General features: G+C 41.0%; 9 protein-coding genes across 9 annotated transcripts; 4 read left to right on the top strand and 5 right to left on the bottom strand.

Annotated features, from left to right (window-relative positions):
• The first annotated feature begins 5,683 nt into the window (after positions 1-5,683).
• LOC6542169 lies at positions 5,684-9,993 on the top strand. The gene is made up of 2 exons (XM_026978698.1): positions 5,684-7,653; positions 8,596-9,993. The coding sequence occupies exons 1-2, from the start codon at positions 5,750-5,752 to the stop codon at positions 9,761-9,763; spliced, it is 3,072 nt and encodes a 1,023-aa protein (XP_026834499.1). The 5' UTR covers positions 5,684-5,749; the 3' UTR covers positions 9,764-9,993.
• Positions 9,994-30,634: 20,641 nt separating this feature from the next.
• LOC6541628 (seminal metalloprotease 1) lies at positions 30,635-31,624 on the bottom strand. Its single transcript, XM_001968939.3, has one exon. It carries the CDS (start codon positions 31,594-31,596, stop codon positions 30,811-30,813), a length of 786 nt encoding a protein of 261 aa, XP_001968975.1. The 5' UTR covers positions 31,597-31,624; the 3' UTR covers positions 30,635-30,810.
• A 5,133-nt stretch (positions 31,625-36,757) lies between these two features.
• Positions 36,758-37,597, bottom strand: LOC6543102 (seminal metalloprotease 1). Its single transcript, XM_001968940.3, has 2 exons — positions 37,394-37,597; positions 36,758-37,336 (listed from the first exon to the last, which is right to left on the bottom strand). The coding sequence occupies exons 1-2, from the start codon at positions 37,593-37,595 to the stop codon at positions 36,786-36,788; spliced, it is 753 nt and encodes a 250-aa protein (XP_001968976.1). The 5' UTR covers positions 37,596-37,597; the 3' UTR covers positions 36,758-36,785.
• Positions 37,598-38,422: 825 nt separating this feature from the next.
• Positions 38,423-39,346, bottom strand: LOC6541823 (seminal metalloprotease 1). The gene is made up of 2 exons (XM_001968941.3): positions 39,068-39,346; positions 38,423-39,015 (listed from the first exon to the last, which is right to left on the bottom strand). The coding sequence occupies exons 1-2, from the start codon at positions 39,282-39,284 to the stop codon at positions 38,468-38,470; spliced, it is 765 nt and encodes a 254-aa protein (XP_001968977.1). The 5' UTR covers positions 39,285-39,346; the 3' UTR covers positions 38,423-38,467.
• Positions 39,347-39,891: 545 nt separating this feature from the next.
• Positions 39,892-40,889, bottom strand: LOC6542105 (seminal metalloprotease 1). The gene is made up of 2 exons (XM_001968942.3): positions 40,652-40,889; positions 39,892-40,593 (listed from the first exon to the last, which is right to left on the bottom strand). The coding sequence occupies exons 1-2, from the start codon at positions 40,881-40,883 to the stop codon at positions 40,043-40,045; spliced, it is 783 nt and encodes a 260-aa protein (XP_001968978.2). The 5' UTR covers positions 40,884-40,889; the 3' UTR covers positions 39,892-40,042.
• Positions 40,890-41,251: 362 nt separating this feature from the next.
• Positions 41,252-42,087, top strand: LOC6541964 (zinc metalloproteinase nas-4). Its single transcript, XM_001968943.2, has 2 exons — positions 41,252-41,459; positions 41,521-42,087. Exons 1-2 carry the CDS (start codon positions 41,252-41,254, stop codon positions 42,033-42,035), a joined length of 723 nt encoding a protein of 240 aa, XP_001968979.1. The 3' UTR covers positions 42,036-42,087.
• Positions 42,088-46,295: 4,208 nt separating this feature from the next.
• LOC6543316 (odorant receptor 35a) lies at positions 46,296-47,798 on the bottom strand. The gene is made up of 4 exons (XM_001968944.3): positions 46,902-47,798; positions 46,722-46,817; positions 46,478-46,660; positions 46,296-46,428 (listed from the first exon to the last, which is right to left on the bottom strand). Exons 1-4 carry the CDS (start codon positions 47,781-47,783, stop codon positions 46,360-46,362), a joined length of 1,230 nt encoding a protein of 409 aa, XP_001968980.2. The 5' UTR covers positions 47,784-47,798; the 3' UTR covers positions 46,296-46,359.
• A 5,178-nt stretch (positions 47,799-52,976) lies between these two features.
• LOC6542667 (seminal metalloprotease 1) lies at positions 52,977-53,857 on the top strand. Its single transcript, XM_001968945.2, has 2 exons — positions 52,977-53,193; positions 53,267-53,857. The coding sequence occupies exons 1-2, from the start codon at positions 52,977-52,979 to the stop codon at positions 53,812-53,814; spliced, it is 765 nt and encodes a 254-aa protein (XP_001968981.1). The 3' UTR covers positions 53,815-53,857.
• A 426-nt stretch (positions 53,858-54,283) lies between these two features.
• Positions 54,284-56,475, top strand: LOC6542471 (matrix-remodeling-associated protein 5). Its single transcript, XM_001968946.3, has 4 exons — positions 54,284-54,635; positions 54,703-54,805; positions 54,869-55,826; positions 55,893-56,475. Exons 1-4 carry the CDS (start codon positions 54,454-54,456, stop codon positions 56,300-56,302), a joined length of 1,653 nt encoding a protein of 550 aa, XP_001968982.1. The 5' UTR covers positions 54,284-54,453; the 3' UTR covers positions 56,303-56,475.
• Positions 56,476-68,474: the final 11,999 nt, after the last annotated feature.

Genomic DNA, 68,474 nt, shown 5'->3' on the forward strand with positions numbered 1-68,474 from the left:
ACACAGGCAGCAAATAAAGTGTCGCGCTGTTTTCATTTGTTTTGATTGAGGTTGGCATCTTGTTCAAGCAAATGAAGGCGAATGCCTGGATTGCCCAATGAAAAATGGAATATTGAATTACGTTCGGAGCAGGTCAATGTAAATATCCTTTCGGTTGGGTAAATTAATTTGGATCGGCCGGTTTGAACTAATTGGCTGTGGCTTGACTACTCATAAAAATTGATGATATTTAACAACATTTTCCATAAATTTAACCATTTAAATATGCAGAAAGAGATAATATACTTGTGGCTTTTGGTGCGATGAACCAGCTAGCATCGAAATAAATGGGGATTAGGCTGCCTGAATATTTCCAAAAAATCATCCGCACAATCGACCGTCCTACCAAAATATCTGCAAACATTAATTTAATTTCTAAAATACATCCCTCTGTCGGCTTGTCGAAATGGAATGGCATCCCACAACTCCCACATTAAAATGGAACCATTCGATTCTATGGCCTTACCTTGCGGCAGTTGATTTTGGTCACGCCCTCTTCTCGGCCTAAAAATATGCTGATCAACTTTTCTCGGCTCTTTCCGGCTGACATTTGCACATTTTATGGTCCATGGCCACAATTTAATGTACGATGTGCTTTGTTGGGCCGCTCTTGTTGTTGTCGTCAATGCCATTCTCATTTTCGTTGTGGGCTAATTTAATATTGTGCTTTGTATGATTTTCACATATTATCAAGAAGTTTTATTGCGGCAATTGAACACGTTGTCAGAGGGACTTGACTCCGTATCGTCGTAAAATTGAAGCACCCCCAGTATTTTTGGATATTTATGTTAAGGATATTGTAAACGTGTACTGGTGTGTGTGTGTGTGCGTATACGTAATATGCGGGCGGCCCTGCGGCTCAGCTTTGTTGTTGGTTCGGGCTGTTTACTTTTATTGGCATTCGGTATTATTGGTTATTGGGGGAGGGATACTTATGGTGTAGGGGTCGGAAAAGGTGCGCGTGCCTGTCTAGCTGCCGGTTATAATTTAACTTTTATTTCTCTATTTATGGCTTAATAAGACACACGTTCGCGAGGTTTGCAAAGCCAAGGATGCTTATCGCGAACTTGAGCCAACAACCTTTTTACGGGTGGGTCAAGATAAACGCCAATTTAATTGCCGCACACAAAACTTTCACAGCGTTGACATTACACTACCCCCTTTATCAATGGCAATAAATTTATATTTGCCTGTGGTAATAATTACCTCATTGAATGTGCCAGACCATCACGAGTGATTTATTATGCCCAATAAGTGCCAAATTTAATATAAACTTATTTCTGAGTGCTGCTACTTCAAATGCATCAATATAAATTCTCTCATCTGAAGATTTTTTATGACTTTTGGTCGACTAAGAGAAAATTAAACCCCTATGAAAAGAATGCCCAAGGAAATTAAATAAATTTATTTTAGTTTTCATAAAATGCAATTGTATACTTCTACAGGATGAATGAAGTGAATAAAATTTAATGTATTCATAACATATTTTCATAAGATTGGCTACAATTGGCTAATTCACTTTAAAATGAAGTTTTCAAATCTCGGATCTCTTTTTTAATTGTAAATTTATTTTCACTGAGTGTTTTTGGGTTTAAGCTAAAGGAGGGTCGTTAGCACTGCTATTGACCGAAAGCGTGATTAAATCCCGTGACGTTCTTTTGGCATATTTTCGGTCCCCCTGCAGGAATGCCTCTCTTAAAATAAACAGTAAATGGCAGGACAAATGTTGACAAAGAAAAGCAACTAATAGCAAACAACAGCCAGTGAAGTGGTCCTTGGCGAAAACGAGAGCGAGCTAGGGTCGGCGCAGTTGAAAGGATGCAGCGGAGCAAATAGCGGGAGAGCAAGGACTAGGCCTAGTTTGGGATTTCGTCCTGAAACTGCAGCTGACCGCAGGTCGCGGCGGAGGGGAATTGCTGGGATAACCATACTTTCCAGGCTCCCGCGAGACTTCTCCTTGAGCCAAGACTCTTGAGAAATAACGCTTAGCTACTGCTTTACCGCTGCTCTTGCTTTTTATTTTTCTGGCATTTTGCTCGAAGTTTCCCCACTCACTAGTTCGTTTGCCAGTTGTTTTTCCATTTTTTTTGTTTTTAGCTGGTAAGGTCTATTATGTTTGCGAAAATTGCTTTACAGCTGCAAAACAATGCGGCAAAAAAGGTTACACAGCACAAAAAGAAATACACACAAAAATGAATAATGACAGCGAACTGGAGGGAATAGTCTAGAGATTACTTTTAACTCCGCTTGCCCTTTTGGTGATTATGAGGAGAATCCCGAATGCTCTTTCAGAGATAAAATCGGATTGTTAGTAAGATAATCATAGGAAACAAAAATGCCAAAATTTGTAATCTAAAAAGTGAATGAATCACAAAACATACCCATTCAAATTAAACAATATTAAAATTATGTCTTTTAGTTTAACCAAACCTACTCGTATAGCATTAAAAACTCACTTAACGAGTTATACAGTTTCCTTTATTTGCGCGGATTAAAGAAATACCCCAGACATAATCCTCGATGCCCGAGTAAGGGTATAAAATGGGAATTTACTATCAAAGTCTCTGAACAGCAGAAGTGAAATAATATTTGCCCCAAACCTAGGGGGAGGCAAATCGGTTGGGGAAGTGCAGCTAAAATAATTTGCGCATAATGAAGCCGGAAGTGTGAATGCAAAGAATACAAGAAAAGTGGAATAAAGAACTTCATTATCTGTGCGAAGCAGCTCGTCGAGTGGAAACTCAGGCTTGGTCGAGGCATTCAAGCAGGGAAAATTACACAAAAATCTTTGCCGGGATTTTCTAATTAAAGTTTCAGCAAGCGAAACGCGGCGCCAAAGTGAAATTAATGGCACTGTCATTTTGGCCAGACCGGGTTTTCCCATTTCCCATTATTTGCTTGTATGCTTGTGTGTGTATATGTGGCTTTATGAAGTCAACGATGGCAGCATTTTGGGCCACTTAATCTGTTCTCTCAGTCGAACTCAGCTTTTGGCCCTCTTCTGCCCCGACACCTCGCTGTGTGCGTAATTTATTTGCAATCAATGCGGCCCAAAAAGGACATTATTTTTACATTAAAGCAAGGGCTAAGAATGTGTGCGAGAGGGAAACTACACAAAGTTGGCCAAGAAATCCGTGCCAAAAACAAAGTTTGCCAACATTTGGCAGCTGTCACATAATACATCTCGCACCGAGTAAGCGTAACTTATGGACTTCTAATAGAACGAGATAAATTTAAGTAAGGCCGACAAAATAGGGATGTGCTTCTGAGCACATCTCTTTTATAAAAATATTTAGTATGGCCCTCAACAGGTTTACTACCATTTAAATTAATTACTATGCATATAAATGATGAATATGATGACAGGAGTATTTGACACAGTATTTGTCATGGAAAACAGTCTCTCAAATTTTATATCAGAAACTTCATATATTTATTGAGCTTGGATTTAAGTGTATGTTTGAAGAGCACAATATCTCTGTAAAGCTTGGATATACAATTTCAATCAGTGACATGTGAAATATAACATTTGTGAGTTGGATATAACAACGTTAATGCGAGTTTCATTGGGCTGAACGTCCTATACAGGGGGCATTGCTCCCCATTTTCTGTACGTCTTTGTGTGTGTGGTTGCGTCAGAAAGAACTGACAAACTCCATGGAAAGTTTCTCTAACCCCGGGCACGTATCGTGTGTCATAAGCAGGGAAAGCGGCTTTTGGAAGCGACAACGGCAATGGAAAACTGCAGCGGACACTGCAGTTCTGCAGTTGGAAATAAAATTATTAACCCCGCTGCAATGCAACATAAATAGGATTAGTGTCTGCAGCAAGTGCACAAGAAGAACAAACACGACTTGGACTTGGTTGACGAAGGAGGCGCCGTAGAAAGGCCACAACAAAGGCAACCAACCAGCCAGCCAGCCAGCCAGCCAGCAGTATTTGCATTTGCATGTTGCATACTTCACGGCGTAGTGCTCACATATGATAAACGGCAACGACAATCCCACAACCACTGAGCCACATACACACACGCCGAACTGTATCTGTGTCTGCGGGTATTTCCCTTTTTCAGTATCTGCTTCGTACTCGTGCTCGTTTTGTCTTTGTTTTGGCCGGGCAAAAATGCAGCTGAGTATTTTTAGCTACATGCAAAAACTTCATTTCATTTCTGCGGCTGCAGTCCAGTGTATTGACCCCTAAACGCCCTCCACGCGCACACTCACACCCACGCCCACATCCCCACGTAAGTGACAAAGCCATTCCATTTTACTCACACCCCCTTTCATTTCGACACCATCGCGGTTTTTGCAAGCATTTTGTTTGCTTTGCGGTTTCTGTTGCCGTTTCTCACTCCGCTCCTCTTTGGAGTCCGACATTAAAAACTCGCTTTCGTGTCCGAAAGTCAACTGCTCTGAGCCCAATTGAGTATTTGACCAACCGGGCAGGTTAATTTAAGTATTTATGCAGCGTTAATTCATAATTCGGCCATCACTGGATCGATTTGCCCAACAGGCACTTGCAACTGCCTCGACATTTGCCGGTTGAAATCGATTCAATGATTCCGGTGAAATGCCAACGGGTAGTCAACAAGCAAATTTTCGTTGCGAAACCTGCGAAAAAGAGTTTGTCATATATTAAATTGTTTGCTTTTTCCCTCTGCCCAAAAATACTCGTTTGACTCTTTTTTAGTGTTTTAAGAGAATTTCAAGCTTACGAACTGTAATTTTTGTAGGTGAATATGAATTATGTACAAAATGTATAGTTTCCTTACATATACTGCGTTTTCTTGCTCTTATGTCATTTTAAAAATGTTACTTGGATATATGAAATTTTAAATTTATATAGCTAAGGTGGGGCTCGCTAAAAGGAGCAGCAGGTGCCTTGCGAAAAAGCGACCAAGATAGGAACTCGGCAGGCATGCGGTTCGGGCTTGAAAAATTAACGCGGAAATGCCAAAATGTTGTGCATACGCCCCGTTGCCTGCATGCAAATTTCATGCATTAAGCCAGGCAAGAGGCAGTGTCGCGTAGGGGGGTAAAACCGGGAACTTGTTGTGTTTGGCTTGCATGGTCGACGGCCATAATTGCAACATGCCGCACAAACACATACACACGCGCATCGCAGTGGGCGATTTGAGGCTCCAGCCAAGTCAAACAAACCGCGGGGCATAACCAAAAATAAAAAGTCTGAAAAAACAGAAAACCAAATTCTAGCTATGCCAAAGTTTGGCATGGTACGGGGGGAAAGGGAAGTCGGTTGGGGAACTCCTGGCTGGGTGTTGTTATGACTTAATGTGGCCAAGACAAGGGGATTTAGCAAATCACTGGCAGAAAAAATATTCTGTTACTAAAAAATATGCACTTCATATATATACTTCACATTTTTGTTTAGGATTTTTTTAGAAACAGTAAAAATAATTTTTAAACAACATTTTTGGCAAACATTTAATAAAACCTGTTCGGTATAAAAATCAAAACTGACTAGATTCCCTCTTTACTTGCTTTACCCTCAATTATTTATGGTGGTGCATCAAGTGGAATATATAGGGAACCTTCCTGTACTTCATTAAGCTGTCCGCAGTTCTGAGTTTACGACAGCCGCACTAACCATACTCCCATATTTTCGTGCTCTTTGTAGACCTGAGGCGGCACACCACCACCGGGATAGCAATCGGGTTACTCATCCGGAATCATTCTAGTCCGAGTATGCGATGGCAGCGGGAAGAGCAGCCGCGACGCTGGAGGATCCGGGTCCGCCCAGCGGCCAGGACATAGCCAGCGACAACAGCGCCCAGCGCCGCACGCTGGCGACGAAGGTGCGGCGAAAAGGGCCACGCCCCCAGCGGCGCCTGCACCCACCCCTGCGCCCCCGCCTGCCACTCCATTTGCACCTGCTACTGTGGCTGCTGTGCTGCTGTTCCCAGCTGGGCCAGCTGAGGGCCGAGTGCCCAGCGGTGTGCGAGTGCAAGTGGAAGAGCGGCAAGGAGTCCGTCTTGTGCCTTAACGCCAACCTAACCCACATCCCGCAGCCGCTGGACGCGGGAACCCAGCTGCTGGACCTTAGCGGCAATGAGATCCAATTAATACCCGACGATAGCTTTGCGGCGGCCCAGTTGCTCAACCTGCAGAAGGTGTACCTGGCCAGGTGTCACCTCCGACTGATCGAACGCCATGCCTTCCGTAAGCTGATCAACCTGGTGGAGCTGGATCTGAGCCAGAACCTGCTATCGGCCATACCCTCGTTGGCCCTCTACCATGTCTCAGAGCTAAGGGAGCTCCGACTGAGCGGCAACCCCATACTGCGAGTGCCGGACGATGCATTTGGTCATGTCCCACAACTGGTGAAGCTGGAGCTGAGCGACTGCCGCCTGTCGCACATCGCTGTGCGAGCATTTGCCGGGCTGGAGAGCAGTCTGGAGTGGCTGAAACTGGATGGGAATCGGTTGAGCGAGGTCAGGAGTGGCACCATCACCTCGCTGGCTTCGCTGCATGGCCTGGAGTTGGCCCGCAATGCCTGGAATTGCAGCTGCTCCTTGCGTCCTTTGAGGTCCTGGATGCTGCAGCAGAATATACCGAGTGGCATACCGCCAACATGTGAGTCTCCTCCAAGATTGTCCGGCAGGGCTTGGGATAAGCTCGATGTGGATGACTTTGCTTGCGTTCCGCAAATTGTGGCCACGGACACCACAGCCCACGGAGTGGAGGGCAGGAACATAACCATGAGCTGTTACGTGGAGGGAGTTCCCCAACCGGCTGTCAAGTGGCTGCTTAAAAACCGACTGATAGCCAATCTCAGTGCTGGCGGGGATGGTGACTCCGATTCGGAGCCCAGAACAGCGGCAGCGACTCAGGGCAGGAAGACTTATGTGGTCAACATGCTGAGGAATGCCTCGAACCTGACCATTCTCACGGCTGACATGCAGGATGCCGGGATCTATACGTGTGCGGCGGAAAATAAGGCTGGAAAAGTGGAGGCCAGTGTGACTCTGGCAGTGTCCCGAAGACCCCCGGAAGCTCCCTGGGGCGTAAGAATTATCCTGCTGGGGGCTGTAGCCGCCCTGCTCCTCGTCGGTGGATCCTCCTTTGCGGCCATTTGCTTGTGTTCGCTGCAAAGGCGGAGAAAGTTGCGTCTCTGGAACTCTGTGCCTCCGGTGAGGAGAAGTGAGAGCTACGAGAAGATCGAGATGACGGCCAGGACGAGACCGGATCTGGGTGGAGGTGCTAGTTGCGGTGGCGGCAGTGCCACAGGCGCCGGACTCTTTCACGATGCCGAGGAGCAGGGCTATCTGCGGGCAGCTCATACGCCCCTAAATGGTAACGATGCCGGGCAGGCGGCGGCCATCGTTAATCCGAGTGCAGGAAGTGTACAGCGGAGAAATGGGGACTACCTGCATGTGTCCACCCACTGCGATGATGAGGAGGAGGAGCAACAGCTGCACCACCATCCACAGCAGCAGCCCGCGAGCCAGCACCACCCACATCCCAATCAGCAACAGCAGCAGCAGCAGCAGAGGAAGGGCTCCCAGGGCCATGTTGTCTCCGCATCCGGGGCGAATAATTCAGCACCGCTGGAGGAAACGGATCTGCACATACCGCGCCTCATCGACATCGGCGGGTAAGTTGCCCAGCACCGGGCAAAAGGTGGGCGAATACTTCAAATTGAAAACATTGAAAAATATTTTTAATTTTTGTACGTTTTCAATTTTTTCATTTCATCTGTAGCTTTACAATATATGTTTAGATTTCATTGAAAGCTAAAAGTGTATGGCTTATATCCTTGCCATTACCACGATTTCCTCACTCAGTTTATCAGTGTATGCCTCGGGTGGCCTTTGTTTCTGCGGTTCTCGTTACTTCGAGTGGCAATTGTCCCCCGACCGGGCGTCCGTGTCCGTGTCCCTGTCAAAGAGCTGTCATGCTCGAGTGCGGAACGCGCCCGGATCTCCGTATTGCGTCCGTATTATGGGCAACACTTGACACTTCCACTCTGAGCACGAGCCTCCTTTCCGAAAAACCCCACGCCCATTGCCCAACAGTCATCCGCCTCCATCTCCGGCGACTATGAGAACGCGCGTGCTAATGACGCGCGAAATATGCGAGCACATCCATCCACATTCAACGTCCTGCCCCCCGCACCCGGCCTTCAGCATCCAAGACCACATCCACATCCTCATACACACGATCCCGAGAAGTGGTTTATTTCGGGCACACTGAGAACTCACTCTGCCTGATTGGCGCTTGTCATGTAAAAGGAATCCTGCCGCGGTTGCGAGTACGAGTGCGGGTTAATGGATGTGCGGTGACGGTTATCTTCATGGACTACGACACTGCCGAATAATGAGAATCTGAAAAGTCAAGCACTTAACCAATATAGGATGTGGGCAATTACTAGGCTGTATAAGCAAAGGACCACTTCAATTGATTTTTATTATTACTATTCATTCCTACAGCAGAGTAATACATTCCCATAATGTTTGTTCGTGTCCTTTTTATCCTAGCAGCTTATGAAGCTCTATTTAAATAGAAAATTAATCGTATCTAAATTTTCTTCCTTCAGCACCGATTCCGCATCGAGCTCGATCTCCAGCCAGGTAGACGCTGCCGCCCGCTTAGCGGGCTATGCCGGACACACCTGGAAGACCACACCCATTGCCACCACCAAGATCAATTCCCCGCACAGCAAGCCAGTGACCTCGACGGCACCTTCGTCCCTGAATACACAGGCCACGCCATACGCCCACTATGAAAACCATCCGGCAGACGAAATGGCCACCTCGGTGTTCTGCAGCGAGGGGCAGGAGAGCGACCTGTTCGATAGCAACTATCCGGATCTGCTGGATATAGCCAAGTATGCGGTGGCCCAGGCGCAGCAGGAGAGTCGTGGTCAGGGGTATGCCCAAGCCACGCCCACTCCGAACGGGGGCTTGTGCACGCTCCCCCGGAAACTAAAGACCAGTGGAAAGTACTTCCGCAACTCCTCGGATAGCCAATCACCCCTGTTGGCGGATAACTCCAGTAAATATGGTAGTAGCACCCTGGGCGATGGCAGCTTCCTGAACGAAGCGATGGGTCTGGGCAGAAGGTATTCTGCGGAATCGAGTTATGCAAACTACTCGACCACGGCCACCTACACGGGCGGCGGCCAGCGGGCCAATAGTTTCCTTAACCTGGTGCAAAGTGGCGCCCACAAGGGCAATCTACTGCCGGGTCACCTGGGCCAGAAGCCCAGCCTGCCCTCAAGCCCGGTCCAGCATCAGCGATCTCTGTCGAGTGCGGCCACGCCCCTATTGGACTTCTCAGCCCTGGCATCAAGGGCCGCCGGAGCGGCCAACTCATCGGTGGCCGCCTACGATTATCATGCCGCGCAGCTGGAGAGATTCCTGGAAGAGTATCGCAACCTGCAGGATCAGCTGTGCAAGATGAAGGAGACCTGCGACACAATCCGAAAAAAGGAGACTCCTTTGCGAGTGGCCATTGGTCAGTCGGCGGCGCAGTTGGCGGACCCCGTGATGTACAGTGCAGCCTCGCACAGTCCGAAACCGCCAGCGACCAGCAATCTGAAGACAAAGACCCTACTCCCAGGACAACCACCCGATCCACCTCCCTACTGGTTACACCGAAACGCCATGCTGAAGCGCTTAAATGGGGATGGCAGTGGTGGTGCTAATGGTTCAGGTGGATCTCCCGCCTCTCCGCAGCCCGGACAGGATATTTTCAAGAGCTAATCGCAATTGTGTACAGCCGGAGGATTAGGTGATGGGGCAGAAGGAAATAAGAGAGACTTTGGTCCGCCAAAGATGGCATGAGCTTGCAGGAATCTACACAGCCTCGTATCAATATTTAAAAGCTTATAATTTACTACATATATTTTATATACGTTCACACGCTTAGTCATAGCTACAAAAGTATTTTTCAAATTACAGCCCCTTGTGCAATTTACAAAAGCAAATAAGAACATTTTTAAAGTTATTTGTGTGCATTTCTTAAAACTGAAATATTTAGATTTTTTTAAGTCTCAAACGTGATTTGACAGATACCTTTATCCTATAATTGGGTTTGTAAATTATTACTTTTACAACAACGAACTGCACATTTTCCCTGCAAGCTCCTCCCCGTCGACTTTAATGCATTTGTCTGCATAGTTAGCTAGATAGCTGGAGGTCATTCAACTGGTTCGATACCCAGTCCCTCTGTTGTATTATAGAAACACTTTTCCACTCTTTATACTCGCTACTATGCAATATTAAACACGATTCGGAGACGCCGGAGGTCGAAAAACATAAGATATTGTAAGTGTATAGACAGCAATCCCTTAGCAAAAAAAAACAAAATAATTTCACGAAAATACCTATCGAATCCTTAATCCTAGAATCCCCCAATAAAACTCTCGTGTTAGTCTAACTACAAGTGTTTTGTACTTTAAGCGATCTCAATATAAACAAGGATAATATAGATGAACCTAATTATCATAAGTATGAGTTGGCACAGACTGCAGATCGATAGATTGACATATTGTTTGATTGTTAGATGTTTGTTTTTCAGTTCCGCAGTTCAGGTCACAAATTGTACGCCAATTAGATCCAAACTCTAAATTGTAATTTAAAACGATAAAAGACAAAAACCGAAAACGTACTTTAGGGTGTCACTAAACTAAAACTCGAAAGCATTTCACCCAAACAACAAGAGAAAGCAAAAATAAAATTAGTTGAGAATTGAAAAAGAAAAAGAAAATAAACAATAAAGCAGAACGAGTTTCACTGGATCGAATGGGTGGGTAATCGAGGGGCGTGCAAATGTCCACATCCGGGGTTAAAGGTTACTGAATTGCCGCTTGTCGTGCCACATTCACTTTTCGCGGGGCGTTGGTCAAGATTAAACAATAATTTCGCAGCGAAAAATCGAGGGGTGGAACTTCTTCACACAGCAAAACTACGCCAATTGGTTCGGCTACCATTTTCTTTTATTTTTCGCCTCGCATTCCGGCTGCCAAATGAAGTTGTAAAATGCAAATGAAGCCGTCGCCGTAGTCACATGCGCGTTAAAGTTCATGTTCGATGTGATGTCGCCATAAAGCAGAATTAAAACGAATTTATGAACCTTTGGCACGACGACAACGACGACAACGACGACGACGACATGATAGCCGCTTTATACAGCTACCCACACCACATCCTTCGCACTTAAGCGCACTCACACACACACAATGTCGCACAGGGGAGCGACTGACTTTGTCTTTGAGCCGCAGGCAGCTGAATGAAAACGGTTGCCTACTTTTCCGGGATACATAGTGTAAAATGAAAATCGCCCTGGCAATCCCGAATCGGGGACAATCCTCCTGTGACCTCGTCATCAATAGCTCATTTGGGCCTTTCCCTCATGAGCCCATAAATATTTTAGGCCCGACTTAAGCATGCATAAGCTGTTAATATTTTAAGGTCGCAGCTGAGTCAAAGATTACATAGAAAAAAACCTTCGATGTCAGACATACATATATGTATTAAAAAAATGTATATACATGTGATTTTTTAAAAAAAGCATTACAAAATATTTCAAGTCACAAACATTTCTTACTGAATATAAAAATGAACGAAGTTATTAACCCGAATACCATTATTATATGCCCAGTTCTGCCGAATTTTTATCAGTTAATTTCCTTCCGTGATCTCAATTCCGTTCCGTTCGCTTTGATTTATACGTGAATAACATGTAATTAAGCTATGACTGGCTGATAAAACTCACTGGGCTTATGAATTTCAAGCACGCAGACGTGTCGGAAGCCAAAAGTAACCGAAAATGGTTGGCCATTTAAAGCGACTCCATCGGCCGGTGGTAAGTTGGCTAGTAGGAGTTACTTACCGTAAACCGGGCCCAGATGCACGCCAAGCCCTTGCGGTTTGTCGGCTTTAAAGAGCAAAGCCATTTACATTCCACCCATCTGACCGCCTGCTGTCCAGCTAAAGCGAAAATAATGAGCCCGATGCTGGATCTCGGCTTGAAGCAGAGTAAAGAGCAACAACGTCGAGAGCAGTCGAGTTCATGTCAAGCTGTCAGTCAAGGTCGATTTCGTTTCGTAGCCCAACCCCTCCTTCCCATTATCCTGCACCTGTCAGTGGCACAGGGGACGAGAAGGTGGGTGGTAGTGGGTGGTAGTGGGTGGTAGTGGGTGGCAGTGGGAGGAAGGTCGGCAAGTGCCTTTTTGTCACTGTCTTGCGGCTGCCAGTGCAATTTTTATATGTGGCTAGCGCAGGGTATTATGGATATGTACGTGACCTGGTGGTTTTGGTATTGCCGAGCTGCGATGAATACTTTAAATATTTACACACTGTAGATAAAACCTTATAGTAGAATAAATTAACATTATATGTGTTATATTAGAAAAACAATTTTGATAATCCTATTAAAAATGGCAATTATCTAATTATTTAACCTGACATTCATTTTCATTTTGAAATATAAATATTCTCCATATTTTATCCAAAAAGTAAATGTATAATACTGAAGTCAAGAAAGGAATAAGCTAGAAAAATAAATGCATTCAAAATATCGTTGTTATTCGATACAAATTGCTACTATTTTGATGAGTGTAAAACGGGCTTTAGATTCCCTTTGAGTTGTCGCCAAGGCGATGAAGCACTTTCTAGCTGAGTACCAACTAGTTGACTCCTTGCGCTGATAAAGCGATGAGCGGAGCGAGCAGAGCAATGTGTATGTGCCCAGGGAATTTTTCCATCATTATCAGTGTCCTTGTAGCCGCTTCCACATGCCACTTAATGCCGACGCACTCGTTCCACTTTTGCATGTCGTCGTTGTCGTCATCTTGGCGGCCTTTGTGTGGCATCACACAACTGCATACCGCCCACTATACCCTGCCAGCCACCCCACACCCACCCGCCCCCAACGCCATTCTTCAGGCCCCCCACAACGGCCATTATAGTCAAGCATTTTCGTGGCATAAGTTGGCACTTTAGCGCCAGGCAGCTGCTACCTGCTTCAGTTTCAGCTTGCCAGCTCCCTCGTTTTCCTTCTTTTTCAGCTGCTTTGTCTATTTTTAGCCAGCATCAATTCTCATTGTGGCCAATACTTTAGTGGAAAAGGAAAAAATTGTACATGAACCTAGTAAGGGTATTGATTAATCTGGGTGGGAAGTAATAACTTTGGCCGGTACTACATTCGACCAGCAAATGCCAATTGATGGCCTTGGGATGGAAATGAATATTTCTTATTGCAAGGGGAAAATGGGAGTGATAGGAAAGCACTTTAATACACTAAAATGTAAGCAAATATAATGCAGCATTGAAATAAATTGCAATCTATGGAAAGAGCAATATTAATAAAAATATCAGTTCTTGGGAATTTTATATATTTTGTGCACTTATATTGGCAGTAGAATAAAGTTAGAAAATCGGTTATTACTTATATTTAAAAATGTGTTTTTATTTTTTTGTTTCAGTACTTTCCTGCCTCGAATTTATTTTCAATTGGCCACATTGGCAATCGATGTGGTAGGAGAAGGAAGGACTCCAAACAGGATGCTGCCGGCTGCTTAATGTGCTGCTGCCGGTCCCGTTCAATCCTTACCCTCCACTCGACGCCGCTGCTGTCGTTCTTTTTTAATGGATGTTGCATTACTTTCCGAGGCAGCTGCACGAACAAAAAACTTTTCCAGCGGCGAAAATTGAAAAATAGTTTCGTCCCCCGTTCGCAAACGAAACACAAGCGAGCTGGCTAAAAGTTGCGCCCGAAAAGTTAATGGCAATTGCATTTATTGATTAGCCCGCCAGGAGTGGGATACATCAAGTGCACCCTTAAATGTCACTTGAATTTAATTTCCCTGTTTGGCAAAGCCAACAGATATTGTCCTTCCACCGCAAGTTCAACAAGTCAACGCATCAATGTCAAATAATCCTGCGCACGTAAAAGAATCTCGGCGCAAGGATGGGGCTATATCTGGCATTCCAAGCGCCTGCGGTTAAGTGAGCGCAAGGACACCGGTGACATAAAACAAACTCAAGCTGCAGTGTCACTGCCACGCCCCGTATTCCCTGCCGGGGAGCCGCCCCCTTAAGTGCTGGTAATGAGCGCACTGATAATTCATTATACAAAGCGGGGCAAAAAGCGAGAAGACGACGGCCCAAAAAAAGAAGAAGTCAAATCTGAGCGCAAAAGGCTGGTGGAAAAATGTCAAGGATAATGTGCCAGTGCTCGGCTGCCGGAAATGAAATGGTCGGACGATTTCAGCTTTAATTTTCTATTTGCCTGGCATAAGCATTGAAGGGCAACGAGGAGTTGCCATAAGTTTTAGGATGCCTTAATTTATTTAGAAACGACAGACATTATATTGAGTGCTTTAAAGTGTCAATGTCAAATGCCAAATTTCGACAGAGATAACTATGTGTCTAATTGTGTAGGATATTTCATGCATGTTTTTTTGTAATGGTAAAAGTATGATTAGAAAAAGGTAAGATAAATAAAAATGAGAAAACATGAGTGTTGCAAAAAGTTCTTTCCTTTAATGGCTACGCTTAAATCTGTTAAACACACAACTTTCAAATTAACAGTGCATGATAGATCAAAGCTTGCAAAATATTTGCGTTTACGAATCGATTCGAATGTGCATTCTTTTTAGAAGCCTTCACAAAGTTTTGAATAACTATTGCAAGCGCCGAATACCCCGGATAAAAATTCTCCAATAAATTCGTTCGTCGCTGTATTTGCCAAGTATTTGCTGCCTGGGGCCAATGTAGGCCAAACAAGACCACACCTGGCGACTCTCAGTCAGAGCCAAAAGCCGAAACGGGGCTAAGCTCTGAGCTCGGCGAATTCCTCAATGCCGAGCAATTACAAAGGCCGAAAGCCGAGAGCCACTTTAATGAAAACTTTTGCCGGGCGCTTAGCGGTTTTTGGCCAAGTTGCAGCGGGTAATCAGCCATGTTATGGCAGTCTCCAGGCCGCAACCTTCGTAGCGGTTACGGTTAGTTGGAGGCCTTAGCGGATTATGGCCTTGCACTGCACTTGAAATTTGTTGTTTGCCAGCGACAGGATAATCTGACAGGTATCCTTTTCTCCGGCTTCTCCTTCTTCATTTTTGTGTGACTCTATCTGGTGCTGTTGCCTGTTTGTATTGGCTTCGTCGCCTCCGTTTGTTTGAGTTCCGCTGAAAACAAAAAAAGCTCAAATTGTGGCCCCAAAAACTTTTGGCCAGGTTTTTGTCGGCCGCAGTTATTCGCCTCTTTTGTTCGCGGTTCAGCTGCATCGCCCGGCTTTGTTGGCCAACTTTTCAGCGGCTTCACTTTTTCGTGGACCACTTTAATTAAGCGAGCTGAGTTAAATGCGAGCTTAAACCGAAAAGTGTCAATCAGAGCGGTATCAAGTTTTCACTCTTCTCAGCATATTTGGCCAGCGTAAAAATATAAATGTATACTCTAATACAGGGAAGGAGTGGAGTACAATTGCAAGTTGCGCTTGAAATTCATTTGCATATTCAGCGCGAGAGTGTGTGCATTTAAATTGAATTTTATGAAATTGTTGCAAGAGCAAAGTGTGAAAAAATGTTGCCCACAACACTCAGTACCGATGGGGCAAAGACTTTCGGATACTCTGGATTAAAAATTGGGTACCCTTCCTTTGGCAAATTATTCCTAATAAAAAGCTAAGAGCAAGTCCTCTTAAAACCATTTTTATTTGCTTCGAAATACTGCATTCCTAAGGATATCTTTATGAAATTACCTAACTTAAACTGTTCAAAATGTTATGCCCATAAACCAACTGGTAGCTAAGAGCTGCCCACTTTTGAGGAAAGCAAATGCGTTGCAAACAGTTTGCAAATACTCTAGTAATTCGTTGCTACAGCCAGAGGTAAGCCACCACTGCCAAACACAACAAGTACGTATGTATCTGCATATATTTGTATATATATGAATACGTTCAAGGCGATACAGACACAATGCAAAGTAACCAATTTCGGAGTCGAATCGTTTAGTAAAACCACTTGAGGCGATTAAAATCAATCACAGACAATCAACGCCCGGCAACTAGAGAGGGGACTACATTTTTCTTGCCACTTTACGATTTTATTTAATTTGCACTCGAAGCCATGTCGAGAGCTTTCCTCCGCCTGGCCGGTGGGTAAAATTTGATTTTAAATTGGATTTGCCGTCGATGAACGTGGAAGTTTGTTTGTGCCGGAATGGAAATAGAAAAAAATTCCAAAAACTAACAAAGTCCATTTCCATGCTGCCAACGAACCACTTGCAGGTGTGAACCAAAGTGCTCGAGTGTTCGGTCACAAAGAGCCACAGGTTATGTTTTCTTCAGTACGAAAAACCAGAAAAATAATCAGTACAACCACCAGAACTGCATATAAATAGCATTTTGGGTAGGAGTGTCGATAAATATTTGCCCTAGGTAAATAAAATTGAAGTAAAATGTAACCAAACAACATTAAAAGAATTAAACGGATGGATTTTTATTTGCCTGCCCTGTTAAAAGTTTCATGTAAATTGAATGCCACCGAGCACAAAATGAGAGATAAAGGTAGGCGGTAAATAATTAAATAAAATGGTAACAAAAGTAATAAAAATGTGTTAATATGGACGGGATATTGTAATGCTCTGTAGAATGATAAATAAAGAACGGTTAATATATAGTGTTAATCATAACCAATACGAAGAACCCAATGGGAATAAAAAGTAATTTCATCGCTCTATCACTCACTTTGTCATTCATTTTTTCAGTTACCCATTCATTTGTTAATGTTACTGCGGTCCTTTTCGGCCAAGTTAATTTCAAAAGTTTTAGCCATATTTCACGCTGCCACAATAAATTGTTGCACCCGCTTCCCCAGCTGCAAAAAGTTTATATTGTGAACTTTGCATATTTTTGGTCGACTTTTCAGACGCAAAAGACTCTCGGTGGAGTTAGCGAGCATTAATGATTTTTAATTATACCTTTGCAATAAAACATGGCATACATTTCAACGAATTGAGTAAAATGCGGTAAAGTTAATTATAAATCTTTAATGTTAACTCTGGTCTCTTACGCAGCTCTCCGAAAATAGTTATATAATTTGCAATTAATCTTTCCTAATTTATTGACACAGCCGGAGTTTATGTACTTTGCTGGCTTACCGTTGTGATATGCATAATTTATGCAAATTTCGCTAAATCAATTTTTAATTAAAATCCTACACAGATACTTTCGGACACAAACATTCACACATGCAGCTGCATAGCTATAGCTGCCTTGCCAAAACTAAATAATTGAAATGGCTGCACCGAGGGGAATATATATGGCTGGCAAACAAATCAATATGTAGAGCCATCAATCTATCCAACTGTCCGTTCAAGCATTTTAGCTATGTATTTCATTCAATGGGCCCAAAGTGTCGGACTAAACGATAATTTTATTTGCATAACACTAAACATAAAACTAATTTGTTGTCTCCATTTAAATGCCTCCGATGGCAAGCACAACACACCCCAATTTCTGTATTAATTTACGGATTTGGATTTCAATTGCTTATTGGCTTGGGTCAGAGAGCAATGCGGATCAAAACGGACAGCTGACAGGTCAACCGGTCGTTAATCTCAATTAAAAGGCATTATCTTAACGTAAGCTGCATTAGTTATTGCAACTTGAAAAAGTGCCCTCTTTTCTAATGACAAATTCACAGCACAATACTTCCTTTTTTTTTTTGGGTGCAAATCTCGATTTCACTCTATTGCCAATGCATATCCGGTGACACGTTGGCACTTCCGCTTCCGCCCAACGCTACATAGCTGCAATTACAATATTTTATATATTTAGTTGCAGCTGAGGAACTTTGCACGCGCGATTTAATACGCCACTAAATGGACGACCAAAGCACTTTCACTGTCATTGCGCTCGGCTCTCCACTTCTGGCTGAATAAATCTCAATAAAATTGAATTAAACTCGGCAGTTGCCTTATCGCAGAGGTCCCAGCAGCTATTGGCTCCCATGCTGGGCAATCGGCCATTGGCAATCGCCAGTCGAGGTCTGGGCCATGTCAATGGCAGTTATAATTAATTTGTGCGGAAATCAGATGCCTGTCGACAATGCAATCTCGGTGGCAAATCTGTTTTCAATTAATGGCAAATTGTCGAGAACGCAAAGCTGCTGCTCAGCCAGTCAAGTCGGCTGGCAGAATTGAGAAATCGCAGCTCTGTATAAATGAAAAACAATAACACGCATGAATTAGGCTGTCCAAAGGAATAGCTAACAAACTTCACCATAAGTTACTTTCTGTGGAGAAAGTAATCAGCAGGCAATTGATTATTTTACCAAACTAGGTCTCACTATTACGGCTAAACCACCTCAAAACTGCCGTAAATCAATTACTGTATAATCTGGAAAATCTTGTCCAAAAATGCTAGGCTCAAAATTTCTACAGCGGCAAAAAATATGACGATCATCTAAATGCACTATTTTAAATTCATCCAATTTTTGATACATAAAATTCAAATATGTGACCATTTAATTTTGAATTTTATTTTATTAAATATTAGGAAAATAAAGATTTCGTATAATTTTACATGTGACTTAAAAATTTAAAAGTCTGGTTTCTTTCTCTGCACGAAATTGCGTAGAAAAACTTTTCAGAATCAGCCTATGATTCTCTGCCCAAAATGGCCTGGAAAATGGTAAATGTGCAAATGCAAACATGGGAAATTTTCGGGACAGACAGCAGGAGTAGGGGTATTCCGACAGGACATAAGTAAAATACTTAAGATAAGCACAAGTGATGGGGCTAGTCTGTTTGGCTCTCTGTGTGGCCATAACCATAAGCAAGGACCCAACGCACATACGAGTACTCAAGGGCCCTATTATCGAAAGGGTTACGCAATTACATGATTTCCAGCACCATCCGGAACGAGGGTAGAGGGGATGGAAGAGCTAACAAAACAAAGCCAGAGGACACTTCTGACCAGATTTTCAATGTGTTCGGCTCAGTTCGGTTGCTTACATAAATTGTTTACCAATCTGGTCGAAAATCGGAATTTCAAATTTTGCCTACGAAAATTTATGCGCACATTTATACAATTTACATGCGCACACACAGCGGCGATACAACGATAGCAGCCGAAAAAAGGATATGCATCTACATTTCATTTCATTTCATTTGATTTTATTTCGCAGCAAAGAGCAGAACCTAAAAATAAAAGCCAACTAGCCAGCCGCCCCAAAGGCGGTAAGGCGGTTTCAAAGGGTTTTTCGATACAGCACCTCGTCCTTGGGGGACGGATGATGATAAGTATGCCAGGACGAAGATGTCCTGCAAATTTAAGCAGAGAATGCCCGACCATTGCACCTGAAAGTCTGATTTAAATTGCAAAACTAAACAGCAATCAGCAGGGGAGACCGTGCAGGACTCTCGAGTTCGTAAGCACCCGATTTGGTCCTGCTCCCACTACGGCTGCTGCTTGTCAACAGCGCCGCTGACGGCAGAGATTAAGATGCAAATTCGGGTAGGACAACATCAACATCAGCATCAGCAGCAGCATCAGCATCCACCTCGTACTCCCCGTCTTGTCCCTAGGGCAGTCTGCGAAAACACCTGTATCCCAAATCCATGCCCCAGCCAATGCGCCCGCAAAGTGCAAAGTGAATATTCATGTTGCATGTCAGGAGGTAATACAACATTTGTGCGACATGCAGGATGAACAAGGCACAAGGAGCAGGACCAGACGCCAGGACCAGAACTCGCCAGCTGGTCACAGAATGGACGTTGGGTAGCGCAGAATCATTTGCCAAAATTAGGACGCAGATCGAGATCCATTAGCAGAGGATTTGATTACCTGTCTAATTGGCAAATATTACACAGCATATATATATAATTTTGAAAAAATATTTGTACTGATGAATTATACAGCGAATGTGGTAGGAATACTCAATAATAGAATTAGTAGGGAAATTGCATATTTAAGAAGCTATCAATTTCAGTCTTGTGTTAGAGCTCATATCTTAAATTTTGGGTTACATTTTGAATCAGTCATTTAAAGGCATAACAGAAATAAATCAATTCACTGTACATTCAACAACAAGAATGACATTCACCCATACCCCAGCTGTCTGAAGTCATCAGACTATCTAATCAAGCTAATTTCCGTTCTCACACAGCAGAATTCAGTCTTCAAAAGCCTTGCTAGAAACGTGTCAAAAAGTGAATATGCCCACCGAAGGGAAACCTCTTCTCGTCCATTTCCTTTGCGGACTAGCCAAAATATATTTTTTCAATTTCAATTTTGAATTGCGTTTTTTTCTTGCTTAGCAAACTCAATACCTACTCGAGCAATTAAGCGAGGCAACAAGGCAAAAGGAAAATGTAGCACAACATATTTCCTGCCAAATAGACGGTCATAATTGGCCAGATAAGGGGTTTTCCAACCTGGTTTCAGCTTTCCCTTTTGGGTATATTGCAGGTGATTTAATTGGTATAGAGCTGCTGGTAATTGGAAAATAAGATTGGATGAAATGGTCGGAAGCAAACGGTAAGAGATTACTCTTTTAATATTGAAATAAGAGCCCCAAGCTTCCATACGGTCCACCTTCCTCCAGAATATGAAGCATTTAAGGCGTGCGCATTAAATCAGTTTCCACTTTTAAATAATCTCTTCATTGCAATTAATTTAAACGACATCTAAAAGACATTTCGCCTCAATCCCGAGCTCCCACCCCATTGTCTCTTATCCACTTAATGTGAATGATTGCTGGTGCACTCTGGGCCTGTGCTATCTACATAAATGTTTTATCATCTCACACCGCCGAACAACAACATTTTGACCGGAGAAGAGGATGAGGAGCTGGCCCACCGGAGGTTGAGTGAACAGCACCCGGCGAGAAATGGCCAACTCGTGTCAACTGACTTTTAAGCCATATTTAATCCGGCTTGTAAGGGAAATGCGCACCAGTTACCCTGCCCGAGCGACTCTCCACAGGCAACAAAACAGCAAAAGTATAAATAACTAGGAATGAAAATCAGTAAAGTCAATGGAAAGACCATGGGATACTCAGCCATAAGCTATTATTTAGCTTATATTAAGTGCATTGAAAGTCATGCTTCTTGAAAGAATTCACTCAACACATCACTAGCATTAGCTTTAATAATTCCCATATTTCCAAATTCTGTTTTTTGATAATCTAATAAATAATACATCGAAAAATCTCAATATACCCAAAAATCCCACCCACTACTAACAATTAAATCAAGCTGGGGCAGCGCCCATTCGAGATGCACGTGAATTGTGGGATCTGCCTCGAGTGCCTCACGGCATATCTCCCTTTGGTGCATGCCCCGTATGTTTGTACATATATAAACTGTTGCGACAATGTCAACATGCGAAGTTCTTCCTACCGCAAAGATGACAGATGACCACTTCATGAACCCATGCATTTTAATCCGCAGGCGGCAGTCCGGGCTCTTTTGGCCTGGCCAAAAAACAATGCCCATGCGGCTCAAAAGGGTTGGGATCCTGCATCCGGCCAGGCTTCTGGGAACTTTGAGGATGGGTGAGCCGGTGGTCCGAAGTCCAGTCCGGGTGGATAATGATGGAAGTGCACGGGGTAAATGCAAAATATATACATATGTATATATACATATATGTTTTGCCATGTGCAAGTTAAATGTGCGACACATAAATAATTTCACTGCCATGGGCCGGGTTGGGCACACGGTCAATGCATCAAGGATGCACTTATACACACTCGTTATTCCCTCCTTACAAACACACAAGCTCCCGATGAATAAAGTTTCGCCTTGGACACCGGCGAGAAACGGTCCCATGCATTACATTTTAATTTTGCAAAAATTATTTAAATGCGAGTATAATGTAATGTAAATTTCCATTCGGTTTTGAGTGCGATATAAGTAGCTTTACATGGTTGCCGCTACTCAAATTAATGGATTTTTAATTGTCTCTTTCTCACTTACAGGCCTGGCTCGCCAATCCCTTTTGTCTGTCCCTTTTATGTCCCAGTCAAATTACCTCAATGGAGGGGGAAAAGGGAAAAGAGTGTGGTAAGGAAAATCCTTTTTCTCTCGGCCCTTCTTTAAGGCAAAAAGTAAAATGGAAAGTAAAATGCATAATGTGTATTCTTCTGCAAAGGGGGAACTATTTAAGCGGGCTTAATAAAAAATCGGTCTGCGTAATGCAAAAAAAATGGACATAATGGGTTCATCAGGATTATTAATACAACAAAATTGGATAGCCTTATTGCATTTTCAGTGCTGCTGCATTAATAAGTAGCTAATTTTGACAGAGGCACACAACTAAATGATGTAACAGGAAATATGCTGAAGCCCTTGTGTACGAAGACACTGCACATGGCTTATAACGAAAACGTATCAGCTAAAAAGCTTTAACCAAAATCCTAAAGCTAACTAGTTTTAAGTCATGGCAAATGTTTCAATATAAATACATATAGTAAAATATTACGCATACGCATTCAAGTGCAATTTACGACGCGAACCACTTTCTCTTTCGCTCGAAAATCCATAAGCTTAGGCAAGCTGTAGGCTAAATCCTGCGCAAATTTCCATGCGACTCGTTCAGTCGAATTGGTTGAGGAAAATTGCCGATCCTAAGCCGGCAGTGCAATAAAAATATCAACAGCAACGGATGAGCAGAGATATGCCAAAAAAAAGAACAAAAAAATTGTAACGCCCTCCTATTATTGGCTGACTCCGTGGCCTTTTTCCTATTTGTTTAATATTTTTATGTACTCCAGCAGCCACAGCAAGAGCAAAAACAAGATGAACTTTATGGCTTAAACTTTCTGCGTTGGCTTAAATAAATTTCCACTTAATAGATTCGTTAGAATAAATGGTTGGCCAAAGGGTGAGTGGGATGGCAGCATGCTGCTTTCCGAGAAGAATAAGCTGCGGCATCAGTGAGTTTCCCCCACTGAATTTTATGGCATATTAAAAAGGAAAAGCGTGCAAAAAGGTCTCGAGTCTCGGTTCTGGGAATTCGGTTTACCCTTTTCTATTTTCTGGCAACAATTTGATTAGCGGCAATTGTGCAAAAATTATAAATGACAACATTTCAGCAGGATTAAATTTAATCTGACGGCATTTCAGTTTTCAACCTTTCAGCAGCAAGTGCTTAAATCCAAACACACAAAAATTAATTTCATCATATTTTTCACTTTCTTAAAAACAACAACAGGCGGCAGCAACGCCAGGAAAACTCAATCGCCAGCCCTAGGATGTCGTATCCTTGTTTGGGTCTACGCTTCGCTGGCTTTTGTTTTGTATGGGATCTCTGGCAGGATAATATGCTGTTAATGTTGTTCTCTCTGCCGCTCCGGCAAGGATGTTGTGGTCTGCTGGGCTGGAAGAGAAAAAAGGATTCGAGCAGCCGCAGTTAGCTGGAATTGTTGTCATTTATTATTCCTGTTGTTGCCGCACAAGACGAGCTTAGACTACGTTTTGGCAATAATTAGTGAAAGATATCAAAGCAAATGACTTTATCTGCTTACAATCCCCCCCTTGCAACACACAAGCGCCATCATCCACTGATATCCCCATATCCGAGTCCTCGCACTCATCCAAGGACAATGAAGATGCTTTAATGTGTTGCTGACGACATGGTTCGGCGGTCAAGGGACGGGATTACCACAGTGGGGATGCGCTTCCCTGTTTTGTTTGATTTCAAACACATTTTCCATGGCTTTAGAACTTTGACAAGGAGCTTGCCGTGCTTCAATCTTGCACCACATTGTATATACTTTACTGATAATTTAAAAAAAATTAGTGCCGTCAAAATTCGTTCAAAACTATTTTTTTGTGTTAAATAACAGTTTTGAAATTTCTGTTTATATGTACTTATTTACCGACTAAGTTTTAATTGAATGTATGAAATGTGTTCAATGACTTTGCAGCTTAACCCATAGAAAGTGTATTTAGCATTCGTTTCCGTGTATCCTGCAGAAATAACTTCAGTAGAATATTACCTTCTTCTGAGATTTTGTTGCATGGCTTTTTGTTTAAAATTTCAACCGCACCACACAGGCTTATAAAATATGGCAGTCAACAGCTCTATGTGTGTCCATGCTTATCCCTTACATCTTGAGCTTGTCTTTGCCATTTTGCCTGTTGGCCAGGATATGGAGTTGTCGTTGCTGCTGCCGTTGTCACTTGGAGCTTTAGATGCGTTTGCCAGAGCTAGGCTAATAATTTATAACTAGTTTATATTTTGGCAATTATTTCCTGCGTGAGCACATGCACAGCACGCATTTGGGCGAGGCACAAAGGACGAGGAAGGACATTTTGCGTATGGCCATTATAAGCCTAATATGCGATATAAACCACAAGTCAGGGCACGCAAATCAAAGCAGCGAACAAGGAGCTCAGGCGACGCGATAAGAGAAGTTAATTCACGGATAACAATAAGCATGCTCTTGGGGAAACCAGCACCAACAACTTGTACATGCATTACAACAACTCATGAATATAAATTGCCGCCTCACTTTCTGGCTGAAAGGAGCCGCCAACTGCTCCCCGAGATTGTTCACAAAAGTTGAAGTCGCCGCGGGTGGTTGGCAATTATAACGCACAGAAAAATGTGTGTGTATGTACCCAAAAAAAAAAAAAAAACCAAGCAGACGGAGCAGGTGAATCGGGATTTAAGGACCCCAGCAATGCCAGCATTTATTAATGTAGCCCAAGGCTACGGCAAGATCCCAGGGGCTCTCATATATCAAATAAACTGGATGGAAATTCACTTGCTTGAACTCGAGATGCCCTGTTAAACTTTACATTTAAATCAAATAAATGCCAATTTCAAATGATTAATCAAACCAGTTGCCCTTTTCAACATCATATGCTTAATATTGAGAGTTTTAAGTTATCAGACAAAGTAAATAAATGAAATTGAGCTTAAATCTACTATATTATAAATCATGTGCTTTTGTACATCACTCATTTATAACATCTATTTCCCCCAACGAAGAGTACCAAACCATAGCTCAGCTTAAAAAGCCTCAATAAATCCCCTAAACGGTGCCCGGCCAATCTGCCGGTCAAGTTGCCTCTCCATGGGTGGCTGTTAATATAGCTTCAGGGGGTCAGGAACTCCCCACCTCAACTCAGCCCCCGAAAAATGTCACTTGAAGCAGGCAGCCTTGACTTGTTGTAGGTGATTGCAGCAACGTGTAATTTAAATGCAATTAAAATAATAATTTATCTTGCTCCGCGCGGCTTGTCAACCTGAGCGATGTTGAATGTGGGAGGATCACACACGGTGTGCGGTCCTAAGCCGTCTCCATGGAGAGGTATAAATAAATACCAACCCGAGACATTTGCCAGTGATAAATGAGTACAACTGACAACTCAAATAAAGGTACAAAAAAGGTGCTACTCGAATTTTTAAGTGAGCTGTAAAGGGAGCACAGCAACCACATCATTTGTTTGCGATGTACATAGCCGTTAGCTACGAGGGGATCATTAGGTTCAAAACAATTACTCAACAATGTTTTTTATACCATTTCCTTACTTCTTTAACTGAATATTCGTTACATTCCTATTAAGACTTACCGCTCCTTCCATCGCGCAAAACTTCAATGAATTAATTAGTATAAGTGTAAGACAACACAAACATTATACATTTTAATACGTCAACCATAAATGCTTTAATTAAATTATAAAAATATGTGCTGGCCAATAAATCACATCCTTACTTCTTTAACTGAATATTCTTGAAACTTATATAGTTCGTTTCGTTACTTTCCTATTAAGACTTACCGCCCCTTTCATCGCGCAAAACTTCAATGAATTAATTAGTATAAGTGTAAGACAACACAAACATTATACATTTTAATACGTCAACCATAAATGCTTTAATTAAATTATAAAAATATGTGCTGGCCAATAAATCACATGCGACGTTGAACCCAAAAATATTCTCGTGCAGTCGCGCCCGTACCGTAATCAGAAAACAATAAACAAATAAAATTACAATTAATTGGATTTTTACTACCCTTTTTGTTATTGTCACCTCTCCTGCGGGGCTGGAGCATTTAAATTTTCATAATAAAATGTTATTTATTGCATTTGCATAAACCGTGTGCGTGCGTGTGCGTGCAATTGAATCAACACCGAGCAGCAAAGTAGCCAAAGAACAAAAAGTTGAGAAAATAAAGAACATCGGCGACAACGCGACCGGCCAACAGCGGCAACAAAGCCGAAATCCTGGCAATAAAATGGCCAACAAACCGTTGGCAATAGCCAGCGGCTGCCACAATAAAAATCCCTTTTTGATTTATTCGCGGGCTGTCATATGGCCGAAGATCGAGTGGCATGAATGCGAATTAATCGCTTAATTGCTTTGCCAGCGGTACTAAGGGAATTTAAAACACGGCAGTTGATCAAGTAAATTAAGTGCGTGCCCAGATTAAGATATTCATATAGAAAGTGGATTTTAAGTGTGAAAACCACGGTCGCTGGAGCAATTTAATCCTACAGAGGACAGGCGTTGTGACAGCTTTTGCAAAATAATATTTTTAATTAGGCAGTTGACCCACTACATCCGGCAGCGCTGGCAGTATAAACAATTAATTAAATCAAATAATTACTTGGGATGTGTCCTGTTTATAGTTGCTATTTAAATAAACCTAAAAGAACTGAGCACTTTTAAAAATGTTGAATGCTACGTGACAAATTAACTTAATCAAAATGTCACACGATGTTGCTGTTATTATTAATATCTGCTATTTCACGAACAAGGCAGGCGTAATAAACGCGTCGAATACATATCAATTCATTTAATCTATACAGAGGAATGTCAACAATAATTTTTGTTCACAAAATGTACATTTATAATTTATAAAGTAGATAAGTAATTTAATTTATAACAAAAGTATTAAAATCTACTTCTATGCTATTATACACCCTTGATAAACCCAATGTGGCCAACACTATTTGCAGCAGGCTCTCCGCGGTAATGGCTAAGCAAGCGCCATCTGGTGCCCATCCCAGGACCTCTAAACCAGTGACATGGTTGTGCGTGGTTGCGTGGTGCACACTCTTCGGTGGTGCCACCTCCCAGCCCCTGTGACGGGGCTGACGCCCACCTGCCCCCTGATGGTGCATATGAAAAACCTTGTGGCTGATGGGAGGCTGCTGGATGCAGTGCATCATGTCATCGTACGGCCGACGCAAATGCAATTTAAAGCAAACAATTTTTTGAAATGACCTACATCCTGGACAGGCCGCGGCACACGCACACAGATAGCTGGAAAATGGAACCTGCTTTCACTGCACCGCACACAACATCATTAAAAATTAATTCACGCTCGATGTCCTGTGCCTGCTAAAAAATAAGGGAAGAGTAGAGCGAAGTGCAGTCCAACTGTGCCTGTACTGAGAAAAAAATATATTGCATTTTAATTTTACAAGTGTTTGCCAAAAATTAATTAACTCATTTTGTAATATCATAAATATACTTAATATACAAATATTAAATTAGTGTCCACAAAAAGTGCGCTAATGCACAGAAAGTAAAATTCTATTATTGTGCCCCTGTGAGTTTTTAATTAAGGTGGTGTTAGGTGATATCATATTACAGAGTATAAATATTTAAGGTCTACGAAGATTTTACAGTGGATAAAGGGGAACTAAACAACATCAGCAAATGAGTGCACACGTTTTGCGGTCGCCGTGCACTTTATAATGTTGGCCTGGCCAGGGAGCAGGATCCTGCAGGATCAGGTCCTGGCCCATTTCGTTTGGGGCGCCGCCTGATGACTTAATGAGCATAATAAGCTCAACGCCGAAATTACCTTTTTAAATGAACATGATGCCGCCCGTCTGCCGCCCAAACAGTCTAGTTTTAGCTGTGCGGAAAACAATCTAACACCCACACACACACACACACACAAAGGAACAGGCCCGCAGGACGAAACGGACACACAGGTGGGTAGTGTGCCAAATGGGGATTAAAAGTGGCATAGACAAGCGGTTACATATTCAAATTAAGTTTTTAATGTTCACACAAAAGGTGGCCATGCCAAAATAACCATTTTAAATGTATACAACTGTGGGTGGGTCCGGGAAATTCAGTGTGTTTGTGGGTATGTGTGTGTGTGGTGGGCTGGGGGCGTGGTAGTGGGTGTGCTTTAAGGGATGCCAAAGAAATGCAGGAGCAAATTAATTAATTCGCTATTTGATTGAGTTACAGTAGCTTACCGAAGTTGTATTTAGGTTTTGAAATGGGTAATGACGCTGTTAATGGCATTGATACGCAATAAGAGCATTGGTTAGGTTACTTTTTAATCTCTAATTCCTACTCCTTATAGAGTAGGAAAAAGCCAGTAGCCTAAATTTAACTTGAAACTATTTTTAAGGGCCAGCAACATTTTTGATGTAAAGCCGTTAATTTAATTCATTATGAATTGGAAGTATCAGTATAAGGTTAAAACTTATTAAGACTGGAACACTTCCAAGCCAATGAGGAGCAAGTTATACTGGAAAGGCTTAATATTCAAATACTCATAAAAATCAAGTAAGTAAGGCAAGTAAGAATCGCTTAAGCGTTGACCCAACAATCTTTCCCGAATTTATAGCCAGGCACATTGCGTATACCACACATACTCGTACATCGCACCACCATAATCAAATTAAAGCATAATTTTTTACGATGTCATAGTCATAAATATGAACGATGAAAAAATGTGCCCAAAACACGGAAAACATCGTAAAATAAGGGCAGCCAAGAGAGCAGCATGCAGGTCCTTGCAAGTGATTTCACATTTCAGCTAAGCGGCTTGGCGAGAAAAAATAAAATTAAATGTATAAATCATTTCAGCGATGATTTAAAATTGAATACGCATTCGTCAGCAATAAATCGCTGAAGCCAAAGGACGCAGTTTTCTGCAACTCAGTGGCTGTACTTGAAGCCAGGATCTCTCGGCTTCGAACTCAGTCACATATGCGCTTTTGCGCCTTTGGGGAAATTGCTACAATTCGTTTCATATTTCATGTGGCTTCGGTATTTGGGTTTTTGGTTTCCGCTTCTGTTTGTGAGAGCGCAGTTTCATCCATGAGTTATTATTGGCAAACGGGTATCCACCGAGGAGCCAGCAGAATTGCAATTGTTTGCAGCTGATTTGCATACTATATGTATTCAAAACTGAAACTGTTGCCTCACTTATTGCTCGGGGCTAAAATGGCTCACTTTTGGGCTAAGCGCCAGTAGTCGCGTCTTAGTAGCCCCACGAATAAGGCATACTTTACGGGGAGTTATGTCTATTCAATTAAATTAACTTGTGAAATTTGTGAAATGGGAAATGAGTCACCTATATGTTAGGTATATACTACCCTTAATGGGTAGTTTATGATCTTTTAAAAAGCTCCAGACGGGTGTTTTATTTATTTATTGCTTAATACCGTTGAAATATTTTTACTTACCGCACATTGCATTTCAAATGTGAGGCGATAGCTATTATAGTTATTATACTAGTTATTATGTTGAAAACACATTAACTATAGATATGCATTTAATTTAAATGTAATAGACTCTTCAATTTATTGTTCATTGTAATTACACCATGTAAATATTTTCCGGATTCGTACTACTGATTGTGGTATCAAAGGCAACGAAACTTAATTAACTGTTTACTTATTCTCAAGATAAAAACAATTCAATGGGCAACTTCCAGTATGGTTTTACAACACATTGCATTGTACTTATTTGTGATCTAACATACAATTTTGAGCGTACGCCCGTTTCAATAACTATTCACAAACACAGGTATCACATTTTCAAAGAAACTCGACGGCCTCAATATAATCTCAATGACTTTTAATCACCAATTAAAACTATCTGCATTCGCCTTTATGGTCAATGTTTGATAATGGGAATTAGCTCATCATTCATTTTGGTAACATTAAAAAAATACAACTCAATCTACTTGTTAGACTTAAAATTTCAATTATATAAAACATATAAAAATATCGTATAATTTTAGAACTAAGTAATGTTCAATAAAAAATAGCCTCTTTTGATTTAGTAGCAAACATTAAAGCTTTTTCTTAAATAACGCAATCGAATTGAATTTTCGGAACCATGTGCTCAAAACTGCATCGATCACCATCTTGTGCAATCTAATTTTCGTTGCATAAGCCTTTGAAAATTGGTCGCTGCTCTTGGTGTATGGTAATTTTACCCAAACATGCTCGCACCCCGTTTTGAGGTCCTTTCTTAATTTCGGATGAAACAATGCGCACGGGAAGATATTGCAGGATGTTCGGGATGGAGGATGCAAGGAAGAGGGCAAACCGTGTCGTTGAAACGAACGAGAATCGAATTTATGGTCTAACAAGCGCTGTCAAAATGTGAGAATTGAGTGCCTACGCCGAGGTCCTGGAGCTCCCAGGACGTGTCCTCCATTCCCTGGGCCCAGATGCTTGCTAGACATTTGCATCTCGCATATAAATCGCATTAGCAGCACGCAATTACTAGACCTCGACACATGGGCACACGAAATGCGGTTTGGGATGGTATTTCCTGGCACGTTGGTAGTTTCTGCCCCCGCTTGAATTTTGTACTTTGCAGATAAGAAATTATCAGAGACAATGTCATTAAGGGGTATGGCTTTAATTTACACTTCTTTATAAATAGTTCAGACCGTAATGACATTGACAGCGTATATCAATAAAACCGATCTAATCGCTTCAGTCAGTGGCTGATATAGGTATAAATATACTTGTATATACATATCACAATTGACTAGGTAAATAGTAGACCCGATTTAGGATCACAGCAAAATAGGGCACTTGTACATAATATTGATCTTGTCGATATCCTTGGAGCTAAGACCCACTCGCTGTCCAATTACCGCATTGGGATCCAGGGGAACTATGGTATCCTCGCCGTTGATGGAGAAGGCTCCTGGTCGATAATGCAGACAGCTGTCGTAGTCGTAGCCAACTTCGAAATCGGTGACGACTGTGTCGTCATACTTTTTGAAATTGAATTCCTTGCCCGGCACTATGTTTTCGTATACCACGTTTATGAAATCATCTCGAATGGCCGAGCTCTGTTGGTGATAGAATCCCAGGGCATGCATGAACTCATGCAGGATCGTTCCCGGCCGGAAACAGCCTTCGCCCAGCGGGTAAATTTCCAGATTCATTTCCTGTGGGGCACCTTGGTAGCCGACGGCTGTATAGCATCCTCCAGAATTGGCCGTAACCGTCAAGTAGGCCTTATCCTCATCGGTGGCTTCCCTAAACCTCAAACAAGTGTGCAGCTCCAAGGATTCGATGCCAGTTTGGATGGCCTTCTTGTGCGCGGTGTCAAAATCATCCGATATCCTGTAAACCACCACATTCCCAGGCCATCTCTTTTCGGTGTTGATGAGCCCATTGCGAGCCTTGGGACCACTCTGCTCAAGATTTCTCTGCTGCTCCTCCGTAAGAATCATATCACCCTCGACAAAACCACCTGCCTCCTCCGGATCGTAGACACCTGCTGGCAGGGGTTTGCCAGAGTTAAGTACTACTTGCAGCAGGAGCACAAATATTATTAAAGCCCTCGACATCTTGCCAGTTGGGTTCCACGAACTAGACTAATAAAGTGTCATGGGAGAACCTAAATATAAAACACGCAGGAAGGCTGGCCATACAACTTAGATTAGATACAATCAGGCAAAAACTTTTTCGCAAATTGATAATTACAATCGGAATGGACAATTTGATCAAGGTTTATAGTATATCTCCTTGTGTGTCGGTGCCCATGTGAAAAGGTTCTATTAGTCATGTCGGTTTACGATAAATGTCTTGCACATACGTCACGGGTTGTCTCTTGGATTGCCGCAATTCACAATGTAGAAATCGGAAATTCAAGTGGAGTAGTGATTGGATTCTTAAGTGCCCAACCAAAATACCAAAAACAATAATAACCAGGATAGACTATCAGATACCCATTACTCAGCTAGTGGAAGTGCAAACGAGAAATTTTAACATTTTTTGGAATATCGGTAGAAATTAGGAAAATTGGGAGAACAAAAATTTCTAATCTTGAATGCAGATTTTTAGAGAATTTTGCCAGAAACATTTAGAGGTGTGCCACTTCAAAATCCGATTAAGATAAGTTGAGTTATGGAGTTTAGAACTTCGGATATGGGACATTTCTTAGTTTCTTTGAATTTCTACAACATTATACATCAGAAAAATTACAAAAAAATGAAAAAAAAATAAATTTCTAAATTTGAATGCAGTTTTCTAGAGAATTGCGCCAGAAACATTTAGAGGTATGACACTTCAAAATCCGATTAAGATAAGTTGAGTTATGGAGTTTAGAACTTCGGATATGGGACATTTCTTAGTTTCTTTGAATTTCTACAACATTATACATCAGAAAAATTACAAAAAAATGAAAAAAAAATAAATTTCTAAATTTGAATGCAGTTTTTTAGAGAATTGCGCCAGAAACATTTAGAGGTATGCCACTTCAAAATCCGATTAAGATAAGTTGAGTTATGGAGTTTAGAACTTCGGATATGGGACATTTCTTAGTTTCTTTGAATTTCTACAACATTATACATCAGAAAAATTACAAAAAAATGAAAAAAAAAAAATTTCTAAATTTGAATGCAGTTTTTTAGAGAATTGCGCCAGAAACATTTAGAGGTATGACACTTCAAAATCCGATTAAGATAAGTTGAGTTATGGAGTTTAGAACTTCGGATATGGGACATTTCTTAGTTTCTTTGAATTTCTACAACATTATACATCAGAAAAATTACAAAAAAATGAAAAAAAAATAAATTTCTAAATTTGAATGCAGATTTTTAGAGAATTGCGCCAGAAACATTTAGAGGTATGCCACTTCAAAATCCGATTAAGATAAGTTGAGTTATGGAGTTTAGAACTTCGGATATGGGACATTTCTTAGTTTCTTTGAATTTCTACAACATTATACATCAAAAAAATTACAAAAAAATGAAAAAAAAATAAATTACTAAATTTGAATGCAGTTTTTTAGAGAATTGCGTCAGAAACATTTAGAGGTATGCCACTTAAAAATCCGATTAAGATAAGTTGAGTTATGGAGTTTAGAACTTCGGATTTGGGATATTTCTTAGTTTCTTTGAATTTCTACAACAATATACATCAAAAAAATTACAAAAAAATTCAATAAAAATAAATTTCTAAATTTGAATGCAGTTTTTTAGAGAATTGCGCCAGAAACATTTAGAGGTATGACACTTCAAAATCCGATTAAGATAAGTTGAGTTATGGAGTTTAGAACTTCGGATATGGGACATTTCTTAGTTTCTTTGAATTTCTACAACATTATACATCAGAAAAATTACAAAAAAATGAAAAAAAAATAAATTTCTAAATTTGAATACAGATTTTTAGAGAATTTTGCCAGAAACATTTAGAGGTGTGCCACTTCAAAATCCGATTAAGATAAGTTGAGTTATGGAGTTTAGAACTTCGGATATGGGACATTTCTTAGTTTCTTTGAATTTCTACAACATTATACATCAGAAAAATTACAAAAAAATGAAAAAAAAATAAATTTCTAAATTTGAATGCAGTTTTCTAGAGAATTGCGCCAGAAACATTTAGAGGTATGCCACTTCAAAATCCGATTAAGATAAGTTGAGTTATGGAGTTTAGAACTTCGGATATGGGACATTTCTTAATTTCTTTGAATTTCTACAACATTATACATCAGAAAAATTACAAAAAAATGAAAAAAAAATAAATTTCTAAATTTGAATGCAGTTTTTTAGAGAATTGCGCCAGAAACATTTAGAGGTATGCCACTTCAAAATCCGATTAAGATAAGTTGAGTTATGGAGTTTAGAACTTCGGATATGGGACATTTCTTAGTTTCTTTGAATTTCTACAACATTATACATCAGAAAAATTACAAAAAAATGAAAAAAAAAAAAATTTCTAAATTTGAATGCAGTTTTTTAGAGAATTGCGCCAGAAACATTTAGAGGTATGACACTTCAAAATCCGATTAAGATAAGTTTAGTTATGGAGTTTAGAACTTCGGATATGGGACATTTCTTAGTTTCTTTGAATTTCTACAACATTATACATCAGAAAAATTACAAAAAAATGAAAAAAAAATAAATTTCTAAATTTGAATGCAGATTTTTAGAGAATTGCGCCAGAAACATTTAGAGGTATGCCACTTCAAAATCCGATTAAGATAAGTTGAGTTATGGAGTTTAGAACTTCGGATATGGGACATTTCTTAGTTTCTTTGAATTTCTACAACATTATACATCAGAAAAATTACAAAAAAATGAAAAAAAAATAAATTACTAAATTTGAATGCAGTTTTTTAGAGAATTGCGTCAGAAACATTTAGAGGTATGCCACTTAAAAATCCGATTAAGATAAGTTGAGTTATGGAGTTTAGAACTTCGGATTTGGGATATTTCTTAGTTTCTTTGAATTTCTACAACAATATACAACAAAAAAATTACAAAAAAATTCAATAAAAATAAATTTCTAAGTTTGAATGCAGTTTTTTAGAGAATTGCGCCAGAAACATTTAGAGGTATGACACTTCAAAATCCGATTAAGATAAGTTGAGTTACGGAGTTTAGAACTTCGGATATGGGACATTTCTTAGTTTCTTTGAATTTCTACAACATTATACATCAGAAAAATTACAAAAAAATGAAAAAAAAATAAATTTCTAAATTTGAATGCAGATTTTTAGAGAATTGCGCCAGAAACATTTAGAGGTATGCCACTTCAAAATCCGATTAAGATAAGTTGAGTTATGGAGTTTAGAACTTCGGATATGGGACATTTCTTAGTTTCTTTGAATTTCTACATTAACATCAGAAAAATTACAAAAAAATGAAACAAAAATAAATTTCTAAATTTGAATGCAGATTTTTAGAGAATTGCGCCAGAAACATTTAGAGGCATGCCACTTCAAAATCCGATTAAGATAAGTTGAGTTATGGAGTTTAGAACTTCGGATATGGGACATTTCTTAGTTTCTTTGAATTTCTACAACAATATACATCAGAAAAATTACAAAAAAATGAAAAAAAAATAAATTTCTAAATTTGAATGCAGTTTTTTAGAGAATTGCGCCAGAAACATTTAGAGGTATGCCACTTCAAAATCCGATTAAGATAAGTTGCGTTATGGAGTTTAGAACTTCGGATATGGGACATTTCTTAGTTTCTTTGAATTTCTACATTATACATCAGAAAAATTACAAAAAAATGAAAAAAAAATAAATTTCTAAATTTGAATGCAGATTTTTAGAGAATTGCGCCAGAAACATTTAGAGGTATGCCACTTCAAAATCCGATTAAGATAAGTTGAGTTATGGAGTTTAGAACTTCGGATATGGGACATTTCTTAGTTTCTTTGAATTTCTACAACATTATACATCAAAAAAATTACAAAAAAATGAAAAAAAAATAAATTTCTAAATTTGAATGCAGATTTTTAGAGAATTGCGCCAGAAACATTTAGAGGTATGCCACTTCAAAATCCGATTAAGATAAGTTGAGTTATGGAGTTTAGAACTTCGGATATGGGGCATTTCTTAGTTTCTTTGAATTTCTACAACATTATACATCAGAAAAATTACAAAAAAATGAAAAAAAAAAATAAATTTCTAAATTTGAATGCAGTTTTTTAGAGAATTGCGCCAGAAACATTTAGAGGTATGCCATTTCAAAATCCGATTAAGATAAGTTGAGTTATGGAGTTTAGAACTTCGGATATGGGACATTTCTTAGTTTCTTTGAATTTCTACAACATTATACATCAGAAAAATTACAAAAAAATGAAAAAAAAATAAATTTCTAAATTTGAATGCAGTTTTTAGAGAATTGCGCCAGAAACATTTAGAGGTATGCCACTTCAAAATCCGATTTAGATAAGTTGAGTTATGGAGCTTAGAACTTCAGCCTTAGGACATTTTTCAATTCTTTTGAATTTCTACAACTTCATACATCAGAAAAATTACAAAAAAAAAATAAATTTCTAAACTCAAAAGCAGATTTTTAGAGGATTTCACCAGAAACATTTAGAGGTATGCGCTGCGTCTAAGTCTCTGGAAGCTGCGTGCTTAATCTCAACATTCTAGCTTTTGTAGTTCCTGATATCGAGGAGACGGACATACAGACGGACATGGCCAGATCGTCTCGGCTATTGATCCTGATCAAGAATATATATACTTTATATGGTCGGAAACGTTTCCTTCTGTCTGTTACATACTATTCAACGAATCGAGTATTCCCTTTTACTCTACGTGTAACGGGTATAATAATTTAAACCACTGCTACCACAGTATGAGTACTTCCCTGAAAAATCATTTGATTACTGATTCTTGCTCAACAACCACGACAAGCGTAATCGTTGTGCTAAATACAGAGTTCGCTGCCTAAAAGGTGTTCAAATTCAAAACCTTATCGCAATACACAGTTCTCCTCGATTCTACACACCGGGAACTACGTGATAAGCTTTGAAGGCAATGAACGTGACAATCAATGGGTTCTCAATTGCATGTTTAACAGGAAAGAGACTAATATTAAAGTCAACGCTCTTTAAAAATTATAAACAATTTACCACCACCACATAATAATATATTTAACTAGAGTTAATTAAAAAAAACTCTCGTCAATTACCAGAATTCCTATAGTTTATTCCTAATTTCCGAATAGTATAAAATTAAAAAAAAAAGGAAAAAATTAAAAATTTAAAGTTTAATTCAAATATATTTTGCCTAAACATAACCAGGGCATCTATACATTTTGTTCAACTTGCGAATATCCTTTTCGCTCATATACAGTCGTTGACCGATATTTGCAGGCCCATCCTGAAGGGGCACAATTGTGGGTTGGCCATTCTTGGAAAAGGCCTTAGGTACATAGTGCATAACACTTTCAAAATCGTAGCCTTCGTGAAAGTCGTGCCACGCAGTAGAATTATCGTTGTTAAAGAAATTGATATTGTACACCGGATTTATATTTTCCCACTGGATGCTGACATACTGGTCTCGATTATGGGCCACATGCTGATGCTCGAAGCCCAGGACGTGAAGAAGTTCATGGATAATGGAACCGATGCGAAAGCAGCCCACGCCAAGTGGGAAAATCTGAAGATTCACCAATTGTGTCTTATTCCTGTAGCCTAAGAAAGCGGAATTGCAGCCAATGCCTTTGGACGTAATGACGAGCCTAGGAAAATCGGTTTCAGTAGCTGGCTGGAAAATAACACACGAATTTGCCTCTATGATGGAAATGGCTCTGAGAATTTCCTGATGATGACTGTCGTCTTCAATATTTTTGTCAGGATGGGTCAGATCTTATTTGATATATGTACATAACATACCAAATTCATTTGTTTCAATCATATATTGTACAGTGCGATTAGGCCAGTGATAAATTTGATTGACGATTCCGTTTCGAGATCGAAATGGATAAGCTTTGATGTCCCCCTGATAAAATCCTGCCAACAGCTCCGGATCATTTAAAAGTTCATTAAAAACAGTAGGTGCGAACAGAAAAATTACAGCCAATGTCCGCGCAAACATGATGGGGATTGGACACAAACTGAACGCTTCATTAACCCATGCCAGTTTTACTGTATAGCATGACTAGTCTAGTGGGTATATTTCAATTTAATTCGACATGCGTGTCGAGAACGGGAGCAATTACATTAGCCAAAATTTTAACTAAACGTTTATAGTAGATCGCGTCCAAAAGATACTAGATACTATTCTATTATAAAGAGTAAAAGTTATATAATCTCACTGTACATAACAAATGTATACAAAAAAATTTCAATTTTAATAGAACATAGGATTATGACATAATGCATATTCTAAAATACGCATTCTTGGGCTACCCAGATGACGTCGTATAGGGCATGCAGTACGTCTATACGTATAGAGAAGTCATATCCCACACAGTCCTGTCGCATATGACTTATTCGCTGGAACTACATTTTTTGCTGGCCTTTACTAATATTTACTTTGTATTTTTATTTAATGCCCAAAAGAGGAATTTTACAAATGTACACAAATTATTTGCATACTTTCAGTTGTCGAAACTCAAATGGTATCTTTGAAATTTATTCTGGAAGCTTTGAAAACTTCTGGAAACCGACTTCAAAGGATTTAATTACATAGAAGGTTCAATTTTTTATAATGTCTTAGTATTTAAACAAGAAAGAACTCTAAAATCGAGATCTGCTATTATCAGATACCCGTTACTTAGCTGGTGGAAGTGCGAACAGACAAAAGTCAGATCGACACGGCTAGTGATCCTGATCAAGAATACCTTATAGGGTCTGAAATGTGTATACTGGTATACACTTTTACTCGTGTAATAAGGCGTAGAAAATGAAAAACGAATAAAATTGGATTAAGACATCTACATTTGCTTTATGAACTCTTTTTACGTATTACACCTGTCGGGGGCACTTGTACATTACGTTCAGTTTGTTTATATCGGACTGGGTCATTTGCAATCGCTGTCCCATAAGTTCTTCGGCACCTTCTTGCAGCGGCACAATGGTCATCTCTCCGTTCTTCGAGAACGCATAGGCCGTGTAGTGCAGTACGCTTGAGTAATCATAGGGTTCTCCGTAGTCCTCAACGGTTTCGTTGCTGTACTTGCTGAAGTTGCCTTCAGTGCCCTCAGTTATGTTTTCCTCAGCAATTCGGACGTAGTCATCGCGATTCCATGTGCTTTGCTGGTGATAGAAGCCAAGGGCATGCAGGAACTCGTGGACAATTGTTCCCAGACGGAAGCAGCCGGTGTCCAGTGCGTAGTTCTGCAGATTCAGCTGCTGAACCCGGTTGCGATAGCCCACATATGAGAAACAGCCTCCAGCCTCTGAGGTAACATTCACATAATACTTCTGATCAGTGGTGGCCTCCTTGAAAACCAAGCAGGAACTTTGCTCTATTATGCGAATTCCCCTTAGAATATGGTTGCGATGCTCGGTGTCTGAATAAAAATTGTTATGAAGTTAGGTATTATTACATTCCGATTGCCCTACCAATATCGCGATTTATGTAATAATAGACAACGCGGTTTGGCCATCTGTAGTTTTCGTTGCGAAGTCCGTTCCTTCCCTCCGGACTAGGGACCATGTCCCCTTCCATATAGCCAGCTGTCAACTCAGGATCGGTTTCTATCCTGTGTTGGGAGGCGGGAGCTGCCGAGCAGGAGCTGGCCAGGAATATGACCACTAATGTTAAGGCCCAGGTCCTCATGTCGATGGCTCTGCGATCAGCAAGTTACTGTTTGAGGCGCCTAGCTTTGGCGACAACGAGGTATAGTGCTATTGGATAATTTATGACAATTGCCTCAGTAAAGCTTTTATGATCAGACGAATTGCTCACTGGTCAGCGCTATAATGTTATCTAATCGGTGATTACTGCGTGCAAATGAATAATCTCGTATACGTAATCATAATTAATGATTTCGAATGGAATTCCCAGAGACCATAAGATAAGATCTAAATTTATTTTAATAACAACTATTTAGCTATATCCATGTTAAGCAATTATAATCACAAATTATGTTCTAATTTATATTGCCATAAAAGGATATACTACACAGTTTGTAGAAGAAAGCGTCTCTTGATAATTTTAATGAATAAAATATTTAATCTTCTCAACCGTAATTTATCTTCATTTAATGGTGAGAATTTGCAAACTCCTATCTTACACAGCACACTTGTCACATTTGTTCGATTCCCATATAACAAAGGCCAACCAACCACATCCTCACCAATTTCATCTTGCAACACCCCAAGTTTCAATCAAAATTACAACGCCTTCCCACCCCAAAATATATAAAATCAGTGTCAAAATTAATCCGGAAGCAAATGACAGCGACGAACATTCTCCTAATTGCATTTGTCAACGCAAAAAAGAGATTATATTTTTCGCGAGAAAAGGTGACAATAATGAAATGAAATTTATCATCATTATATTGCACAAGCCTGTGAAGGTAGGACAAAAATAACTCATTCTCTGACGAAGGGGCATTTGTACATGGCATTTAGCTTTCTGATGTCGGTGTCACTCAGCTCCAGCCTTTGGCCAATTACATCTTCCTTCCCTTCCTCCAAAGCCACTATTGTCCTCTCGCCGTTCTTGGAAAATGCATAGGAACCATAGTGCATTACACTGCCATAGTCGTATTTTTCACCAAAATCGTTGACGGTTTCCTCGGTATATTTATCAAAGTTAAACTCCATCCCTTCGGTGATATTCTCCTCCACAATTTGCACATAATCATCCCGATCGGCGGCACTCTGCTGGTGGAAAAATCCAAGGGCATGGAGAAACTCATGCACAATCGTATATAATCGGAAACAACCGACACCTATTTCGTTATCCTGGAGATTCAGTTGTTGAACACGGTTCAGATAACCGATATAGGAGAAACAACCGCCCTCCTCGGAGGTCACATTTACATAATACTTCTGATCAGTGGTGGCCTCTTTGAAGGTCAGGCAGGAAATGGATTCAATTTTCTGAATAGCGCTCACGATGTGGTTACGATGTTCTTCATCTTTTGGGATAAATTATAATAGGCTAAAATATACGAGTATATGCTAATCAATGCTCACCAATATAGCTATTAATATGATAATAAACAATGCGATTGGGCCATCTATAGGTTTCATTGCGCCAAATATTTTTCGAGGATCCACTGGGCACCATATCACCCTCAACATATCCTGCTGTCAGCTCCGGATCTGTTTCCGTCCGTACAGATGGGGCTGCCCAGGCGACGTTGATTACAATCAGAAGTAGAAATAATATGCTGTAATAATACATATTGGTTGCTGAACTTCCCATTCAATACTGTATGGCCAGTATAATGCACGAGCATTGGTCAAGTACGCAGCTGCAGTTAATCTTTAAAATTTATGATCTTTAAATAAGTAGTGCCGATTTGAAATGATATCTAATCATTGGTAGGAATGTCGCAGAGGTAAGTAATTAAGTTTCTAATCTGGTGCGATTAAAATAAAAATATTGAATTTTACTATTTCGGCGTAATTTACAAATTTAATTTTACAGAATTCAATATTACGTTCTTGGAGAAAATTGTGTAATTTATTGTAGAATTTTCGAGGCGCAGGCCGTCTTTTATTTAGAGTGTATATCTGTACTGGAAATGTATAAAAGCCTCTTGCTCTTAGCAATGGAATATCAGTTCTGCAATGCATTACCTTGCACTCGCTGTGTTTTTTGCACTTGGGTCTCAGGCCAACGGCCGCCATTCCATTAAAACTCAGGAAGACGACATCATACTGATACCAGAACAACTACAATATTTTGAAGGGAATCCAGAAGGTCGTATAGTGAAATCTTGGTCAGAATATTACTGGAAGGGAAGCACCTTGGTCTACAGCTTTGCCGGAGGATTTTGTAAGTAAAAACTGTTTTTCTAAGAAGTCCTTAAACACGTATATCCTAACCTTGAACATAGCTTCCTCAGAGCTCGCTCATATTAAAAGTGCCATGGCGGAAATATCATCCAAAACCTGTGTGAGATTTCGCCAAACAGAAAGCAGGAGAGAGCCACAAGTAGTAATACAAAGGGAGGGTCCAGGATGCTGGTCGTATGTGGGATATTTGGGAAGAACAGCCCAGGCCCTCAATCTAGCCAGCAATTGTATGAGCGGTAAAACTATTCAACATGAACTACTTCACGCCCTGGGCTTCTATCACACACACAGCGATCCGCAACGGGATAAATATGTGAGGATCCAAACGGAACACATCAGATCCGGTCATGAGCATAACTTTCAAAAGCTTCGGGCCAATGAAGTGACAAATTATGGCCTTGGCTACGACTACGACAGCATCATGCACTACGGCCCATTTGCGTTCTCCAAGAATGGAAAGCCGACAATTGTTCCCCTCAAATCGGATGAAAAAATCGGCCAGGCAACGCAAATGAGTCCCAGGGATGTGCAAACACTAAAACGCATGTACTGCTAATTTGATTATCTTTAGATAGATAACACAACACACTGGTTGTCTGTAAAATAAAGAAAATAATGTTAATCGTAATTAAAGCGCTTGACTCGCCTCATAACTATATGGCCTTTAACAGTAAGACAAAAAAAAAACAATGTAATGGTGTTAATTTCATATACATAGCCAGACTACACCCTTTTCGAAGTAATCGCAACATTTGCAATTCTAACGAGCTCTTGCACTTGACAGGAAACTGTCTCCCGCCCCGCAAAACTTCATCCACAAACCGGTTAATCTGCAAAACAAAAAGCCCCGGCCAACGTAGAGGAAGTGTTTGCCTTTGCCAGCAACTAAAAATTGAATATTTAGTGGTCGTAATTAAAAATTAGCGCGCCAGGCAACTAACCATGCTACCGCGCACCTACAGCTACCTACTAGCTGAGTCCTTCCGTGTAATCCCAGGACCAACTATCTGCGTAGACCGTCCGTACTCTCGGCTCTCTATCTCTCTCACACAAGGACTGGCATATACATATATTTGGGTTTTTAATGGCACAAATTGTAGTAAAGCCAAAGCTCCTCCAGAGCCCCCAGCCCACAAAACGGAAGTCGTAAACATTTAATTTATGCAAGCAGTGCATTCGCTTTTTTAGTTGCAACTAAAGATGGGCTAACGTCATCCAGTATGGAATAGGTGGCTTAGTTTTTGTGTAGCTGGCGGTTTTATCAACGTTTAAGGGTGTTGCCTTGGCGACAGGACATTTTAAATGTATACCTACCTCAAGAGATACATTTACGAGGGTGTTAAAGCTTATAAACATAACAAATTTTAGTAACTTATCTCTTAAAATCTTAGCTGTTCTGCTTTAAAGCTATTGGCGATGATCATCCTTAGACTAAAACAGTTGCCCTCAAATCAATGAAAATCATAGTTTTTGACTGCCCTGCAACCCTCAGCACATTTGAATATGTTTTTTATAAAATGTTATCACGGGCCAACGCGATTACAACGCTCTCAAGTCATAATGTCTTGGGAATTTCCAGCTTTTTATTTTGAGAAAATATTGCTGGCATAATAAAGAGAATTTAATGGGTTAAGGCGGCCACTAGGACGCCTGGCCATCAACTTTTCGCCAAGAGCTGTAAAAAAGTCAGCAGGCTGGAGCTCGGCTTTCTTTTCGCTTTCTTTTCCCGGGCTCTTTGTGTTGTGTTTGGCCCCTCGCTCTTCTTGCGATCGTTCTAATTTTATGACATTCTATTTTCATGCATAGCGAACGAGACGCATGTGTGGGTGATTCGGGGGCGTGGCAGGGGCTTTGGAGGCGGGCGAGTGCAGCCATAGCCATTTCATAGTCAGACATGAATGCTGCGCTTTGTTGCCCTGCTACGCCTTTGTTTGTATTGCCCTCAGGGGTAAAGTTTTTAGGATAATAACTTCCTGCGACTTTACGAGCCAAGGCAAAAGCCAAAAACCCACCAGCAGCACCGGCAACTAAAGGGAAATGAGAATACTTAAGCAGAGTACACTGCTATAAAGATTACTGCTACTTAGCGGGCAGCAATTGGGAAAACTTGTAGCTTCAGGTTACTTTAACTAATTTTTAGGTATGTTTTTGAAACGTCTTTGAGTAACTGAGAGGAAATATTTCAAATATTCAGCACAAGAATGTTATAAACAACAAATAGATTTACAATTAGCGTAGTTAGGTAGTTCTCATTTTATTTGGTATAAATATTATTTTATACTTCGCAGTTCCAGAAGAGCGAACTTAAAGGACTCCTTCTGTTAAAAGTGCTCATCATTTTTTAGCAGTGCTGCAGAGGAACTGCATATGAACAACGTGGCGAAGGCAAGCCCTGAAAAATATCTCAAGACCTCCACTTAAAGCAGCCAGCGAGTAAAAGCAAAAGCAAATGCCAACACATCAGCGGTGCTAAGGGTGGATGAGCTGGCAGACCGCAGAAACTTTTGACGCTGTCGACAGGCGGGAAAGCCTGCGGAAAAGTCCTGGCAAACTAACGTTTTCCAAGCCAAATTTGGATATTTAAAGAAGAGAAAATATGGAAAATATGCCCCATTTTGAACTGGTGTGCATACCAACAGTGGGTTCCTGAAATATAAGTACTTAGTACTTATCATTCTAATCAGATTAGTTATAAACACAAAAAAAATTTTCTTAAATTAAATTTATTATTTTTTATTTTTTCATTGAAATTTCCTTAAGTGCTGTTTATGGTGGCAACGTTGGCTAACACCGCTGAGAAATAAGACGGTGTGTAAAAGGGTGGGAGTTGGCGTTGCGGTGGCATATTAAAGACAGACAGCTGTAGTAGGAGCACCGTCGTGGCTGTGGGCATAATCTCAGACATAATTACACACACAACTCACAGGACCTGGGAAAAGGAATGCGAGTGCAAGGACTCCGAGCCTTATTCTGATTCTGGGACCAGGACTGACAAATGTAGTCACACATGAATGGACTTTTCTTTGGGCTTCTTTCTGTTTCCAGGCCGCTTTTACTGTTTTTACTGTTTTTACTTTTCACGTGGCTAGGGGAAAGTTGACTTGAAGGTGAAAATAACTCACCGCCACCTATTTTTCCAGGAGGACTCTTCTCGAGAGGGCAAACTTTTAAAGTGCATTTAAAATTAATTAAGCATACGACGTGTTGCCAGTTCAGAAAGTATTGCATGACAGGTACCGGAATTAAGAAGACTCCGTGCTGCTTTATCTAGCAATTAACAAGTTCTTCTTTTTTTTTTGTCTTTTCCAGTTGTAATTGATTTAAGGCCTTCGAATCAAAGTTTAATCTCGCGATGTGCCAGAATCCCTGTCTAACTTTATTCGCATGCTGTTGCTCCATGCGCGGCTTGAAAAGTTTAGACACAATATCGCTAATGATAATTACAAGCTAAAAACTTTTGCAGCATTTACTTAAGCCCCTCTATACATTTGTGCATTTGGCCTTAGCTGCAGTTGGCACCACAAGCATAAATATCAAATTTTCAGTGGTTAGCACAAAAGTTCAGTGCTAAAAGGGAATGAAAAGGGGTAGTGAGTCCATAAGTGGAGTATTTCAGCACCCCCAAATTCTCGACTTCTCCCCGAACTGTCTGTTCTAATTAAGCGGTATTATTTCGATGGTCCAGCAGTTGAGTGGCGACTGTGAATAAATGCGGTGTATTTGTGGTCTTCATGCAGCATTGAACTATTTTAAACACGAACTGTTGTTAAAATTTTACAACTGCATATTTTTCATTCATTAAGCTATTCAAATTGTCAAATTTAAATTTTCAAATTATATAAAACAGAAGTAACATTGCTTCTTATAACTCCTAAAGCAGAACCAAACTTATCGAATCCGTTGAAATATGTGTTGCTCGCAAACAAAAGAACTGTGTTCTTATGTAGTGAGTACTTTAAGCGTGATAAAACTAATCCATTTCTCATCTATATTCAAGATAAATAAAACTCATTAGTCGTCAGGATAGGCAGCCAGTTGAGTGCCGGCGCCCCAGTCGAACAACACGGTGCTAATGAAGTACAAATTGGCTAATGGGGCGGGTCGAAGCCCTGAATCAACGACCATGGAGACGTCGACAGGGCCTAATTATCAATGAGCGCGACGCCTGTCGAAGTTCGACTTCCTCCTATGAGGGAGTTATGGGCGGAAGATAGAGACAGTCGAAGCTCGGTAGGAGCGGTGTGAGCGGGATGCATGGGCTTTTTATGCGAAAACTTTTGTGCATTTTCATGGCGAAACTTTAATGGATTAATTTACCAAAATGTTCGTGCCAGAGGAAATTGAAACATAGTGGGTGAAGGAGCAGGGCAGTGGGGGAAGAGGCTCCACTGAAGTTGAAGATTTATGGCTTACGCCAGAGACGCCATCCAAGCCCGGCTTAATGGCCGCTGATCATTTCCAGAGATGGCAAAACATGGAAAGCTGAAAATTTATATTTTTTTCTGGCTCTTTGCGTTCGGAATGCTTGCGATATTCTAATTTCATTACCCACCAGCAGTGGCAAAAGTTTTATTAACTTTCTGCAAGTTTTTGCTGCACAGAAATCATGAATATTTTATTGCATATTTTCAGACGAATCCACCCACTTACACACTCTCACATGCCCACACATGCTCACTGCTCACACATTCTCACATACACACAGAGAGAGGAAAAAAGAGCAAAGGAAAAGTCATTGATGTGTGTAAGCCAGCTCCTTTTATCAATTTAATTTAATTAAAATTAATTCACCAATAATTGACTTTTAATATGCAATCATTTGTATCAGCGGACTAGAGTCGCAGAAGGAGGCAGTGTGCCATTAAAAAAATGTGAATTATTTAATTGCTCATTTGTCGTCGCTGCATCGATGTGAGGAACGTGAAGTAAGAGAAGGATGCCTGCAGAATCTGTGAAAAAACTGACAATGGAATGGTTTTGCACTCGTTTTTCACCTACTTTTAAGCCAGCCTGCAGACTAACGCGAAAATATTTCAGCCCTGTCACATAGAAGGGCTTGCTGTTCATCTCAATGGCCAAGTTAATGAGCTTTAATAGTCGAATATTTTCGGTGGGATTTGTAGAGTACTGCAGGATTTGCTCCCAGTGGGTTAGGTAGTACATCGAGCTGAGGGAATCCGTCTGTGTTTTAAACAAGAATAATAATAGCTATGTTATATATATGATATATAGTCTAGCGTACAGTATATGCCAAGTCTGAGCCAATCTGTCCTAAAGAAAGCAACTCAACGGTCTTAGCACCGAACCAAATCGCATAAATGTAATTAGCCATAGGATTCTGTTGAAAATATTAAAAGAGTTATTTTTATGTTTATTTTTAGGAGAATTTTCAGTTGATATTTTATTATTTTTTTTTGCTCACCGTATAAGCCTTAAAAGAAAGCGCACATAAAAGGCCCGCAGCGAATGCAAACATAATAAAAACCCGCACAGTATACTGATCCTCCAACTGCTGGCCAAAGTGATTTAAAGCCACATTTTTTCGTAGAGTTTTGATAATTAGTACCTTCAGCTGGTTGGCCATATGAGGACGGTCCCTTGCAACCAAGATTTTTTCAATGGCCAACTGCAAGTCCCTCTTGAGCAACAGATAACTACCATTTAGGTGGACAATTAATTCACACAGCAAACTAGTCTCCCCGAACATCATGGAATCTATTACCACGCCAACCCATACGTTTGTCAAAAGCAGTGGCACAAATATATACAGAGGATCCGAATTGAACGGAAAGATCATAGAGTACAGAAAGTCTTTGCTTTGGTTAATAATGGAAAATATGGGTGCAATAAGATACAGAGAGATTACTGCTCCGTACATGGCCGAAACCAATCTATTTATGATCAATCTTCCATCCACTTTTCGGAACATTTCGGGCTCCTTCCGGGGATCAATATAAATATTAGCGTAGAACTTTTCCAAAAACTTCTGAAGCTTCTCGAAATGCATTAGAATATGAAGACTCCTAAATTGGGCCTCCACGAGGATTAAATACGTTGGCATGCCTGTGAGGAAGGCGTCCAAATTCCGATTGCTTGCCTCGAAGCGCAAGTACCTCAGCTCTGCATCGTTGTGCTGCACAAAAACCAAAGACATCGCAACGGCCATAATCTTGTCCAGAAATCGGCCCCATTGTCCTGTGCTCGGATCCAATGGCCAGAATATGTGATTTAACCGAAAAATCGCCAAGGGCCAAGACAACTTAACCTTCTGACCATCAGCGAACCGGGGCACGTAACGAACCATTATCAAGTCAAGACTGTTGAGTAATGGCTGCTCTCCTCCGACTTATATATGCACCAGGGATTAGACGGGAGCACAGACGATGACAGTTTCTCAACTTTTAAATGAAGTCTCCCATGCGTGCAATGGCTCAATTAAGTTATTATCCTCCAGTCCCAAGCCAAACGGAAACATTTGAAAGTCTCACATTAATATTGCCTCATTTACGGTGTAATGGCTTGTCCTCATATAATTGAGACAACTTTCGGGACCACCACCGGGGAATTGGCCTTTATTGGAGGTATTAAACGCAGGTAATGATGTAAGCAGCGGTAAACAGTCCAATTAAATTTATAAACTAATTTAAAATTATTGTTATTCAAAAATGTGTATTGACATACATGGTTTTTGGGGCCCTTAAACATGAAGGTTTCATTTTCGACATTCACGAGAGCAAATTGCAAATAACGTATTTCGGCTAACTAAATTCAATCCCATTAAACGCAGTAAATAACAAGAGAACAACGAATTTTCAACGAATCTAGTACATTATTTTACTCTACCAGTAACGGATATAAATACATAGTGTTAGATTTAAAAATGTACAAACATAAACATGTAGTGTATAATTTATGAATCAAGTTTGATTTATTATCCTAGATTTAATGGGGACCAAACAATGATTAAAAGTGATTGTGTATATAATTTAAGCATGCATTGAGCTCATAACTAAAAGGGGGAAGCTACAAAAACAAGAATAAATTTCCGTATCAATTACGAACCTTGCTCAAATTTCTGTCATTTAAAACATTGTTAATTCGTGACATATTTTTGCACTTTTTATGAAGCCGGCATTTCCGCAGCCGTAAACTCCCTTCTGACAACTGCGGTATGAAAAACTCAGTTAACAAATTCATAAAAATCAATTAATTCAAACGCGCAACTTTCGCACGCTTTCCCAGCTTTCCCAGCTTTTCCAGCTTTCACGAATTACTCCCAGCGATGCCATTTGTGCCGGTCCGCCTGCATCCGCTGCGGTCTGCAGTGGAGATAGTGGCAACAGTTTGTGTTATGAATATTTTAAGAGGCAGCCGTCTGTCTCTCGCTTGTCTAACCGAATAGAAAAACGACAATAAGGCAACAGGGCCAAAACAGCGGGCTGAGGGCGATGTTTAAAGGACACCATCGAGGACTCCAGGAGCTGGAGACTCCGGCGTAGAAACTGCAGTTTGCTCGCCACATTCATCTTAATTTCCTGTCACGACAATGACAACGAGGTTCGTTGCCTTGGTGGTTCAGTGGGTTGCTTTCGTGTGTAATGGCAGAAGTCCACTCCGCTCTGCAAAATCCCGACAATCCTGGACATCCAGCCAAGTGTGCGTCTAGCCAAGCGGCTGACCGAAGTCCAGAAAACAACGAGAGCCACACATTTCACTTCCGTTTTGTATGCACTTTACCGGCAAGGATACAATGTATTGTTTATGAGCCTTGTCGCCATGCTGACTTGAAGTCCAAGTTCTCAAACAGGCTTTGGTACAACTATTGCATAATAGGGCCGTCGTGGGAATATTTCTTATAAATTTAAATTACCAATGTCCTTTGTCTGAAATTTCTCCTGGGTAAGGGTCAAGTCAGTCGACTCCATATAGATTAATACAGTAATGAAGCAAATTAAATATACAAACTTATACAAATATCTGAACAACATTTAAATAGGAACTAAAAAAAAGACAACATATATGTATGAACTAAAAGTAATTTGCATATCCTTGCTAAAAATGCGATAGCTTCTAAGTTGCAAATACCACCTTGTTTAAAAAAATGAACTTAAGGCTTATCATTGGATAAAAAGAATGACAATTGACCACTTTGCAGAGACTCAATAATTCGGCTTTAAAAGCAACATCCTTTTGTCTTTCTCCCTCCCAGTGATCCGCTCATTTTTTCTCGTGCTGAGCGCTTTTTAAGCCTTTGTAGCGGCTGTTGCTTTGGCTTTAGCCTTGGCATCTGTATCTGTATCTGTGTAACTGTATCTGCAGCCGGGCCCGAAACTGTGCCGACTTTGTGGACCATAGATGAAACTGCTGGGCATCCTGGCGGATCCTTGTAGTTGTTGTGCGTGGCACTGGCAATGCCAAATGCCGTCAAAAAGCAAAGGGCCAGAAGCGTTTCGGCCGGGCGTTTCGCATAAACAAGGGTGGCAACGCCCCTCCTTCCACACGCCCCTCCACACCCTTGCCCATATCGCTTCCATCGTCCTTTGTACGAGGTCTCGGCCACTGCCACCCAACTCTTTTGCTCGATGTTATCGCGTGCCACAGGATATTGCACTCTAAGCCAGTAGATGGCGTCATGTAAAGCTGGACAACATCCGATTAAAACTTTACGATGTGCGTGTGTCCGCCAGTTATACACCCCCTATATCTCCGCCCCCGGTTTTTATCTCTCCGCCTGCGAATGGGGGGCGTGGCACTGAAGGATGAGGATGGCAACGGGAATGGGAATGGGAATAGGGGCGTCTCGTTGGTCAGCAAGTGGATAAATTCTCATTTACTGCTCTTTTAAGCATGCTGTTTTTGTCGCTTCTTCTTTTCCTTGGTTGGACGGCTACACTCGGTGTGGAATTATTAGGGTATCGTGGACTTTAAGAGTGCTATACACATCTATGTTTTGCCAAGCTGCAGAAGAAGGGTATTTAGAATGACAGCAATTGTAAATGGCTACATCTGTTGATTGTAAACTGATTTGTAAAAAGCGTTTACCGTAGCGCTAATAGACTAGTTATCACGTTTATTTAAGCTATTATGCGGTTTAGATCTCATGGGTTTCAGGTTAACAGGTCGTTCTCCCAAGATTTTAGGTATCAATAAGTCCAAGCGCCGCCTCCGGATTTCCGCTGTCGTTCAGTTTCAGCGTGTAAATTGTCCACTCGTTATGCGGGAGTGGGTTTGTTGGTCCTGCCACAAGGGGTGGTGGGCCAAGGACGAAGGGCGGCTGGGAGGAGAGGCAGGGTAATAGCGCGGCTTGTTAAACTGACCGCAAGCATTGTTTATCATTAAGTGCGGCCTATGGATGGAAGGAGCGGACTCTAGGATCGGGATCCGGCCAGTTCCTGGGTCAGCCTGTGTCACATGATATATGTGCAACTGTAATGTACTGAGTGTTAGTGCTCCTTGTCCACTGCCAACCAATTTTTGTTGTTGTTTGGCTTACCCCCATTTTTTTACTGCTCAAACATATGTATTGCGGCCGCCTTGGGCTAATGGAGTCGTTAGTTATGGCCACTAAAAACCATATGAAAAGCTCAACTTTAAGCGCTTCAATGTTAAATAAGGAACATAAAATAAACTTAAAAGTTGGATTTTTTTTAGCCATTTTCGGCAAGCAATACGACCATCCTCCCTTTTGCAACGAGTGCATGCAAAACTTTTGTAATTAGGAAGCAATGTCGGTCATTAGTGCGGGAACTGTTGGCCAAGAGCAGGGTTAAGGAGGGACAGGGACTCGGGAATGGGCACAAAAAGGCGCCGGCAGTCAAAACAATAATGCAAATGTGCAGTAGGGAAAAACTGCGAAATTTACTTTCCACATGGAGGAAGATGGAATGCACTTTCGAATTTACTGGGAGAATTTGCAGCGAGATAATTACGGAATTAACCAAGGCAGTACTCCAAAAATCTCCAAAATATAAAATTAAAATAACTCATCAAATCCATAACTTTATTCAACATATAATTTAAGCTTAAAGATCAGTGGTATGGGTTTTTGTTGTATACAAAGTAATAGCTTTACTAGTAAAGCCAATCTGTATATAATGTTAATATGATTCTAAACCACCTTTTGTATTTTAATGCATTAAGGGAGCGGGCTTCTCTCTTGAGCTTTTACTCTTTATTCTAAACTTCAGGCGGAATAGATAAAAGTATAGTGTTTCCTATCGGGCAGCATCGTAATTTAAGTGGCCTGAACTTATCCAATGAGTCCTACTTCAGCTCCATGTCCAAATGCCCAGTTAGCTACCAACGGCATTGCAACAAAGAAAACCAACCTCTGCGGACCTTCGCGACAATGGCATTGAAGATGGCGACCAACAGTTCGGAGTGGATTTGTTCAGCAGTTGGATGGCGGGCACAATTGGACGTGCATCGAGCGTAATTTTAATAAAGTTTGAATGCAAAACTTTTCGATTTGAAATGCGCATAAAAGTTAACTATTTCCGACGGACCAGGCCGGCTGGCTTAAGCACAAAACTGAAAAATCCCGAGCGGCAAGAGCTGAGAATGTGTGTGAAAAAGTTTCCATTTTTGTGGCCCGTTGCGGTGATCATACGATGGGAGGTGCTGTGGAAATGGAGTGGGCCAAAAAGGGTCCACACAATCCAAGCCCTGACAAACAGCGGATGTGACGACGACTGGCCACGCCCACTATGACTGACAGAAGGCGCCTTTGCAGTTGCAGTGGAAGTCTCAGTCGAAGACTCAGGCGCAATCGTCTGGCCATGGCCATAAATTAAAGCCAACAAACCAAGTGCGGAAGCAGATTCACCAGAGGGAAATGGGGAAGAGCGGACGAGTGGACTTTCAGCCATTACATCTTGCCATGGGAAGGAGAATTGGAACGAGAATAGGAATGGGAATGGGAATGGGACTGAGCCTGGAACTGTGACCAAACGGAAGCGCAAGCTGGGCTGCTAAGTAGCCTCGAGCTTCGCTGGCTAACGATCAACTTGTCCAGTGGGAGAAAACACAGACATATCTTTAAGGAAAACTAATACTTTTCCCCACAGGAATACAAATTGACTGCCAACTTGTCGCCTTAAAACATTGTGCTTGCTGTAATCCCAAACTCTTTTTAGGTTTCAATAAACGCGCAACTGTTTACCCAAATTTAAAGCAAATAAAAAATGTATATATTTTATATAGTGATTATATGATAAGCAGATGAGATGCAAGTTCATTCCTCCACTTACATATAATAATATTTTCTTTTCTTTGCCAGTGAGCTTTTCCACTATTTGCAAATAGTGCAAATTTTATCTGGCATTCGGTAATAACGGATTGAAGTACTTCAGCACCCACCGTTTGTGCGAATGTCCGTAGATGTATTTTATATTATGCGGCCTCTTATCACTAATCAATCACAAGTAGTTCTTAATGCCGCACATTCTGCGATAATTGATCGTATATAAGCCGTTAATTCGCGTTAATTCAGTCAAAAATGATTGGTGCTTGGTTTCACTTGTTTCTGCTGGGCACGCTGTGTTCTGGCATTTTCCCAGCACCCTTTAACACCCACTATGAGGAAACAGATCCAGAGCTGACGGCAGGATACTTCCAGGGTGACATGGATGTGGACTACACCCGGAATGGTCAGCTGTCCGAGACACGACGCTGGCCAAATGCCACAGTTCCGTATATGATATCTGAAGAGTTTGGTAAGATAGCGGTTGATTGGATGGCTGACTAACTAATTTACAAACTCATTTTATTTAACATTTTACTTTTCAGACCCTGCTCATGTGGAATATATAAAGCTTGGCATGCAATTCATCGAGTATTCGTCTTGTATTCGATTTGTGCCTGCTGATGAGGATGAGGAAAATTATCTTTTTGTGCTTCCTTCCACTTCTGGATGCAGCTCCAAAGTGGGCTATCAGCCAGGTCAAAGAACCGTCAAACTTCGGCCTGACCCATTGGACACAGGCTGCTTCAAACTGGGAACCGTCCAGCACGAATTGCTTCACACTCTGGGATTCCACCATCAGCAGTGCTCCCCCAATCGAGATGAGTTCGTAAAGATCGTGGAGGAGAACATCTCGGAGGGTCACGAGAAGAACTTTGTCAAGTACGAGGAAGACGAAGTGGGGGATTTCGATCAGCCCTATGACTACGGAAGCATTCTACACTACAGTTCCTTGGCATTTTCAGTAAATGGCGAAGCGACCATTGTGGCTCTGAATCCAGAGGGTCAGGAGCAAATGGGTCAGCGCTTGATGATGAGCGATACCGATATCAGACGACTCAATACCATGTACAAGTGTCCGATTCAATTGTAAAAATAGCAATATACATCAAGGTCAAAAATGAATATCAAAATTTCTTTTCGACTTTGTACAATGAAATTCTAAGCTATTGAAGTTTGCCCTGTCTTTGAATCTTTTGACATATCAATTAAAATTATAAGCATTACGCTTAACGATTATTTAACACTCGATTCCTGAACATCCTCAGCTGATAGATTTCATCTCTAAGGATAAAATAACTAAATATCTATGAATATCACGAAAAATACCCATATGTTGAAGATAAGGAAATGATAAGCAACTAATATAACCCAAATTTTATAACTCTGCATTTTCCAAACAAACAAAAGGCCGAAACTTAACGCTCTTTCATCGAATCACGAACATAGTCGCTGATAAGATAATAAAAAACGCTTATCTTATCTTCAGTGGAAGTGTAGAGCGCAAGCCGAGCACATTAATAACCGGATGAATTTCGTTCTTTAATATATTTACCGATTTCAGTTTATGTAAGGCAACCCACCACTGGAAAGCAGCTCATCTGTTAGTCATGAAGTGAACGGGGAGACGAGTCAGTCAGTCCAGAACTACCAAGCATACAGAAACTAAGTATCTCGAAAATGACGAAAAAGTGTAATTGAAGCTAGTGAAAATAGTATTTGAACCTAACTTATGGCTCTGCAATGTGTCACAAAGCCAAAAATGTGGTTGGGTCTTAAGCAGATCCTTCTATACGTAGGCCTCTTGCTATGTGTTGTTCTTCAGGTCTGCAGGAGTAAGACCCAATCGCAGATGTTCTGCCCCACTGTTTGCCACTGTGACTTATACGCCCAGAGCAACCGCGCAATTTGCAGGTGAGTTATCATCGGATTTGGGGAATTAATTCGGTTTGAATTTTATTATATCTACTTCTTTGTGCAGGGCAAAGCGCTTGATAAGCGCCAATATTGAAATTCCCACAACGGTTGAGCTGTTGGACCTGAGCTACAATGATATAACCACTATCGATGATGACTCCTTTAAAGTAGGTCATCATAAATGGAAAAGAATAGTTGTACGTATATTAATACATTGTTTTTTCCTGCAGATCACCATCCACCTGCTCAATCTTACCTTGGCCCACAATGCCATCCACACACTTTATGGAGATGCTTTTGCGGAGTTGACCAGACTACGTTACTTGGATCTTTCGTACAATCGCCTGGAGCAGATCGACGAACATATCCTGGAATCCAACAATCAACTGATTCATCTCAACCTGGAAGGCAATAAGTTGTCCACTCTGGGAAAAGGACCCATTTTAAGAAGTCCATCGCTTCGCTCTCTTAATCTGCGCAACTCGCAGGTAAATCAACTTGGAACTCAGCTTCTGAGTGCCCTGCCTCAACTGCGCCAACTGGATTTGGCGCAGAATCTGCTGTTAACCCTGAGTCCTGGCGATTTCCATGCCCCCCGCTACCTGGCGTCACTGAATGTTGAGGAAAATCCCTTCAATTGCGATCAGGCACTGACCAAAGTGGCCACTGGATTGCGACAGCGTGGGGTGGCCATTCTCATGAGCGACTGCATGGAGGAGACGGTTCAGGATCACCAGGCGGATGCGGAAACTGTGGATTTTCCCAATAAAAATGACAAGTTTGAAAGCATGGAGTACGTGGAGCCCAGCACCCGAGAACCCCAATCCGTGCTGTCCGTCTGGCGGGAACTGGACTCCAGTGAGGAGCAGAACAGCGAGCAAGACGACGAGCAGGGTTCATCGGTTAGCGATGTGTGCACTGGAAGTCGGGAGAAACTGTGCCTGAGATACCGCATTTGCTTGGAGCGTGTGAGCCATGAACTCCTGGCTGGCGGAAACTCCCAATTGCAAGATGAAATCATACGCACACACACCTACGATGAGGATGACTTGAAGCTGGCCTTTGTGGTGGGCGGAGCCACGGGCATTTGCATGGTCATCTTCATCATCACCTTTGTCCTATGCCTCAAGAGTTGCTGTGAGATGCGCAAAAAGAAAAGTGACCCGGGAATGGCCACTGGGGATTCAGGTAGGTCTGCTTAACAGCCTGATTGACCAATATTTGATAGAGTTCTTCCTTGTTTGTTTCCCCCAGCTGCTTTGGACCCTTCGCAGGGTAGCCTGCCCACTATCCACACCTGGTCACCACAGCGTACTCGCAACCCCAGGCGCTCCAATCCCCAGAGTCGCCGTAGTACTGCATCGCATGCCGTGGTTCGACAACCCTACGGACCGCAGGACAGCTTTGTGTCCCGACTTTTTGGTCGTCCGGCCCGCAGTCAGTACTACCGGACCATCAATCAGAACACGGCCACTCTCATAAGGCGCCTCAGTCGGAGTAACCTCTTCACCAGTCGCGACCGGGAGCCGAGTTCTCCCTCTGAACCGCCAACTTCTACGGCCAGATTCTATACGGCTGTGGCTGAAAGTGTGGCGGTAAGACCGGAGACACCGCCTCCTAACTACGGCGATGTGGTGGTCATCGAGAATTGTGATAACAAGTGAAGGGAGTGTCTTGTTAATATAGCCAAACATTCGTATTAGCTAAAAGTACTTTAAGTTATTGCTCTTCTCGACCTTACTCATTTACTATTACAAACTATATAAAACAATTAAAAAATGAAACTATAATCACTGATAATGGCAAAATATTAAACTTCATATTTCAAATCCATTATGCCAGCCGTCTTTTTTTTTGGTGTCTAACCAATATTTTTTAAGAAGTTGATTGGCCGCAAAGTCTTTCTGGCAACATCGAATTAGGTTTCTATTTAAAATAACTTATTATTTTACTACTATTTTAAGTACAAACTGTAATGCACTTAGCCCCCAAAAGATATTTTAGAGAGCCCACAACATGGCGCTCAAAATGCCCTTGAAAACTTCAATGTTTCCTCATTGTCATCTTACACACAAAAATATCAGTTTGGGGAATTCCAGCATTTTTGCTTCTCGTTTTGTATAAGCATTACTTTTACAAGACTTGGACTTGCAGCTGCAACAAATCGCAATAAAAACTTTTGACAAAACTATCAAAGTTGGCAACGTAAGGGGGAATGTGGGTATGGGGCATGGCCAACTGTGAAATTGCCACAGGAAAATCCCCGAAAAATTCAAGTAGCAAAAGTTTACACACTCAAATAAATGCTGAAACGCGAAAGAAGATGGGTGCTTTTAGGCCCCCTTTCCACCGAATCCTTGCAGATAAATCGAAAACACCACAAAGGAAAATAAAACCGCACAAAAAATGCCATAAGAATAAAACTCAAAAAAAGAACGACAAACCCAACAATTTGCACTGCAAAGCGGCAAAAGTGTCTCCAAAGAAACAACCACACAACCCCGACCAGATACGGAAAAAGAATAAATATATATATAGGGAAAGAAAGAAGGTCCAAGTTATGTTGCAATGGGTAAAAAAAAATGTAGCAAAGTGGTATGTGGCAGTGCACAGAACTTAGAGCTATCTTCAAACAATTTAATAAAAAAAATATTTTTAAAAACAAAATTTAATTAATTTAACTAATTAAACATATACCTATTTGTAATTTATATACAATATATATACATATAACACCAGATAATATTTCAAAAAAGAAAATTAATAAATCCTTGACTATCTTTGAAATGGTTATTATTGATAAGGGGGTAATATTACCGTCGATATTTCATTTAGAAAATAAAATTTCTCTACAGCATTTTGCTGGACTAAACGACATTCGAAATCATGGCGCGTTTTCCCTTAATTCATTCTCCATTTGCCAGATCACTTGTGAAGCAAATTTGCTGCGCGGCATCTTCATGGGTTCTGTTGTTAAGTGTTTGTCTAGCTGTCTAAATATCTATCCGAACGTATCTGTGTTTTGTGGTGCCAACTTTCATTGCACTGAGCCCGGCGCTGCAGCACGCTGTGGTGCACAAAAGTTAACGTATCCTGGGACCAAAGTTGCGTTGTCAACAACCAAAACGCAGGAAAAAAGAGGATTTGGGAGGAGAGCTGTGGGGAAATGGGGAGCCCAAATCGAGATAGCTTGGCGAAAAAATGCTCTCACCAGGAGGGCTGCGGATGCAGAGTTGCAGAGCGTGAAAAAATATCTAAATCCAACATTAATGAAAAACTTTTTGCATAATCCACGATGAAGCTGGCAGTGGCAAAAGCAGCAAACCAAAATCAAACCCCCATTTCCCCCAAAGGAAATGCAGCCAAGCGGAGTAGGAACTCCCCATCGAGTGAATAAAATGCAATATAAGAGGGCCAGGATAACAAAGCAACAGATTCCGCCGGGAGGCGGAGGTTGAATGGGATTTTTGAGGCATTGAAGGACACGGCAAGCGGCTTAAAAGGTGCTGAAGGTTACCCCGAAAGAAAGAAGTAAGTGATGAGATGGCTCAGACTTTGGGATTGGGGAGGCGAAAGTTGCACTAAATCTAAGCCATGGTTCGAAAACCTATGGAGCTCGATATGAAAGGGAATTGGCGTAAGAAAAACTGATTGGAAAATGGTTGAGAGTTGATCAAAGGGGTGAGGTGTCCTTTGAAAACGAGCCTTTACGACCCGCTTGGGTCATTTCCCTTAGCAATTCATTTCACGGTATTACCTACATTATATATATATATATCTGATTGGCACGGTATATTTTTGGTCCATGGCTTTACACCTTTAAAAAGATGCAAATGCTTTATTATATGTATGATAAATGACTCCAAATATACCTCCAATTGCACAAACCGTAGTCAACCAGTAGGTACATATCTATTTCATAGGTTTCAGTTACTTGTGATTTGTTTATGGAGTGTTAAGCGCTACATGGCTATTTGCCAGCACTTTTCCCGCTGCAGAGTAAATAAATTAAATTCGTATTTGCTGGCATTCGGAGCAGCGCATTTCGCCCCTGGGTTCGGGGTAAAACTTTCAGCAGGTGCCGGACATGGTCGCCGTGTCCCCAGCAACTTTCTATCTATCCTCTGCCGAATCCTTGCCGTGTGTTGCAATAACAAACTCATGCTAATTGCTTTGCTAACAACTCGCAGCAACAGCAACAGCAGCAACTTGGACTTGCACTGACAATAAGAGGGCAGAAAGCGCAGCTACGACAATAAATATCAGCAGCAACTGGCAAGGAGCTGGCTAAAAGTCCTGGCTACCTTTAATTACGGTTTCGCAGGACACCGGACCACACTTCTGCACACTCACACAAGCTGCTAACTAGTTGCACATGGCCCAGATACACTCATGACACGATTGACCTCTTGGCTTTGGGATGTTGCAGGTGCCACATCCTCAACGCTTCAAGCTAGTGTACCCCGCACTGCAAGAAAATCAAATGGGAAGGATAGAGATTTATTTCAAAAGGCGCCGTTTCATTGCTATCATTTCGATAAATATTGATAATCTATTCAAAAATTCAAATATTCAAATATTCCTTTTTTTACTTTTGAAAAGAATACAGTTAGTAAACAGTTAGTTTACAGCTATTTCCGATTAATATTTAAATTTAAAATTAAAATCAATTTCATTTGCTAATCCCTTTTTATGGTGAAATAATTTTAATGAAGATGTTTTGATCAATAAATATGACTATTATTATTTATATAATAGCACTTCGGGCTGATGTTAGATAAGCTTTCTCCCCGTGTTTCTTCTGCTCTGCTTTATAGAATTTGCACACGAACTTGCGATAATTGCTGGGAAATGAAATAAAAATGCAATTAAACCCAGCGATGTTGCAGAGCAGAGGAGCTGGACCTCGTTGAAATGAGCATTCAATTAAGCGGCAGCCAAGGAGCTGCGAAAGCGTGTCCTAGAATGGGAGTGTCCTGTTTTCGGTGTCCGTCCTTTTGGCCTGCCCGTCTGTCAGGGCCATGCACATTTGACGGCGACATCGTTGGGGGCGTTTACAAAATGATTTTTATCTTTATCAAATTAGAAAACGACAACGGCAAAACGACCCAGCCGATCCCGCAAACCAATCCCAGTCTGAATCCCTATTCCGATCCCTTCATCACCACTCTGTATCCCTTATCCAGTCAGCCGTGTCTTGGCTGTGTCATAGCAATTAAAACTCTGCCATACCATTGTGTAGATTACATCGCCGGCGAGTCGGGGCGTTCTTGGTCAATGGACAGATGTTAAATGCTTTGAAGTTTATTTCCAGATATGCACGACTGCCCTCTGAGAATCTATGTGAAAGTATATGAACGGAAATGTATAAAAGTGGGCGGTATATACACAGTATAGTATAAAGTATAAGGCTGCCACCATTACCAGATGATGTTTATATGAACTGTAAAAGAATGTCTCAGTGTAATTGTCAGCATAAAAATAGATATATTTATATATATTATATACACACATGCTTAATGTACATTTATAACATTAAAAAGTGGTTGCCGACAGACCAGCTTACATCGTGAATACCGTCTTTATTTATTCGACTTTTATTCGACTCAAAAAATGAATTTATTTAACAAACAATTGCTGCCATTCGTGTCGTTCATACAATTTGAAAATTTATCCCCGGCGACAGTTAATTTTTAATTTACACACAAGGGCACAAAGCCCATTTCATTGCCTCATTCGCTTTCTTGATGCCGTTTCGCGACTGTTTTCAATTTACATGAACAGGGCACAAAAAGGATACACGAGCAGGGCTAACAGGGATGAAGGACTTTCGGCCGTTGGCGGCTTTTTCCACAGGTGACAGGTGAGGGTGATTGGATGTGGAAGGGGGAAAACCCCTCAAATGTGCCCTAGGGGACTTTTGTGTTTTTTTTTTCGCTGTTGCTCCAACTTTTCGCCACTCTGCTAAACTTCCACTAAACATTTGCCTTCAATTTTGTGCTTCTTTTTTTCTCTGCCGTCAACTTGTTTGGCAGTTGGCTGTCGTTTCTGTTGCTTTTTCTGTGGCTGTCTCTCCCATAGTCGATGTACTAAACATTTTTTAATGGCTTGTTTTGTGGCCCAAAGTTGTTGACTGGTTGACTAGCCGGCAACCTTTTAATGAGTTTGTTTCCTTCCAGAAGGCTGACGGGAGGAAGCTGTTTTTTATTATTCATGGCTCCATCAATATTTCTCAAGCAAATCATAAAAACTTCAAGTTTTCTTTAGCAGCAAGAGTTAGAAATGAACGTTGAAAAACCGTAAATTATGATGAGGATTTGAAAAGCACCTATACCAAAATGCTGCCACCATAATCTTTTCATAAACGTTCTGAACTGTACGTAAATGGAATTCGATAAAAAAAAAGTATTGGAAGACCATGCTTTTTTGAACTGTAAATTCAAACTCCATGAAGTTTAGCCCTTTTCGCATTAACCTCTAAGTGCAACACGGCTCATTAGCTGCCATTTTACAGCATTCCACAATTTTGTTTGCTCAATTTCATAAGCAATTGTGCACTGCATTGCGCTGCGCCTAAATGTATGCAGCACACACAAGAGATGCTAATGTATGCCAAACACACATCCTGAACACAAACCCTCGCATATTTCTGATTTTCAAAATGGGCACAAACGAAGTTGCCGCTCACAAAAGCACGATGCACAAAAGCACGCAAAGTTGCCTCTGTGCTCGGCTCGGCTTTTCATTTTTCCTTTACTTTCCTTGGGCTGTCGATATGTGGAGAAAGTTTTTCGCACTCTACAACTTTACTCTCTCTGAACGCTCGAGAAGAACTGGAATATAACTTGATTTCAAGCGTAGATGGCCAAGTCAGTTAGTAAGCCAGTTAAACCGTGAGTAGTGGAGTAGTGACGCTGTTAATATGTTATCTAAGATGTACTATTTTAAATGTAAAATGTCTGGGTGTCATTATTTAATAAGGCCATCCCATTTTCGCATTAGTTAAAAAATTGTTTAATATTTTAAAATTACATTAGTAATTAATACTGAAAACTTACCAGCTGAAGGAATTGATGTGACAAATAATTATGGATATTAAATAACTATTTTAAATAATAGCACATTTTTCTAACATTTTCACATTTAAAAAAAGAAAAAAAAATCATCTTCACACTCACACACACACTTTCATATATGCCATTTTCCCGTTACCGATCGAGAATAACGCGAAATAAACGAATTACTTTTTTTAACGCGTCGTATGGCTATAACGCCATCCCATTTTAAATATTAGCACTTTTCTCTTATGCATTTCTAAGATTTCATAACACAATTATTTAACAGAAAAAAAACATAAAAAACATGCCATATTCCGGTACCGATCGCGAATAACGGAGAATAAAGGAAGATTAAATTGAGAATACTAAATGGGCTTTACACTTTTTAAATGCGTCGTACAGGTAGAACGATTTCTTCAAACTGAAAACTTTTCTAGATTGCGCTTTGGTTTTTGCCTTCGCCATCCCAGCAGCCAAAACTTACGGTTAATTACCGTTAGGTCTTCGATTCGCAGTTTGCATGGCGCTCTTTTGTGCGTCAGTTACTTTGTTAGTGCTGCAAACTCCGCCATTTTCTAGCTAAAGGCTTTGATTGGCTCCTGTTCATCTATATAATGTCTATTTTTTGTAAACTTTACTAAAAGTGTAATTTAAGCAATAAACATCTTTTTTAGTAAGATGTTACGAAAAATTAAAATTTTGAATTGAGTATTTTTGTATTTTATAAAATAAAATAAAAATACATATTTGTTACAAATAAATATCCATGAACTTTTCTGGCCAGATTTCAAAGATGGCATCACTGATGCACGTGTGCCGCTCTTTGCTGTGTTGCGTCGGAGAGGACAGTTCTGCTCTCGATCATTTTTCTCGCTCCCTCGCACGTTGGCAATTGGTCGTTACTGCGTTTTACCGTTGATCGTCTGCAGCTGCCGATGCCTTTGCTTCTGCCTAATCCATTTTGCTTTTTCATTTTCCTGTTTCCCGTTCTTTTAACGCTGGAACTCCTTTCAAATGTTCGTCGCGTCGTGAACGGTTGTTTTTTACCGCTTTTAATCGCTTGCTCTTGAATTTATTTTATTTGTTTTTTTCTGTGTGTGTAATTTTGTTGCAATAATTTTGTGTGTGATTCAGTGAAAGTTGAAAGTGGTTAAAATATATGTAGAAAAATGGATGAAGATTGGCCTGTTGAATTTGAAACTCAATGTGGCACTTTTATTGGAATTTCGATAACAAGCAACTGGGGCATTTTCTATATGCTGCCAATTGAATGGTGAATTGAACGATGAGTGGAGCAATCTGAACGAGGACATTTGGGTTCGTTTTAATTATTTTTGCTTATTTAATATTTCTTTTTATATCAATTGTATTTCTTGCTTTTCATCTAAATGTATTTAAACAAATGAGAGGTATATCTATAATATTTTGTCAATGATTGTTTAAATTTTTTGAATTGCTTGGATTTGCCGTTATTCGTATTTCGAATTTCGTATTTCGAATTCGCCCATCTTTATTCGAGTTCGCAATACCGAAAGCTCTAGGCCTTTCGCTAGGTCAGAAATAAATATGAAATTAATATATTCCATAATATCGTAATTATTGACCATCAGCATTTCTGAAAACTTCTGCCAAGTCTTTGTTGAATTTAACTGATTTTCAGTTGGGTAGGCAAATATGTTTTTTAATGGAAATGGAAAACTGGAAAACTGTGCTCCTGCTTAAGTGTTTGTGAAGTTTGTGAAGTAGTGTCCGGCTTGATTGCCATGCATCATAAATCCATAACCGCACCCTGGAGCTGGAGTCGTACTCTTTGTTCCAGGTCAAGTGGACAAAGTGGTCATGCGGGTGATTAGCCTTTAATTTGAGGTCCTTTGTTAATTAAGATCCGGTGATCCCGCCGGGTCATAGGGCATGGATTGCTGGCAGTTGTTGGTCACTAAAAGCACTTGTTCCCGTTCAGGGACAAAAGTAATTATACGACAAGGGGCTTGTCCGATGTCCATTCAATTTTCGCCCTCATATCAGGGCGGGGGCGTGGCAGTTGTGTGCTAATTTCCGGTGCTCATATTTGGCAGACAGTCACGCCCACTTACACAGCGACAGCAGCAACAAATTGCACCACATCCTGGGACGATGTCGATGACGTTGGTCAATGTTAATGATGATCATGACGACAGCGATGGCCAGACGATGGGTGAAGTGCTACTCTATGGCAGTCTCCACGGCGCAAAAATACAAACAACCATAAACCAAGGAAAACATCAGCCACTGGCTGACAGCCATGTCAGCCGTAACATACTAAATCTATTATCCCCTCAATATTTACTGACACAAATACTCTGGGGCTTCGTGGCTATTCCACGAATATTTAAAATATTGTGATGCAATACAGAGAAAACAATTAAATCGAATTATAAATTCATTGTTTATAGACAAATTTTTAACACTTCAAAAACCATTATATTTAAACTGCATTATCTGACTGCTGCTGAACACTAGAAAGTTCTGAAAAATAGTTTCCATGCAAACTAGAACGGTTCAGATGTTGTTTCAGCCGCTCTTGAGGTACGAGTAACCCAAATGCCCAAGAGTCGTTGTAAAAACAGCCATCAAATGCTCATTCAATGCGCAGCATTGTCCTCGTCCCTCGTCCTTTGTCCTGTTCCTGCTCGTGCGTTATTCTCCGCTGGCCGCTGCTGTCCAGTCAACCGGCGAGTGTCCTGTAACCCCGCATGCTCCACCTCCTCCTCGTCCTTCCCCCCTTCTGCCCCTCGTAAGTGTTTGCAGCAATCAGTTATGACCCTTTTGTAACAGCAGCAGCAGCAGCAGCACGAGCAACAACCATGCACACTCACATTTTTGGCATCCTTGGCAACTTGCTTGCCCACTTCCTGTGGCGATTGTCAACAGAGAGCGTTGGTTATGTAGTTTTTTTTTTGTCGGTTTTATTCCCGGGAGCCATGACGTTGGCAGCCTCTATAAATCTGCACAAATTGGCAGCCCTGTGGCTGCATTAAAAAATATTTTATAAAAGAGCAAAAGTAAATAAATACAGCGTGAAAAACGAAGGCCAGGCACATGTTGCCATTCAGTTCTTTATGCGATGTCCTCCCTGGTCTTATTTTTTTGCTCCACCGTCTGTTTGTTTATTTATGCTTGCAACGTTTATAAATCGCTTTCCAAAAAACGCAACCGGAAGGCGGAGAGCACAAGGCGAAATCGGTGACTGGCCAGGCGACACATCCTTGCCATCCCTGGCATCCCTGGTCTCCCCATTCCGATTCCGATTCCATTCCCCAAAGGTGACTGCGAACTACGTGGCGTATGCGCGATGTCCTCGATTGAGTTGTCACGGCTGGCCGGCTGCACTTTTCACTCTCCCCCCAAAAGCCACCAACCTCGTTACCATCTTGCTTCTGGCTTGGCTTGCTGCATGCTGACCACACAACTTCATAAATCAGTCGACAAAGCCGCATCGAGCGTTTTGATGACCTTATTACCTGTCAGCCAGCAGTCGCCATTGCAGGAGCAAAGCAATGTTAAATATTTAAACAATGCACCGTGGTGCACACTCATAAGTAACTTTTTCTAGTGGACGCATTTAAAAGCTGTATTTCCACTTTAAATGAAGAATTTTGGATAAATATAGTGCAGTTAGCTAAAGACTTGACAGTGGTCTAGTGCTCGATGAAGGTTAACTACTCCTTTAGGTCCACTGTACTTCACAGGTGCACTCGGTGCTTGGGCAATGATTTGGTTCGGTTCGAGTGGAACTTGGTTCCAAGCTCACCTCGTTGCGTTTGGCTCCTGATCGAATCACGCGCCTTCCGTATCGCAAATATTTGCCCACTGGCGATATTTCATTTGCCTCCCCAACTTCGAGTCGGACAACTCATAAATCTTTGAAGGGGCATGGGCTCGAGGACGAGGACGAGGATGAGGATGAGGATGAGGACTGATGGGTCGATGGCAAGCGAATGTAATCGGGGGAAAGTTGCCCGTTTTCATTGAGGGCTAGGTAACCACTGAAGGAGCAATCGTTAGACTGACAAACAGACATCAACATCACGTCGACCGCGGATGAAGGCGGGTGGAGGAGAATCGAAATCAATATTTTCATCCGAATGAAAAATGACCCGTTCAGAAGGGCTGGGAAAATTGTTCAACATCCATAAAACCACTTGAACCTACCGTGAGCCATTCCCGGACTCTCTGAATGAAGTCCGTCATCTCTAGAAGCTTTGAGGCTTAAGTTTATTGTATTCCAGTGATTAGCGAAAATAACTCGAGCAGCTACGTGAATTTGCAAACGTCGCATAATTGATTAAGCACGGCGAACGAGCGACTTAATCAACGGTGCGAGCAACGTGGCGTATACGCAATGCGAGCAGAAAATATTCTTGGGATGCCGGGCATGCCAATGAAGCTTGAGTTGCTGTAATGAACAGGAGGGCTAGATAAAAGGCAAATAGGAACCCGGAATAGGAAAAAACACAAAGACACCAATCAGCAGGAAAAACAATGAGGGCATAAAATTGGACATGGACGAGGGTGCAGTTCTGGTAAATATCTTAATAGATATAGCAATGCAGATACTTGAGTATTCTAAAAATATAATTTTATAAAATATCTAATATCCTGATTGTTATTTTACTACTTTACCTTTAGAACAAATGTCGCCTACAATGCTTCTTATCATCATTATACAGAATACTTTCCGCTCACTAGCGCTGCAGGAGCCTGTTAGTAAATGTAGGCTTTGTCCTTATTCCAAAGAAATCTATTAGTGTATCTAGGCTTAGTCATATTGACAGTATCCGTTTCTTTATCGTCTCGAGCACCCTCTTGTTGTTTTATCAAGCTTTGTTGCTGCTTTTGGCTGCCGGTGGTGGTGTTGTTATTGTTCCTGTTTTGGGACACACTCTGCTACGTGACACTGACATGGATTTTCGAGTTGTTTGTCGCTGTGTGCGAGTGTGTCTTTCCTTGCCTGCCCGAGGAGGTCCTTAGAGGCAGAGGCAGGAGCACTCGCACACACGTGCTCCCTTATGAGGTGCCGCTACCCGTCCCGCCTACCCGATCATTTGGCCTCGTGTTCGTGCCTCAAGACCCACTTGTACTTTGTCAATTCGCAAATCTTTTTGTACGCCATTCTTTTAGCCGAATTTAGCCGCTGTCTCCGGCGTCATCAAAGGACGCCCACACACACACCCATAAGCTGAAAGTTTACACAACTAAATTCAAAGGGGAAATCGAGTAGCTTCAGGCATTGACGGCTGGCTGTGGCTCAAGCATTTTCACAATTGGGCGAGTTAGCTTTGATGAATTTAATTATTCGAACACAGCAGCCAGCCATCTGCAATCTGCATACAGCTTTGGCCAAAATATTACGGATCCTATTGTTTCTCACTTGTTAATTATTTAACGAAAACCACAAATATTTATGAATTCGTTATTGGATTTTCATAATTATATTCGCCTGCCAATTTTAGAGATTTATGAATATATAAAATAGCTATCTAAAATAAGCTCGTATTAGCTTGCGATATGTGATATGTCAAATAATTTTGCATACATAAATAGTATTCAAATGTGGTTTATATTGTTTGTTTGTAAATAAATGATGCTTTAATTGCAATGTAACTTTAAAACAGAAAATATAATTTTATTTTTCCAAAAACTTCTTTTGTAATAGCAAACTTATTAGGGTATATATATTTTTTTTGAACGCAGCTCTGGCGCAGTGCACGTATTTTGTCTTCGCTCTCGTTCAATGAGTTTGTCCCTGTCGTCGTGCTTAGAAGGAATTGAAATTCCCCCATGTCCTCACGTGCCACGGCCGTCTCAATCTCTAAAGTGGATTTATTTCGACGAAATCGAAAGTTGATTTCCCCCATAGCCCCATGGCCGTGTGTATGTCATTGTGTCGCGCCCCAGAGTACAGTTCTCCGGATGAACCCTTTACCATGCTCCGGCTTCTGGGTGCTTCGTGTGTGGGCGTAACATTAAAGGATTTATCAATTTACGCAATGGAAGTTTCGGAAGTCAAGCGGGATATTCTTCCGCCAGATTTGTGCCTTATTATATAGTTGCGCGTTGATTGATTAAATTGTTGCTGGGCCCCTGGTTGTTTATATGTCAAGATGGCAGGGGAAAAGTTTGGAAAGCTCAATGGTCGGGGGGCGAAAGAAGTTAGGTAAGTTTGATGCTTGATTGAAATTACCCGTTAGCCATTTAGGGACTTCTGAGAGCTCAAACTTTATTTAATAATATTTCACTTTATTTATCAACATTAATTGACTGGACACAAAGCAAATTAGTTTAGACATTTCGATTGGGTTAAGAAAGTTGGAAAATTGTGTTTAAACCGAAGTGCATTCCCGTCACTATATGAAATATTAATTGCATTTTGCAATAGTAAGAATGCTGTTATCCATTAAGCTCCCTTGGGTAAGTAATCCCATCAGTTTCGATTGCTAAGCCAAATACGTCAAATTAACGCCAGGAGCACAGTTTCGGCCCTAAACAAGTGCAATTGCAAATTGCTTTTGGCGGTTAAAGCAACAAAAGCGAGAGCAATCCGCAGAAGCCGCAGCAAAACTGAGCGCAGAATTATGGCTGACACTGTAGCATTGAGTGCTCTGAGGTAAACATATTATGCTTTATTAACGACGAGCATCGTAAAAATTGTAAATGGGAAATTCGGCTTGGTTTACGATAATGTGGTGGAGGATCAGAAGTGTCTGCCATTCGGTATGCGTATGCAAAATGGCGGAAT

This window comes from Drosophila erecta, unplaced genomic scaffold (assembly GCF_003286155.1).
Source record: "Drosophila erecta strain 14021-0224.00,06,07 unplaced genomic scaffold, DereRS2 tig00000055-arrow-pilon, whole genome shotgun sequence".
NCBI classification, from domain to species: Eukaryota; Metazoa; Arthropoda; class Insecta; order Diptera; family Drosophilidae; genus Drosophila; species Drosophila erecta.

Bases quoted from the DNA above. Each gene is read 5' to 3' on its own strand.
- LOC6542471 (XM_001968946.3), top strand. From the start codon at position 54,454: ATGGCTCTGCAATGTGTCACAAAGCCAAAAATGTGGTTGGGTCTTAAG. The intron at 54,636-54,702 runs GTGAGTTATCAT...TTCTTTGTGCAG, and splicing joins AGCAACCGCGCAATTTGCAG to GGCAAAGCGCTTGATAAGCG. The intron at 54,806-54,868 runs GTAGGTCATCAT...TTTTTCCTGCAG, and splicing joins TCGATGATGACTCCTTTAAA to ATCACCATCCACCTGCTCAA.
- LOC6541823 (XM_001968941.3), bottom strand. From the start codon at position 39,284: ATGAGGACCTGGGCCTTAACATTAGTGGTCATATTCCTGGCCAGCTCC. The intron at 39,016-39,067 runs GTAGGGCAATCG...ATTTTTATTCAG, and splicing joins TTACATAAATCGCGATATTG to ACACCGAGCATCGCAACCAT.
- LOC6543102 (XM_001968940.3), bottom strand. From the start codon at position 37,595: ATGTTTGCGCGGACATTGGCTGTAATTTTTCTGTTCGCACCTACTGTT. The intron at 37,337-37,393 runs GTATGTTATGTA...AAAATATTGAAG, and splicing joins GATTGAAACAAATGAATTTG to ACGACAGTCATCATCAGGAA.
- LOC6542105 (XM_001968942.3), bottom strand. From the start codon at position 40,883: ATGGGAAGTTCAGCAACCAATATGTATTATTACAGCATATTATTTCTA. The intron at 40,594-40,651 runs GTGAGCATTGAT...TTATCCCAAAAG, and splicing joins TCATATTAATAGCTATATTG to ATGAAGAACATCGTAACCAC.
- LOC6541628 (XM_001968939.3), bottom strand. From the start codon at position 31,596: ATGTCGAGGGCTTTAATAATATTTGTGCTCCTGCTGCAAGTAGTACTT.
- LOC6541964 (XM_001968943.2), top strand. From the start codon at position 41,252: ATGCATTACCTTGCACTCGCTGTGTTTTTTGCACTTGGGTCTCAGGCC. The intron at 41,460-41,520 runs GTAAGTAAAAAC...CCTTGAACATAG, and splicing joins CAGCTTTGCCGGAGGATTTT to CTTCCTCAGAGCTCGCTCAT.
- LOC6542667 (XM_001968945.2), top strand. From the start codon at position 52,977: ATGATTGGTGCTTGGTTTCACTTGTTTCTGCTGGGCACGCTGTGTTCT. The intron at 53,194-53,266 runs GTAAGATAGCGG...TTTACTTTTCAG, and splicing joins TATGATATCTGAAGAGTTTG to ACCCTGCTCATGTGGAATAT.
- LOC6543316 (XM_001968944.3), bottom strand. From the start codon at position 47,783: ATGGTTCGTTACGTGCCCCGGTTCGCTGATGGTCAGAAGGTTAAGTTG. The intron at 46,818-46,901 runs GTGAGCAAAAAA...TATTTTCAACAG, and splicing joins TTTCTTTTAAGGCTTATACG to AATCCTATGGCTAATTACAT. The intron at 46,661-46,721 runs GTACGCTAGACT...TTTAAAACACAG, and splicing joins GCTCAGACTTGGCATATACT to ACGGATTCCCTCAGCTCGAT.
- LOC6542169 (XM_026978698.1), top strand. From the start codon at position 5,750: ATGGCAGCGGGAAGAGCAGCCGCGACGCTGGAGGATCCGGGTCCGCCC. The intron at 7,654-8,595 runs GTAAGTTGCCCA...TTCTTCCTTCAG, and splicing joins CGCCTCATCGACATCGGCGG to CACCGATTCCGCATCGAGCT.